This window comes from Lygodium microphyllum, chromosome 3 (genome assembly GCF_053477565.2).
Source record: "Lygodium microphyllum isolate KBCC chromosome 3, Lygodium_microphyllum_v1.1.10, whole genome shotgun sequence".
Taxonomy (NCBI): Eukaryota; Viridiplantae; Streptophyta; class Polypodiopsida; order Schizaeales; family Lygodiaceae; genus Lygodium; species Lygodium microphyllum.
Window position 1 is genome coordinate 168,404,602 of NC_141137.1, and position 72,089 is coordinate 168,476,690.

The 72,089-nt window shown below is 39.9% G+C and overlaps 1 protein-coding gene across 1 annotated transcript; it reads right to left on the minus strand.

Moving 5' to 3' along the window:
- Positions 1–29,212: 29,212 nt before the first annotated feature.
- On the minus strand, positions 29,213–31,835 carry LOC148039152 (uncharacterized). Its single transcript, XM_087675040.1, has 3 exons — positions 31,583–31,835; positions 31,088–31,310; positions 29,213–30,826 (listed from the first exon to the last, which is right to left on the minus strand). The coding sequence occupies exons 2-3, from the start codon at positions 31,269–31,271 to the stop codon at positions 29,826–29,828; spliced, it is 1,185 nt and encodes a 394-aa protein (XP_087531166.1). The 5' UTR covers positions 31,272–31,310; positions 31,583–31,835; the 3' UTR covers positions 29,213–29,825.
- Positions 31,836–72,089: the final 40,254 nt, after the last annotated feature.

Genomic DNA, 72,089 nt, shown 5'->3' on the forward strand with positions numbered 1-72,089 from the left:
CTATTTATTCCTGGTTGAAAAAGGTATAAAACCTTTGAAATTTAAAGAAGAAGGGGGTCGTAGCCTAGTGGGTTGGGTTGAGTAATCTGGCAGCACATATCTGTTCCTCGTCAATGAAGGTATAAGACCTTGAACTTTACGAAATTCTTTGTCACCTACATCGCAAAAATGCATGCAATTTGATCCAAATTTTCCTTCAAAGTTTCAAGTTCAAGATTTTTGAATCTATCACCAAAATTGTTTTTCGTGTGAACACCAATGCCAAAATTGTTTCTCGTGATCTTTGGTGCCATGTTGTTTCTCGTGATCTTTGGTCCCACTGGCAACATGGATAGGCATAAATCAACATCATTTCATGCAACCAGACTTGTGGCCCTTAGAACAATCTGCGAAAATAGAAATGCTAGAGTCTTCAAAGGGGAAAAGTGTAGAATTCGTGTGGAAGGAAATAGCCCTTAAAGCATCTTGGTTTTTCGAAATGGGATGTAAGCTTGGCAACCCAGTAAAAGCAGACAAAGCCAAATGTTTGGCCCACATATTGTAACCCTGAAAGCATTGTAATCCATAATATTTATTAATTCAATTATGTTTTTTTGAGTAAAATTGTTTTTCATGAACTCTGATGCCTTACCAACTTATCAAACTCCACCTCACATCTTTCTCTTAAGTTTTCTATATCTTAAAGTTAGTCTAACTAGATGGCAAAATTGTTTCAAACAACAACATGCTATGAAAAAGGAAAACCTACGCTCTCTAATGTTCCATTTGACTCACTTAATCTATGGAAACTTCAAAGAATATCACACTTCTAACACATTTGAATTAACTTTTGAAGTAAAAATTGGAGAGATGCTTACTGAATCACATGTCTACTAATGCACCAAATTATGCCACCTTTGTATTGTAGCATCCATTTGTCTATGAAAGAGAACGAACAACCATTTTATACAATAAAAAAGTGCTTTACGAAGCTTTCATAGAGCTTAAGTCAAAAGTCAAACTACCGGTCAAAGTCATGCAAGGTGGTCCTACATGCAACCACCCCACACACATATGTCACAAATGGTGGGGTGGGGTGTCCACTACACCACCAATGGATGTAGCACAACAAGTTTATTGATTTCAACAATTTTATCTAAAACATAAGCATGACATATGTCTTGAGTAACTAGGGTTACATAAAGCTGCTCATGGTATGCAATTACTTGGGAAATAGATTAAATTTTACTAGCCTCGCCAAAACATGAGATCACTTGAAGCTTAACACAAGACATGGATATACATGTCATGCATCTTATAAACCATTGGTCTCACCCATTAACTCCATTAAAATCAAGCCATATCTTCATAACATCATGTGGAAGTAGAGCAGGTCAAGAAAATAAACAACCTATAGATGTTTACGTTAATATGCTACCATAGGTTGTCCCAAGGTTAGGCGTCAAACTTGTATGGTGCCATTTGAATGTATTAAAATGAATCAATCTAAAAAATAAGGGTGTGCAACCAACCCGTTAGGGTTGGCTCATTTCATATTTCAAATGTTGATATAGAACCCCAAATAAAGAAAGAGAGAGGGCATAGCTTGTAAGAGAAGAACAAGATGGAGATTGATACACCTTTACAAACAAAACCCTTCAAAGTTGAATGTAACATTTCCACCTCAAAGAAGGTTAATTATGATAGGCTTAACTTGGGCAAGGAGCTCGAATGACTTGATCACAAGGATCAAAACCTAGTAGGTCACCTCTCTTGAGGTTTGATTAGTTGTATATATTTGTAAAGCTATTCCCATGCTTCCTTTGCTCCACACGTTTTATGGTTCTCAACAAGTCTCATGCTTTTGCCATTTCATTGAGTTTCCTTCTAGTCTCTTAGCATCAAAGATTACTTCTTCATAGTTATTCTCTTGCTTTGTATAATCACTCATTATGGTGTAAAACACTCATGTAAATTCACTTGAGATACAAATTTACCAAGTGTTGCGAGATCTTATTTCATGTATGTGTGCCTCTATGTGTAACTAGGGCACATGGCGCAATAGCTCTTGGTAGTAGGCTAAGTTCACATTTTTCCTATGTGAATATGCACAAATCTTTTTGAGTGAGTGCACTTGAAGATCCAATCGAGATTTTTATATTGTATGCCATTACAAAACAAGGATCTACATCTCTAACAACCATGAACATAAACAACCCACCAAATCTTGCCCACCCAAAGATGTCCACAAATGAGAATCCTTATGAAGCAACTCTTGTCCCTTCAAAAACTAAGTATATATGATATGCTAAGGCCTCTAATGGTAGGGTCAAAAAAAATCCTAGACTTTAGAAAGATGTAATGCTCCACCCACAAGGCATGCACTAAGAAAGATCTATACCCCACATATGACTTGTATGTGTAATAATGATTTTTCACTTGTTTTGCTTCTCTTTCCTATAGTCATATTATAAGTGTTGAGCCCATTGAACAAAGCACATGAGACCTCTCACTCTTCTTTAAATCATGTACACCACTCTAAATTCCTCTTCTCACACATAAGGTTATTGAACGTTCATACAATGTCATCCCTTACCTCATAGTAAGTGCTAATGAATCTCTTACTTTTGCTTTTGTAGAATTGCTTTATGGGTATCTTAGAATAACAAGTTGCTTCACATGGCCACATCTAGGGTAAAGGGGCCATTAAAATGACACCTCTAAAAGCAAAATGTAGCCCACACCAATTTATCAACAATTTTGCATAAAAGATGCATCATTTTAAGCCACTTGAAGGTATGATGCAAGTCTTTAGGTAATAAATATAGTGCAATGTGAGTCAATTTTTACATTTTGGAATTTTTAAAATCTACAAATATAAAAAATACCCTAATTTAGTTTGCTTCAAATATAATAAAAGGTTCAATTTGGGAAGCATTGAGGATCGCTCTATTGGCCCCTTTATCCTAAACAATGTTCACATTTTGATTGTGGCTAAGATAAAGCTAACCCATCAAAATTATTTTTGACCTAAATTTTGGGCTTAAATCTCTCCTTAAAAAGTAGGAATAACTAAATGAAATAAAAAGGCAAGCATTTTTAGAATTTCTTGTGCAATCCATCAATGGATTGCGATAATATTTAACATGTGAGCTCTCAACAAGTTTACCTTAAACTATGTAAGAAATACTTTTTTAACTTTATTTTTAACACATGCATAAATTTAAGATGGGATTTTGAAATAAATTCTATGATGAATTTCTAAGTCTATAAACAAGGGTACACAAGCGTGCACACTAGTATTACCCTTTCGTTAAATTTACAAGATGTTTGAAGTCATCCAGAACCAATTGCAATCATCCTTTTTCCATTTCTCTTGTAAATCTGGAGAGCAACGCCATCTCACAAATGCAATGTTATGAGATGGCAATTGATGCATAAAAGGGTCCCGTTATGTGCTAGACTAGCTAGGAGATTCCAAATCTCCTCTCTCTGTCCATTTTGTGGAAGATCTGATGAGACAGAGAAACATCTCTTTTGGGACTGTTTGCATGTCTCCCCTGTTTAGAAAAAAGTCAAAAGGTGGCTTAAGGAAGAAAATCTGATTGACAATTTCAGCATGCCAGTGGCTTTTTTCGCTGACCAAGCTTCGTTGGATGAGAGCACGTGGAAGCTAGTTGCACTCCTAACTACTGTAACTTTAAGGTTTATCTGGGTTCATAGAAACAATTACTTGTTTGGGTCTCACGCTAGGATCAAGCCTGATCGTGCCATTCATGTACTAAAGATTGAGTTTTTGGCTGTGTTGGATGTCCTTAGATCCAAGCATTGGATCTTTAAGCTTTTCCATAAGAAGTTGAGGGATATGGCCTAGTGCCAAGTGGCATCTGATTGATAATGTATGTAGTTACTTATTTTACTTGCTTAATATTATATGCATTACAAAAAATATAAAATTGCAATCATCACATAAGAATGGTAAGATATTAAAGTATTTAAGAGATGAAATGGAGTTTAAATTAGATGTCAAGTTATCATATTGAGCACGCTGTGAGTTCCAAATTTTCAAAAAGCTTTCATTTTTCATCCCTTAAGGATAGCTATTGCCTTAGTGGGGGAAAGTGGAAATGGCAAATCTATAATGATCAATTTGATTAAGAGAGTTTATGATCCCCAAGGTAGTGTTATTTTGTTGGATGGGATTTGATATCAAAGATTTATAACTAAAATGCCTTAGACAACAAATATGACTTGTAAAGTCAAGAGCTTGACTTTTCTGGAATCAAGAGGTAAATTACTTGTATATTTACACCACAACTGAGTAGAGCTGCAAAAAAGAAAAATCCTATCATTGCTGAAATGGTAAGAGCTCTTATGAAGCAAATGCACGTGCCTCTTACTTATTAGGTTGAACCATTACATACATCAAACCATATCATGCATATGACACCTAAAGTAGTTGAACATAGCATGCCACCATATGAGAAGGTGCATAGGAGAATTCAAACAGTTGTTTACTTTGAAGTTTGTAGATATATATGTCATCTTCATATCCCAAAACCCTTGAGAAAGATGATGGAACCTAACACAGTTAAAATTATTTTCCTTGGTTATCCATATGAGAAGAAAAATTACAAAATTTATGCTCCAATATGAAGAGATACATAAGCAAGGATATGAAGTTCAATGTGTGATCTTGGTATAAGGCAAAGAGTGGCGGTTACTTGGATGCATATAAAGGAGATGAGGATTATGGTGATGCTGGAAAGTACTCAATAAAAAGACTCTTGAGCAAAATGTTGAACATATTTAGTGACCTTATGAACAAGCAAAAAGCACTGGAAGTGTACATCTATAGACGAGAAGGTTAATAGATGAGAAAATGAGGCTTAAATTAGAAAGGGAAAGAAATATATAGTGAATAGTTCTAAGAATGAGTCATCAGATAATGGGTATGGGGCACCACAAGTCAAAATTCTTAGAGTTAAGAGTGTAGGGAAGTGTGTACCTTCACATACAATGGCAACTAAACAACCAAGTTGTTGGGGATTAAAGGCCACTTGTGCCTAGCTACCTACATTGACTTGTACTTACTGCATGCACACTTTTTACTTTATTATTTATTCTTGATATGAAAACAGAGTAAGAAAATGGTATCTATCATTGTCACTTTATTCTTTATTCTTACTAAGACAATAGAATAAGGAGATGCAGGTCATAAATTGTGACCGTTGGAGTTCCCACATCACATCTTACTCTCTCTTGCTTGAATCTCCATAGCTCATGCTTCTTTCTTCCTCCCACATTTGTGCTTCCACTCTTACTCTACCTTTTAATCAGATTGGACATTTGAGGAGCTTCATCGACATTGCATTTAGCCTAAGAAGATAGCTTGATTTACAGCTTTCATGGCAACCTCATTCTAGTTCATTGAGGTATGCATTGGCTTTCCTACCTTCAACACTTGTTTTGGTTGATTGAGGAGATTCCCATGGCTTAGCCAAGCCTTTTGAGTGCTTATTGAGTTGAGAAGCATCAATTCTATCCATTTTGAGTGGATACAGAGCATGCTATAGATGGACAGCTATGGTAGCCTAATAGCACTTTCATATTTTGGCCATAACTTTTGCATATGATATCAAATTGAGGTGTTATATAGAAGAAATGAAGAGTATAACAAGAATTATAGATTTAAGTAACCTCATAGTTGATTATGTCTAGTTATCAATTCACTATTTTACATAGAAGAAAACAATTTTGGTTTGGACAACAAGCTTACACATGAGACCTCAATAAGTCGCCAAACTCATTAGTGAGGTCATCTCCCCCTCCATTTGACCTCAAGTACTTAACTTTCAAGCCCGATTCTGTTTCAACAATAGCCTTGAAAGTTGTGAAGAGCTATTTCTCTTTGTGTATTGAGCCACATTGGCACTTGGATGTAGTACAGAGCATTTGGTTTATGCAATTGAGAGCTTGAGTTATTATAGTGAGATAGTGGGACTTATTGGGACATGTACATGCTTTCTTGATATTTATTGAATGCAATTACCCTATTGTGGGCCGATTTGATCTCTTATCTTGGACATGGTACTTATGTCTGCCGCCAGGGTATTGTCAAGGGGGTTATTTACCTTTGAGACCTATTCTGTGCATGATGTCTATGGCTATTGCTTGCATCATTTTTGATACATTGCAATTGTGATAGTCTTTGGTGCTAGTTGTTCCTAGCTTCTTCCTTCTTGGTTGCTCACATTTGGTTGTTGGCATATTGTTGCAATTTACTAAAACAACTTGTCATTTTAGTTTTATGCATTCCATTTGAGGGCAATCACGTGGACTTGATGGTCTTTTGCTTACAGGTTGTGGATATATCATTACTTTGGCATTATCTCCTATCTCTCGCTTCATTTAGCAGTGGTTTTGGGGATGATTTGAAGGGTGTTATAATAACCAGTTTTGCCCTTGTGTGTACTTGCTTGGTCTCATTATGGCTAGTGGTTCTCATGACAATGATATCTTCAATATTGAGAAACCAAATGAAACTAATTACAACTATTGGAAGGCCCAAATATGGCAAGTTTTAGTACAAAAATTACAGGTTATACCACTAAAAAATGGGGTTGCTAAACCTAAAAACTTTGTAGTCGAGAATTGGATGAATCGGATGAGCTATACAAGTCCACAATCATTTTATCGCAAGTTTACTTAAATGCTATAACTCGAATTTAGACTACATATGAGCTTTGAACATCGATTAAGAATCTTTATGACAAGGAGAATCCTACATCTTAAATATATTGGTTGAAATAGTTGATGGACCTTCACATGAAGAAAGAGACTCTATATCATCACATTTGAATGCGTTTCACTCCATCATCAACCAATTAGCCTCGCAAGAGATTGGGTTCAAGGATACTTTGCATTCTTTATTTTTGCTTGGTCCTCTACTTGAGTGGTGGGACACTTTCCATACAATCCTATGTGCTAAGGATGGGTTGAAATTGTAGGATGTTGAGAGTGATCTCTTAAAAGAAGAGGTGAGTGTAGTGATTACTTTGATGCCCGATTGAGTTGCTTCCTCTCTCAAGCACTCTGATAGCTCCACGATTTGTGATGCAAGATCAAGCATCCTCAAGCCTCTTCCTTCAAGCTCCATCCTCCATGGCCACGCACGAGATGAGAGAAGATAAGAGAAGAAGAAGAGAGGAGATGGTGGAGGGCTTCACCTCCAATATCCCTCACCCTCACTCCCTCACTCACTCACACTCCCTCCCTCAAGCACTCACAAGCAAGCAAGCAAGAGAAGAGAAGAAGAAGAGTCAACTTTTCCACACACCAAAGAGTGAGCTCTCATTCACTTTTTGAACTTTATATACATGCCCTAAAATCCCATGGGCATCCATCCCCTTTTTACATGGCCGTGGCCATTCGGCCCTTTTTTCCTTTGTCCTCCTATCTTCCTAGCTTCCTTCCTACTGCCCATCTACCTTTACAATTTGCATGGGTAAGAGCTTGGTGCTCTTAAAATAAATCATGATGCACCTTGCACTCTTTTACAAAAGTATTGACTTGCACTTTTTGTTGTGCACCTTTCTCCTTGAGTTAGGACTTTTCTGTGCTTCTTGTGTTTTCATATTTTTCTTGGCACACCTTTGTCTTTCGTTTCACTTTTTCCTTGGCCTTGTCTTTTGCTTTAGATTTTCTGGATTTTCCTCCTGGTTCATTTGAGGAGTTAACAGATGCAAACCTGAAAGTGTGCATAAGGGTGTGTGGCAACATGCAACAAAAAGTCATGAATGACATGGATACAAAGCAAAAAGATATGTATGAAAAATTGCAGGAGACATTTAGGAAAGAACTAACTGCTATAGAAACAAATGGAAAATCATGCTCTAATAGTTGGGATGATGCAAAATATAAAGAAAAAAAGCTCACTTGCAAACGGATATGATAGATAACTTGAACATGGAAAGGGACGCTTGGAAAGTAGATATGGATGCATTGAAAGTTGATACAAATGCATGCATAGTAGCCAAGGACATGGAGATTGCTAAACTCAAAAGGCAATTAGAGTCATGTAAGAATGAATTAGGGACATACAAGTCAATGTTGGATGCAGAAACAACAATGCCAAACGTACTAGAATTAAAGAAAGAGGTGGAAAGTTTTAAAAAAGACATGTGCACATGGGTGAATGGTAGAGGGAGCTCAAAAGAAAGTAGAAAATGTTCAGCAAACAGTGAACGACAATGCACAATGGATTGAGGTAGTCAAAAGACACGAAGGGATGCCTCAGAAAAAAGTAGAAATTATGAACGCAACATTAGAGGAGGAAGCAAAGAGAAAACTCCGTGCATTGTGTGTATGTGTGGTGGGATGGGCTAAAAAAGGAAACCCCCATGAGGATGCAAAAACACTTTGTGTTAAGATGGGTGCAGACGAGACACACATTATGGATGCTTGGAGGATAGGTGATCCAAATGACAAAAGAGGTCAAATCCTCATGCTGAAATTTGAGGACATGGATAGAAAAAGGGCCTTCTTATCACAGAGAAAGGCTTTGAAGGGAAAAAATATTTATCTCGATGAGGATCTCACACCCGCACAGTTGGAGCATAGGAGGGCTAGCATGCTTAAAGTGCTGGAGGCATGTAAAGAAGGCAAGTATGCTATGTATAGAGATGGCAGAGTAGTCATAGTAGAATGAAGGTCACAATGACAGTACGCAGCCTATGAGAAGCTAAAGATGTCCCTTAGGAATTGTAATGGTTCAATGATACTTGATGCATGTTATTTTGAGGATACTTTTTGTGGGATAGACATGGCTATGTATACAGAGACACATCAATGTATAAATGTTAGATTACCAGATGTTGTGGAATACAAATGGGAGAGTGTCTATAGACCTCAACCCCATAGACGAGGAGGAACTAGGGGGTTAGGTGGGGTGGCTATTCTTTATTGTGAGAACCTCCAAGACATGATTCATGTGGTGGCACAAGATGTGCATGCTAGATATATGTGGGTAAGCCTGAGGATAGGGCACCCAAGAGATCTATATGTTGCAGTATGTTACTTCCCACCAGTATCTTCAACATTTGCTTGAGGATATTATGAGATATGCAAGCACTAGGTGTTGAGAAATATGCAATTACACCCATGTGATAACCTCTTTGTATGGAGCAATAGGGCAAGGCACAAGTAGTTTGCTGGAAAGGATGTCTGAATCCCATAAGAACAATGGAGGAAAGGGGAACCATCATGAGCCTATAAAGTGATGTACCTTCTGAAATTTTTTTGAAAATGATTCAGTCTACAGCTCACACAAGCTAAAAACCAGTCACCTACTGTAAACCCTAAGATGGGAAGCCATAGCTTTTCAACTTCAAGCTTCTAGTTTACCTCATCTTTATTCTCTCTCTCCTACACAACTAAAGGCCACTCTAATCCATTGATTTTCTGAATTTTCAAGCAAGATTCACCACTCAAATCATCAAGGAGGGGAAGTGTTTTTGGAAGAATTGAAGATCAAGCATTCATAGCTCACTTCCATAGCCACAAGCACCAAAGCTTCAAGTTTACTTCATTCTCTCATTCTTGCCACTTAGACCAAGCTACTGCCACTCAAATCCACTGATTTCCCATCAAATTAGAGAGGAGGGGAGACCTTGGAAGACTTAAAGATTTAAAGACCTTCATCAAGCAAAAGATCAACATCAAGAATCATCATCTTCAACTCTAGTATCTCTTGATACTACAGTGTGCCTTCACACTATTGTATTGTGTCCTTTGACATATTCAAGAATCAAGTCATTACTAGTCTGATCTCACTTACTTGATGATGATGTCAATGACAAACAAGAAGATCTCTATGTGGATACACTTCATGAAGAGTAACATGACTTGTGTTACTTATCTACAATACATAGAAGATTTTTGTGATCCATTGCAGGAGGACATGAAGCTACCTACACTAAAGAGCAATCAATGTATTCATTTGAAGAAATTGAAGACATGCATGATACTTTGGAGATAGTGCAAGATTTAGAAGACATTTCGGTTGCCTCAAAGATGATGGTACCTTTGCTTGAGGGAGACGTGAACATGAAGATTAATGCAAGCAAAGTCAGAGGAGGGGAGACCTTGGAAGACTTAAAGATTTAAAGACCTTCATCAAGCAAAAGATCAACATCTTCAACTCTAGTATCTCTTGATACTACAGTGTGCCTTCACACTATTGTATTGTGTCCTTTGACATATTCAAGAATCAAGTCATTGCTAGTTTGATCTCACTTACTTGATGATGATATCAATGACAAACAAGAAGATCTCTATGTGGATACACTTCATGAAGAGTAACATGACTTGTGTTACTTATCTACAATACATAGAAGATTTTTGTGATCCACTTACAGGAGGACATGAAGCTACCTACACTAAAAAGCAATCAATGTATTCATTTGAAGAAATTGAAGACATGCATGCTACTTTGGAGATAGTGCAAGATTTAGAAGACATTTCGGTTGCCTCAAAGATGATGGTACCTTTGCTTGAGGGAGACATGAACATGAAGACTAATGCAAGCAAAGTCAATGAAGACCATAATGAAGAAAAAGACCAAACAGGCTATAAAGAAAAAGACCAAGAAAAAGAAGACCATGAAGACAAAAAGAGCATCAAAAAAAGCAAAATGGAATACGTCAAAGAAGTGGACAAAGAAAAGAAGATCTGTTATGGTTACCATGACATATCTAATGAAGAAAATCACAAGGGCTTGTCAATCATTGTCTCTACTTTTCACTAGAACTTTGTATTGGATGTACTTGCCATTAATGCTCTTGACATATGCCTTGTAAAACTCCTCATGTAAGCCTATGCATAACAGCCTCTACACACTTAGTGAGGCCTTGTAACAGTCCCTGGATGTTAGCCATGTTTTTTTGGTACCCACAATTAGCCTTTTTTGCGACAACCTCTGGTGTTTACCATGTTTGTGGCATACCCACACTTAGCAAGGTTCTACTCATGATAGCCTCTGTACACTTAGTGCCTTTTTCACGGTTGTGATTGAGGAGGGGTGTTGAGAAATAATAGGGCAAGACACAAGCAGTTTGCTAGAAAGGATCCCATAAGCATAGTGGAGGAAAAGGGAACCATCATGAGCCTATAAAGTGATGTACTTTCTTATCATTCAATGATGGAATACTATTGTACTTTTTCCTTTAAGTCATAGTCTATGTCATACTCAAGATTGTGTTTATGAGTCCAAGCTTCCATCTAAGTTGGAACCTAATTCACTTGAGTAACCGTTTCACTTGAGTAACAATTGGTATGTCCACTCTATGTCATCATGAACATTATTTTTGTGTTCCATCCACCATAGCCATGCTCTAGATCCACACATTTTCAACAGTGGGGACATACTACTAGTGGGAGACTTTAATGCTCAAATAGGAAGTGAGCAGTCCGCCTTCTATGATACTGAACATGAAATGTTTAAGGAATAGATGAACTAGGGCTTGTTGCAGGACATCTCAAGATATGGAGGTGATACCTTTAGGAAGTGCTCATGAATTGGCTATATTCAATGGCCTATAAAGATGGCTGGGGGTGGATGCTTTCACTTTTTGCAGTAGCAAAAAAGGGGCGAACTTTGTGGACTATGTAATGGGCTTGCTAGTGTTAATCCTAAAAATTAAGCATTTTGAGATATCTGATAAGTCGATTGGTATAGTAACCGACCATGCGAACCTAAAATTTACTCTAACATGTGGTTAGAGACAAGAAACATGCACACAGTTACACACATTCCCACATTATGAATTTCTAGAGCAAACGTCGCATATCTATAGTGATGCAGTACGAGATGGCTTAAGCTAGCTAGGCCAACATGAACCACTGGAAGATGTCACTAGATCTCTAGCGAAGGTTTTACATGCTGTAGCTTCAGAGTCATTCCCATGTAAGATGGGCTCTATAGCAATACATAGATGTACTACCCTTGAAAATGCTTGGTATGATGATGAGTCTAGATAGACTAGGACCCCCTACAAAGGGATATTACACTAGAGATATGCACACACAAACATGGAAGGAATATCTTTCATCGTGTTGTGCAGAAAAAGAAGAGAGATTTCATGGGAGACAACCCCCAATTTAGCTAACATCACCTATGGTATGGCATGAACATGCTAGGGCACTATATGATGTTTCATCACAAGAGCACATATGCTATACATCAAACTCTAGGCCAACACAATGTGGTTTCTTTACGGAAAAGATGGTGAAATATGCCATTTGGAGGTTGAAGAATGGGAGAGCACATGATCAAGATGGCCTTGTGGTAGAGAATTTTGCACATGCATGTTATGCACTAGCCCCTATCTTGGCGAATCTCTTCAATGGAGCCGTATGTGAGGGGTTTCCAATAAGTTGGTGTGACCATAGAATAGTGCCGATTTTTAAGAGTGGATATCCATGGTCGCTAACAACTCTCATACTATTATGATTGGCCATATGCTAGCAAAGACCTATTGTGGAACATGAATTGAGTTGATGGGCTGAAACAAAGAAAATATGGTTTGTAGGACAAGCTAGCTTCTACCACGGATACAACACACTAGACCATATATTCATGCTAAGGGTCTTAATTGAGGAGGGACCATCATGGAGGCAAAAAAACTATTGTTTCTTTGTGGATCTTTGCAAGGCTTTTGATACTGTACCACATGCAAGACTCATGCAAAGGTTGCGAGCCATTGGGGTCCCAGAGGATATGCATGGGTATATTTATACATTGTATGAAACTGTAACAGGGAGAGTATGAGTGCCTGGAGGTACAACAGACTCAGTGTTTAGCATGGTTGGTGTAAAGCAATGATGTCCCCTCTCTCCTCTATTGTTTGGACTGTACATTGAAGAGATTTCTAATTACATACAAAGATGGGGTGGTATGGGAGCTAGCTTGGCTAGGGTATTGATACCAATTTTTTTATATGCAGATGATATGGTGCCCTCTAAAATTTTCTTGAGGGACTACAATGACATCTAGATTTGAAGGGGAGCTACCAGCTCTACCCCGAGACCTACGGACCACTTATTGCTCAAGTGTTTCGAACCGAGCGGCCATGGCTACCTCTCACATAGCTGATGCGCAATGCCTACCTTACGGGTGTAGTGAGCTTACCTTGATGCTCGATCGAGTATCCTCCTCTTTCTTACACGCCAGTAGCTCCACAATCCTTGAGGCAAGCTCAAGCAACCTCAATCCCTCTCCCATGAGCTTCATCCTCCATAGCCACATGCGAGACAAGAGAAGAGAAGAGAAGAGGGGGAAATGAAGAGAGAAGATGGAGAGCTTATTCTCCAAGATCCCTCACTCTCACACAATCACTCCCTCACTCCCTCACACTCTCTCAATCCCTCTCTCAAGCACAAGCAAGAAGGCAAGAAACAAGAGAAGAAGAAGAAGAAGCTTTGGCCACACAAAAGAATGAGCTTCTCATTCACTTTTCAATGACATAAAAAGTAGAAATAGTTGTACTCTTGACCTTGTGCATAATTGCATACAAAGATGGAAGTGTTTCTATGACAAACTCCCATTCGTCTAATTTGTGACCTTATATCAATAATCTCATTAGTCAATAGCAACACCCCAAGATAGAGAATCAAAGGATCAATAACATGCTTGAGCACTTATGAGCTAAGTAGAATTAGTATCAAAGGATACTTGATATAGACATCATAGGAAAACCCCAAAATGAAGATCTAGAAGAGATCCAGACTATTTCAAGAGCTTCCTAGAACTTAGTTAAGGGATTGCTAGATTCGATGAGAAATAGCATGAGGATAGGTGGCAATAGGATAAGAAAGTGGTTGGAGTACGGAAGATTATATATCTCTTAGGAGACCGAGAATCTCATGAAGAGACCTTGATAAAAATATTATTTTGGAAGTTTCTACACAACTCCATGCCATAGGAACTATATTGCTAAAGGCTATAAGTGTAACACTAGTCATAAAAGAGTGTTGTTTTATTCATTGAAAGAACATAGGCAAAAGATGAAGTTTCACACATTAGGAAAATTCTACATTAGCTCAATCACTGGAACAAGCAAGTTGAGCTTGTAATTTGTGTATGTGTTGAGAGAGAGAGAGAGAGAGAGAGAGAGAGATCAGCTTGGAGGAACAAGTTATAGAGTTCGACATCTTGCGCATGGAGCATATGGAGAACAAGGAGCATGAAGTTAGGGGATGATGTAACTATCAAAGTCAACATGAATTTTAGAGTTCATCTACAACACCTCTAAACTAAAAATTGGTTGATGACTTTTAAAGCTCTAGTTCTTAATTAATTTATTGTAGTTGATTTTCGATCTTCAAGAGAAGTGGTAGTCTCAATTCTTGATTGCTTTGTTTTCTTTGTCCCTCTTAACTTTCATTTTAATGCTTTTATCATTTTCCTCTCTCATGCTTCTCTATTTAGTGTAATGCCATTTTTCACATGCTTTGACTTTTTTGTTTTAGTCTTAATCTCACAAACCTCTTTATCTGTTTGTTGGTTGTTTCTAGTGAATCTATGCATGTGTGTTTTGATTTTAAAGATATGTTTCCCAAAAGTGTGTTTTGGCAGACATTTTCAAAAATTTCCTGTCCTAATTAGTCACTTACAACAATGATTTCGGTTCAAATGTATTTAAGGCAATATTAACTCATAGTCTTTAAGTAGAAATTGTTTAAAACACTTTCCATTAGGTAAAGTAGATTGTTATGATTTCAACTCTTAAATCAAATCAAGAATCCATGGATAGCTCACTCGAGGTTGGGTTTCCAACTATTTTAGACTAATCTTGGTGGTTGAGACCTATCAATTGTTAGGATTTTAAAGTCAAAGTATGTCAAGATTAGAGCATTCCACAACTTGCAAATGAGGTTCGAGACTAGAGATGAAATTGAAAATGACTAGTCGAGGTGACTAAACTAATCCAATTGAGATGCTCTATTGGAGGCTTTCAGTGTAGCTCATGTGTATCCTACCTCTATGAGTTGGATCACAATATGTGTTTGCTCAATCAAGATGGTCCTTAGATCCACCCAACATGAACAAAAACTAACTCTTGTACTCTAGATGGGGGTCCAATATGGGGGTCTAATGATTTAAGACAATGCTAGGTAGAGCTAAGTCTACTCTAGGCGAAATGAAACTTGAATCAATCAATTCGTTTGAATTTTAGAGACATTTCCATGTGATGGATCCTATCCTCTCAAGGTAATCATGGATACACCAAACATGATTGAGAATCTATCTCTTGTCTCTTGTAGCTAGGACCATTTTTTCTTTCAAGGTGTAGTATTATGGATTCATATTGTCCATACTTTACTCAACCTAGGATGAGTTGGTGCTCAAATCAAATAAGAGGTGCGGATTCTAGAGAATTTCTTGTGAGTTAGGTCAAAAGTTGGCTTATACAATCAAATTCTCCATAGAACAACTCAACATGATCCAAAATCTAGTCCCATGCATGCTAGTGATGATCCATTGAGATTATATAACTATGTAAGGCAATACTAGGGATAGTGTAGACGAGACCATATCAACTTTGGATACTTTGTGTATTCAATCAATAAGGTTCGAAAAAAGTCATGGGTAACCTATCTCCTATAGTAAGTTGTGAGTCTGTTAGCAAGGTTTGATGTTATAAGCCTATAAAAGCTACAATTTTGTTTGCTTAGGTTTAGATGGCTTGTTTGATAAGACACTCATTGTGATTCTAGATCTTGCAAAATGGGTTCCCGAAAGTCTCAAAGGTACCAAAAGGCTATGAAATCACTCAACATGACCTAGAAATCATCTCCCATTATCTAGATAAGGTTTGTCTAGGTGGTCTAAATGTGTCAAGGCTAGGGATAATGTAGATTCTGTCTCTAAATTTGGATGCTTAGAAAGGATTCTAGAGAAAACTCCATGAAGTGGAACTTGAGCTATCTTGTAGCATTTAGCAAATTGGCCTTGAGTGATGGGTCTTCTTCCTATGCATGAGTATGTTAACCTCACAATCATGCTCTAATTAATCAAAGATCTATCTAGAACTAAGGTATGTATAAGTAAAATATACTAGAGACTATTTGTCAATCAATCAAGATGGTTCCTATCGGTTTCCTCAATCAACATGATCAAAGAATTAAAATTTTAACCATTTAGAGTCTGTGTTGTGTTGTATTCGATCAACTTGGTATCTCTACACCTTGTCTTGGTTGTAAGATGACTTAGATATGTTGAACAAGGCTTTATATATCCAAGACAGACTTTAAAAATTAGTCAAGGTGATGTCTCAGAGTTGAGGTGAGGATTTGGCTATGGAATCAATGTCTATGCTCCATGGATTGACATGGAGACTTGCTGGCAAGGTCTAAAGTGTTTACAAATAAAATTGTGAATGCAATAGGCAAGCAAGGAAAATCCAAGGTTACAAAGTCAGTCTTGCAACCAAGTTTTTGCAACATGCATCAATTTATGGATAGCATACATCCAATCAAGATGATGCTTTTTTACTATGGTTGTTCTAGATTGATATGGGTGATGACTCAAAGATGGAAGATGATATAGATATCAATCAAGAAGCAAGAAGCGGTGTTTTTTATGCAACAATGATGATTCAAAGATAAGCATGATACAAATGCAATTAGCCTTACTCACATGCAATGGATTCTAAATAAGTATATCAATCAATTCAACAAATTATTCTCTTCCAATTCAAGTTTCTCAATAGAGATTTAATATTTAGACCATATATATTGAGAGAAGATGTTATGGGGATGACTTGTATGTACATAAAGTATCCACAACTTTTCAACTTGCTCGAATCCTTCTACTTTACTTACCTAACTACAATTGTGGTGGTTCTAGAGTCATGGACCTCTTGTATCCCAATATGCCAATCTCCTACAATCTCTCACCCTATACTATAGTCGTGTTATACAGAGAACACGTATGTTACATATAGTATTATAATATTAGAGTGGAAGCATGGGAAAGTGTGCACAAGAGGGAGAGGAGAGCTCAAAGTACAAGAATAAAATCTTGCTTAGTAAGTTGCTCACAGGTACAACTAGGGTACTTTGTCACACATTGAGAGTAACCCTTAGGACTATTTAAATAGCCTTTGGATGGCTAGGGTTAGGGTTTTCACTATCCTCTAGTCCATTCACACTCATCTACCCTTATCCACCCTTGGATACAATGGGTTCATATGCATATCTCTCAACACCTCCCCTCAATGCTACAGTGGCATTACAAGACATGGTAATGTGCCCCCCTCAATCAAGTGGGATGCCTTTATAAATCAAGCTACAAGAGCACTTATAGGTAGAGGATTTATAGATTTATAAGAGTCAATCATTATGTACCATGGAGACATAGTTGGCCTCCAATTCTTTGGGTGCTTCAGGGGTGGTAGAACATTTACTAGTGATATGCCTTGTCTTCTTACATTTGTTACACTTTAGTTTTTAAGGATATTTTTTCCAACACTTACTCACAATATGTCCCTTCTTATTACAAAAGGAGCCTTTAGTGAAAATGGTATGAACTAAGAGTTGATCACGACCTATTGAAGTAGATTCTTGACTAGTGCCACCTTCTTTCTAATTTCTTTTCTCCTCATCCAAACAAGATTGGATGGTGCTTTCCAAGGTTGGATTAGGGATATTTATAGAGTAGTTACAAGGATTGGGAACACCTTCTTTATGTCTTTCAAGAGAATAAACTTGCCCCTTCATATGAGAAATAAACTTACCCAAGTCTTCTTGCTTATACTCCAGGCCTAAAATTTCGATCTTGAGGAAAATTTTAGAGTTCTTTTCTCTAGCCCCATAAAGCTTTTCAAGCTCATCCCATGTCTCCTTGGCAATGGAGAGCTAGTCAATGTGATGAATCAAAGTTTCATCCAAATGAAGCATGATTATGACTTGAGCTCTTTCATGATCTTCTACATCAGTAGGATTGGATGGGTCAATAACTTTGATCCCTTTTCTCTCCCTTTGATAAAGGGCCAGTAACCCCACTCCATCATTTTGTACTTTACTAATACTTTCCATGGATGAAAGTTTTTTCCATCAAACTTACGGATTTGACAACTAATATCAGCATAGGCCATGACCATGATAGGAAGGTCTTACTATTACACTAGGCAATGGCAGTGTCTAATCCTTTACACAATGGCTAAGAAGTCCAAAAAAGCAACTGAAATGATGTTGGGATTAATAAGTAACATGCTCAAATGTGACGTTGAACAAGATTAGATAAGAGATTACGAAAATGTTATATGTTTTTATAGCTAACACATAGCTTTACAATGATCAAAATGGGATGATGGTACTTAAGCACTTAATAGACATGCTTAAGGTTAAAAAAAATTCAACTTTTTGAAAGTAGCTAGTAAGCAGTGATTAGCAAACTTAGTATTAGTGCTAAGAAGCACTCATTTTCAAGCATAGGTAAAGCATTTTGAAAACCACTTGCTTATTAACTTGAGTAGTCACCTTCGATTGAAAATGCTATGACCTTGGAGCTTGTTGATCTGCAATGAGCTCCACAAAGGATTAATCAATGATTAAAATTACTGTTAGTAACCTTACGGAGAAGAAAACTCAACAGGGACCAAGCTTTGAAGCTTTGGCTATGGTTGCTTGCAAACACACATTTAGGTTTTTGCTCTGTGTGTGAGCACAACAAAGATGGAATTTCATGAAACCCTCTAAGATGGAGATAGCGCACTAGGGGGCTACAATGCCCTATGGATGCTACCCTGATTATGTTAAGAATCACGTGGTGGGAAGATTGACTTGAGTTGCTGTGCCAAATAGACACCATATACATAAGAGGAAGCTTACTCAAGAACACAAGAAGATAAATGAATGTCAAAACATTTTCTTGTTGGTTCTTTTTCCTTCTTCCTCATATAATACAATGTATATAAAGTATAGATAATATACAACATAAAGGAAAGTGGGCTACTAAGTCAAATAGTGCATAATTGACTATACTAATCAACTAGCACTATAATTATGCCAAATGTAAATAGGTGCAACAACAAAATATAATAAGTCATAAGTCAGTAGCCATGTGAGGATCATAATTACCACTGATGTGCTAAGTGTAGATGTGCAAATCTATCTAACCAAGTGGTCCATCATCAATGTCTACACGTATTGAGCTTGCCATCTCAGCACTCCCTCTCAAACTCAATTATATCTCTACAACTCCAAGTAAGCTTTGAAATTTTCAAAGCTTCTCTACATCCAATGCCTTTGTAAAAATGTTAGCTATCTGGTATTGTATGTTCACATATACCAAGTCAATCTCTCATACAAGTATATGTTCTCTCACAAAGTGGTAATGCACCTCAATGTGTTTTGTCCTAGCATGGAACACTAGGTTCCAAGCTAATTGTATGATGCTCATGTTGCCACAGTGAATGATAACTCGATCATCTCCCTATATATCCAAATCACCCAATAACTTTTGCAGAGCCATACCACCTCACATGTTGCCATAGCAGTACCTCTATACTCAACCTCTGTACTCAATAAAATAACCGTAGGTTGTTTTTTGTTGCTCCACGTAGCTGCTACACTACTAAGGAAAAACATAAATCTGCTAGTAGATCTTCTGTTGCATCTGTATATCCATACAAATGTATATCCTTACCTACCTCATAAAAAATTCCATAAAGCAAAGTGGACTTCACATACCTCAATATGCATCTAACTACATCCAAGTGAGGCTTTCGAGGCATCTATATAAATTGATTGACAAGGCCAACAACATAGCTCAAGTCTGGCCTTGTGATAATCATGTAAATCAAAATTTCTACTATCCTCTTGAATATAGTAGAGTCTTTTATCTTATCCCCAACATCATCACTCAATTTCAAAATTTACTCCAATGGCACTAAAAGAGGCTTACGTGCTGTCATACCATACTTGGACATCATATCTAAGTCGTACCGCCTTTGGGACAATCATATACCATCACCACATCTGATCACCTCAATACTTACTAAGAAAGTACCTAAGCCCACCCAAATTCTTCATCTCAAACTTCTTCTTCAAAAAGACCTTAACTTCAACAATCCCACTCTCACTATCACCTATAATAATAAAGTCATCCACATAGTTGACAATGATAACCAAGCCTATATCTCATTTTCTCACATAAAGTGAGTGGTCATCATAAAAAACATAAAAGCCAATGTTGATAAGATACTCTTTAATCTTGTCTAACCATGCTCTAGGTGCTTGCTTCAACCCATAGAGCACTTTCTTTAACTTGCACACCTATGTGGAATGCTCTAAATCCTCATAACCTGTTGGCTGCTCCATATACACCTCATCTTGCAATTGACTATGAAAGAAGGCATTCTTAACACTCATTTCTTACAAATTTCAACCTTTGGTTGCTAACAAAATAATTATATGCCATCCTAGAACTGGGTTGAATGTCTCTTAATAATCTATGCCATATGTTTGAGCATAGCCCTTTGCAACTAGCCTAGCCTTATACATACTAACAGAACCATCAGCATTATACTTGATTTTGTAAATCCACTTATATCCAATAGCTTTCTTGCCCTTAGGAAATTGTACTGGATCCTAAGTTTTATTGGCTTCTAATGCAGTCATCTTCTTATCCATTGCTACATCCCAATGAGCATGACCAAAAACATCATCAAAGCAAGTTAGCTCAATATCCTCAATCACCTTTATCAAATAAGCATAATGGTGAGCACTTCAAAACCAAATCTTTTAACAAGGTATCTGACCTTGCTAGACCTACGTACCACTGGAACACGATGGACCCTTTACATTACCATGTGCTTTCTGTACACTTGGTATCTTGATTGAATGAAACAACTCATAATCCAAACTTTGTGAACCACTAGAACCTCTATCAAATCCCCAATGACTAGCAAATGCATCATTACCATTCGACACTTTCTTCTTCCTTTTGTCTTTATCTGTAACACTTGTAAATGCACCTGAAGATATGGGGCTACTCCTTAGTCTCCCAAACCAAGGGCTAATTGTAGATGTAGTATCTAATTATGTTTCTAGTCCACAAAGACTTCATGATTCTTGTTTTTTAATACACATAACTATAATGATCACCATCACCGTCCAATGCATCACTACTAGATGCGTACCAACTACTCATCCCATCAAAAATAACATCCTTGCTTACTTTGAACTCACCTATGAGACAGGGTTATAACAACAATATCCTTTTTCCTCTAAAGAGTATCTAATAAAAATAGATTTTTTAGCCTTTGGATCAAGCTCCTTTTGCAGCTCATCTAATAAATAAACATATATAATACATCAAAACACTTTCAAGTGTGACACATTGGACTTCTTGCCCATAAAGTATTCTTCGAGGATCATCCCATGAATTGCAATTGTGGGAGTTCTATTCATAATATAGATAGCAATATGAGCAGCCTCAGACAAAGTTTTTTGGTATATTATTTTCAATCGTCAATGCCTGTGCAACTTTTGCAATATGTCTATTTTTCCTTTCTACAATTCCATTTTGCTATGGGATATACTTGCAAGTAAACTACTTTTTTACCCCATGAGACCTCAAAGAGTCACTAAACTCATTAGAGAGATACTCTCCCTCTCCATTTGATCTCAATCACTTAGCTTTCAAGCATGTTTATATTTCAACAATAGCCTTGAAAGTTTTGAAAATTTCAAATATCACTCTTTTCTTTCATGAAATATATCCATAGCTTTCTTGAATAATCATCAATAAACATAACAAAGCATTTGCTACCACTAAGAGATATGTTCTATGTAGACCCTCAAATACTTATGCGCACAACATCAAGTATGTTTTTGTTCACATCTCTATCATTTGAAAAAGGTGGTATTGTATACTTACGAACTAACATGCTTCACATACTTTATGAAATTTTGCAACTCTAAAAGCAGGCAACCCTATAACCAATCCTTTGGACTGCATTAATTTTAGCATTTGTATAGTTGCATGTCCAATACATTTATGTCATATTTCAATGTCTCCACTCATTTTCCTTCAGCATACATAATAGTATTCATAGTAAAAAATTCAAATATCTAAAATGAACATGCGATCAACTCTACTTTCTTTTGTGACCAACCTGCACTTATCATTAAAGTCTTCTATAAAACAACCTTTTGCATTAAATCAAACATGTAACCTTTACTCTACCATTTGACCAATAGTCACTAAATTCTTTGTGATTGATGATACATGTAATACATTTGACAAAATCTTTGTCTGATCATCATACAAGGACAAGGAAACATTTTCAATGTGTGTAATTAGGTGACATGAATCATTATCCATTTACACATAACTTAGATTTTGTAAATACATGACTGGTCATATGATTACATGCACATGAATTGACATACCATACATTATTAGGTGTCCCCTTTCCTGTAATAGCATTCATCATATGCTATATAATAAACATACACTTATTTTTGTATTCATTCTAGTATCATGAAGATGATACATAGTTTTCTTATTGCAATTTACCACTATGAATATAATCCTTCTTAGCATAACAATGGGTTGCAATATGACCTGTTTTACCACAATAATGACAAGCAATTTCAAGAATGCCAGAACCTCTATTCTACAATCTATCTCTTCCTCTAGAGCTCCCCCTACCTCTAAAATTTTCACGGCCTCTTGAAACTTACATTTTACTAAATTGCTGATTTAACATATTTGCTGGTTATCACCAACACGTCCCATACCACAACCTCTTGAAGAGGATCTGTCAGTTACCTTTCTAAACATAAACAAAATACTTAGACCTATTTATCACTTCTTTCAGATGATTCATGATGCACATTGATCTCTTTGATGATCATGAGAGGCCGACTTATTAAAATTTGAAAATGACTTCCGTACATATACAGAAGTGATAAATGATTTTCAAGCCTTCTCATTATTAAGGCCACCCAAAGTAGATGAAACCAAATCATTATCATCATACATTGCATCAATCGTCTCGCTGCTAAATAAGCTGCATGTGAAGTTTTTGTATTTCTAATATATCTTAGCATAGTATTATCGATAACTACAGATAGCCAGTACATTACATTTTTGTCCTTTACATTCCATTCTTTCCACGCCTTTAATTCATCTAGAGTTGCAAGGTTACTCAGCTTTGACTTTTTTTCTTCACTTGAAACAAACTTGTAAAGGCATTTTCCAATAATAAAGTTTATCACATAGAAATTCCATGATTGGTGGTTGTTCTTTTCTAGCTTCTCAATGATGAGGTTTTCGCTATTCTTTGCCACCATTCTAAAAATAATATAAAAAAACAAGCAAGTCTTCTACAATCTTTCATAAGTGCACAATAATACACCAATTAGTCTTTTTCACTAACTGCTCAACAATACATGTAATCTTTAACCTATCTATAGATAAAACTTATGTTTGCTTTTTAGTAAATACCTCAAAGCTTACAGATTTGAAATTTGTAACCTATGCATCCACTTTCAATCAACACAACACCAAAATTGTAGTATGTCAAAATGGCCTCATATGGCCAAAAAAGCATTGGGCAAGCCTTAAAGGCCTTATATGCAAAATATGTAGTGCTTTTCTCGCACACTAAATCTCATAGAAATCTAAGATTTTTGCTTTGCCCTGCTTCTGGTACCTCCACGGGTACTATCCATGAGAAAGAGTGGAAGAATGTGAGAGCTTCTATCCATTGCTTGCTTGCTCAAATCCTTGCTTCTTCTCCTTCACTTCGGCCTTAAAAACTAGCCTCTCTCAGTGGTGCCACTCTAATATCATGCCAAGAATCACATGGTGGGGAGAGTTGCTTGACTTGTTGTACACACACACACAAGAGAAAGTTCACTTAAGAACACAAGAAGAGAGATGGATACCAAAACATTTTCTTGCTGGTTTTTTCTTCTTCTTTCTCACACAATAAAATATACACAAAGTATAGATAATATATAACATAAAAGACATAACTGACTATACTAATTGAGTGGCGCTATAACAATGCTAGCTATAAGTAGGTGCAACAACTAAATATAATAAGTGATAAGTCAATGGCTATGTGAGGATCATAATGACCATCGATGTGTTAAGTGTAGATGTTTGGACCCATCTAACCAGGTGGTCACATGTTAAGCTTGCCATCTCAACAGATTACGCTGCAATTGTGCCATTGATTTAATCTCCACACTACGAAATTTGTGCCAGATTTTGGAATCTCGTCAATGCCAACCTCTTGCATGTATAATGTCAAGCTTTGTGATACCATACTACTACGTCCTGAGCAGAGAAAGAGGTCTCCAGGAGAAATCATGGTCTAATATACTCTCTTTTTTTCTCCCCAGGTCCTTCAACAGAGGTAGGTATGGTAAGCAACTATGGAGGTTAAGAGATATGATGAAGAAATGAAACTCTCATATGCACTCAAGCTAAGATGTGGATAGGGGAAGCTCAATGGATCAGAGATGGCTCTAATATCATGTTAGAATATCAGAGTGGCAATGTGGGAAAGTGTGCACAAGAGGAATAAGAGAGCTCAAAGTACAAGAACAAAATCTTGCTTAATAAGTTGCTCACAAGTACAATTGGGATAGTCTCTCACACATTGAGAATAACCCTTAGGGCTGTTTAAATTGCATGTAGATGGCAAGGATTAGGGTGTAATGTTCCCATTTCTTAGTTTATTTTAGTGTGTGTATACATTCCAAAGAAATTTGATTTATGTTGCACATTTTTTTAAAATAATTCATTATGAAACTGACTCTCATTATGAAGATAATTATTATTATTAATGAGGTATTATATGCCAATTCACAGAAGAAAGACTTGGGAGACCCTCCCAAGACTAGCTTATTAAAACTATCTTTGTAGTATAAAACAACAAAAAGAGCTAGCCTAGTGGATAGTCACTTGGCAATTAAGTGCACTTGGGTGATGACACTGTCGGGATGGGTGACCTCTCGGGAAGATTTTCCTACAAGCTAGTAGGAGCCAACAAAGCCTTTGTAGCCCATTGCCAAGTATACCAAGGCCAAGATGCTAGGTCTATGCGCCCTTGGTCGCAAGCCTTGGAGTGGGCTACCTAACCACGCTCCACGCGATAGTCACCCATATATTCGTAAATTTTTATCTTCGCGCTATAAAAATGGAGCTCCCTCTCTGATGTCATCAAAATTGCTAAAAGAAAGAATTCTCTTTGTCATCAATGATATCATCGAAAAATGCAAAAAGAAAGCATTCTCTCTTTGTCATCGATGATATCATCGAAAAACGCTAAAAAGCAAGCGTCCTCTCTTTTACCCCCTTCCCCCCTGTAAAACTATAAATTGAGGGCTTAGGGATGACCAGGAAGGGGGAACAAGAGCAATCTTGACGAGGAGAAGACGCTGATTGAGAAGTAGGAGGCTCTATTCCATGAGACGAAGAGACATCATTCCATTCAACCCAAGGAAGGGGATACGCAAAAGATCTCTCATCCTCTTCTACTCTAATCCGAGAAGAAAAGACACTGAAGAACTTTATCATATTCTATCAATTCATTTAGAAGTCATTCATCTACTCTCGTCCCTATTCAGTCTACTAGAGAGAGAGAAGTATTGCTCTCCACGAGGCAAGAAGAACCATTCGCGAGGCCCACATCATTGAATCCCGCAATAACCATCATCATCATTGAGAGTCTTACACCCTTGCTAACCAGTATTATTGCCGTGTTCTTCTTCTTCTACGAATCATATTTCCATCATGGCCCCAAAGAAAAATAATTTAAAAGAAGAAATTGCGAATGATCCTACTAATGTGGAAGTAACAATTGGAGTTGCGAGCACGGGAGTCATTAACGGAGTCACGGGCGCGGATAACAACCCTTTACCAATCGCAAAACCACATGTTTTTCAAAAAAAAAATCCGAATTTAATAGAAATAAGATAAGTCTGATAAGAAATACTACGATCTTAGAGTATTCACTTGGTAAATTATTAGAACATCTTATAGACTAGAAACTGTTAAGAAAACTATGAAATTCTAGAACTCGAGAAATCATGAGGAAATTTTCAAGACAGAATTATTAAGAACGAACCCCGAAGAAATTAGTTAAGGATATAGTTTAATCTAGAAGCTTTGATACAAGCATTTAAGACAAAAAATATCTATATCTCAAAGTTGAGGAAACGGACTTAAGGCCAAGAAACTTGGTTACAAGAATATCATTATAAACCTTAAATTAAGATATTAGAGACCCCAAAATCTAGATACCCTAGAGGAAGAGCTCACTGTATGAATTTCAAAGGTCGATTGCTATGAGATTAATCATCACTTGAAAGTTGCATGAGTGTTTGAAGTCATAATTGCTTGAAGACATTAATCTTTCTTGTGATTTTCTAGATTAAATCCTGATTGAATTAAGTATTGAAACATATATAAATTGAGGAGCTCTATACTTCCCCAAGGATAGGTGTTGAATTCCCATACCAAAAGGGGATGTTTTTATCGCCACGGAAGCGCAAACCAACTCTGATGGCGAGAGGTCTCCCAACAGGGATCGTATTAAGTAGGAGGTGGTTAAGGTGCCAGGGGGGACTCTGGCTAGTAAATCCTTTACGCACCTAGAAACTACTTGATCCCCTGTATAGCCCAAGTTCTACTTGGGACACCTAAAAATGCTAGCTATAGGTGGATTTGATATTGGTGACATGCAGATACGTTGGATAAGACATCACATGAAATTGTAATTTTTCTCCTATATAGGCGAGAGAACACACATTATGGAACATAATCAGTGAATTTGTTTTTGTTTAGATTGTACGTTCGTGAGTAAATTATGCAAACGAACAACTGTGCATAAAATGATTCTTTTTAATTAATGGAGCTATTTTTATATGTTTCACGTAATGTTGTAGGATAACTAAGAACTTCCATAGAGGGAAGTGGGTGGATGGATTCTCGACGAATCCAATCCTATGGAAGGGTGGTCTTGGTTAGTCGAGAGGTTTTCCAAAAAACAAACGCTAGGAAGAAACTTTAAGAAGGGCCAATTCGCTGACTTACCTAGGGTTTGGTCTCAAAACCCAAACTATAAATTATCTTAGGGGAAAGGTACGGCAGTTGTACTAAAGCACTGCGAGGGATTTTATAAATCCTTAGTCTGCTATACTGGAAAAACATGTTGTACTCCATGAACCAAGGGTAATGGTAGTCGCTCCTTCCGAATAAGAAGCCTCTCACGAAGGACACCTCCAGATGTGAGCTAGTTGTTGATAGGTGATTGTTAGGTCAATCAGGAACCTTCAGGTTGGTCCTCCATGGGTAACAACAGGACGCTTCCCCTGTAGGATAGACCTAGGGTTATAGAGCCAGATCATTTTGATTAGAGAACGGATGGCAAGGACTAGAAGGTAAACTCTGGGCGATTACTAAAATATTACTTGTCATGTAATAAAGGCGAGTACGTTACATAGGGTTTTTCATGCCCTCTTGTTCATTCACACTCATATGCCCTTATCCACCCTTGGATACAGTGGGTTCACATGCCTATCTCTCAACATAGAATTTATGAGTTTTGTTGAGTTTCAAACTTTTTTATCAATTGTTTTCTCAATCAAGGTGATAATGTGGCTCATGGGTGGATTTTGGCTCTTTTCCAGCTTCTCAACACAACTAATGTCCTACATGGTTGGAAGTGCAATGATCAAATCATATATGATATCATTAGATCTATTATTCTATGTGCACCAAAGGTGACAAATTTACTTATTGACAACAAATTTTGCATTTTCAATACAAAAGTAACCAATCAAGGTGATCAATTGACTTGGATGGTCACTTTCTAGCATGTCTTGCTTGGCATATATTACTCCAAAATGCAAGGGTTGACCTAGTCTTGGTCTCTTTATCTTGACTACAAGCTTACATGCACTAGAGGTGATCAATGTGTCTTAGGATTCACAATTTTAAGTGCTTAATATGCTAATCAAGGTTATATCACCTTGTAGACACCATTCATGTGCCTTAATACACCTTGCAAAAGGTGTTGAATGCTGCTTGGATGGGGATGGAATGCGGTATTTGCAAAAGGTGTTGAATACTTCTTGGATGGGGATGGCATGCGGAATGTACAAAGTTTGTACATTAATGGAGATTTGAGAACACACTAGAGGTGATGGAAATTCACTCTTTTATTACCTCAAACCAAAAATTCTAATCAATGTGGATTTTGGTCAATGTGATTTATATATCATCTCAAGTGATATTCCTACAATAATTTTAGTGCAACCCAATCAAGTAAAGGTTAACTTGAGTAGGGTTGAGTTATTATTGATGGTTGAAAACTAGTTTTCATCTTTCATATGGAAGATATCACCTTTTGTATGCTTACGAAAATGTGTACTTTCCACTCTAAAAAGTACTCAAAGTGTGAGTTTTTAAGCCCTAAAAGCTCTTAAGAGTTCTTTTTTGAAAACAAAAAGTTTTTAAGGAAAAGAAAGAGAGATTTACAAAAGTTGGGACCTTTAAATAGGCAGTTGATCCTTAATCTTACTATCATAGTCATAGTGACGAACATACGAATCTATAGTAGATGTGAAGTCCTTTATAGGAGTAGGAAATTATTTGACATTGGCATCTAGGGCGTGCCAGCACAACTTATTTGAAATCTCCAACGAGTTTGAGTGAACATAACCTCTCTCTTGTCCATTATAAGTGTCATTTTTTAAATGGAGTTTCTTCCTTTCTTGCTACAACAAACTGACAATCACCATCCACCAATCATCATTTTCCTCTCCTCTTCCCTCACCCCATAGGGCGACTAGAATGCTAGTTAGGGAAGGGAAATCTTGCTCCTAGCACTGGAGGCCCTGGCATGACCCAACTCATTAGGTTGTTTGCCATGCTTGTTTCCATCTTGACTTACGACTACTAACCATGATGCTTGTAGGTATAGTTCCAAAAAAGAGTTTGGAGGGGATGGGGGGAATTTTCATTTTATGTGACATAGAGCTAACTGCCGGTTGGCACCTAGTTCTGCCTGCCCATGGAGCCCTCTCTCTCTCTCTCTCTCTCTCTCTCTCTCTCTCTCTCACACACACACACACACACACACACACACAGAGCAAAGTTACAAAATATCAAGTCCTCTTAGTAACTTGCACGAAGGCAACAAACCAAAAGACCACGCCAAAGTTATTGTTTTGACAAAACACAAAACAGGCAAGCAGAGGATCACATGAAAACATTGATCCTCATGTAAAGCTTCTTCACGCCATGCCATGCTATGCTACACATCCCTCATTTCCCATATTGAAGTTGAAGCCGGTGCAATACGTGAGCTAATGGGCTCCAACCATGTGTGTTTTGATCAGTTGGAGATGTGCAAATATACTAGAGAAGAAAGAACACTCGATTTGAGGTCCAGCACTTGATCCTTGTCTTGTGATCACATCATGTAGTGCATATGGGATCATGACAACCAACACATCATCCAGACTCGATAGCTTCTCCAACAGCTATAATGAGATGTACTCACAGCAGTTGTGAGAAAGAAAGAGAGAGAAAGATCAGTATATGATTCGTGTGCAGCATGTCATGGATCATCAGCCCTCCATTTCAGCATTGCATAGCACGTGAAATCTCCATGTCTGCGCTTTCTTGCACACCACCACGGCGAGCTCAGGGGGACTGCCCTTTGCAGCACCATATAACTGTTTTGCAGTGCTGCCTGATCAGTTGATTTTCTGTACTGTGCTTTGGATATATTGCAGTGAGCTGGCAAGTGTTATAGCTTCACTGTTGTCAGATGATTCACTTTTGATTGAGCTGGAAAGCTTGACCAGAAGCAAGCTGGGAGAGAGTTCTGATCACCTTCAGAAGAAGACAAGCCCAAACTGGTGACTGATCCTTCAGAATTTATTGAGATTGAGGAAGGAGAGGAGACTCGACTTAAGAAAGGAGGGGCAGCCTTGTTGGGGCTTCTGGTTGAACTTAGAGAATGACATGTGTTGAGAGTAAGATCCAGCTCAAGTGCCTCTGGTGCATTGCCACCCATTGATTGGTGTCCTGTACACTTCCCCTCTTTAATATCTCCAACACCGGGTGGCCTTATCCTCCTTGGCACAGGAGCAACAAGCTGCCCTTCACGCGGCACTGCCGACATCGGTGCTCGATCTTGTTTGGGTATTAATGCATGTAGTGTCATCATCATAGAGTCAGGAGTATTTCTTTGAGACTGATAATTGATATCCATGATCAGGTTCTTACCTTTTAAACTCACAGGCTCCTTGTATGGAATCTGGTATCTGATCTGACTATCATTTGTAGCACAATATTGCTCTTTACAGGCCATATTCTCCAGCTTGTTCCTTTTAGTACTGCTTGCAGCCACCCCTACTACTGTTAGCACTTGATGATCATCCTCTACGCTTCTGCACCTTTTGGATTGCACATCTGATCTTTCAGGTAAGGAGCTTACTTCACTGCAGACAGAACAATCGGGTGGATAGCTGGTAGCAGGAACTGTTAGTGCAAAGACATTTTGAGGAGTCTGGGGGTTTTGTGAGCGTGATTGGGCCTTTGTTAGTTGTGTGTTGCCGCCAGACATGACACCAAGTTTTGCATTCCCAAGGGAGGTGGATGGCCTGGAAATAGCCTCACCTTTGAGGACAGCTTCTACTGCGGCTTGGCATGTGCTCCATTGGCCTGTCCAAAGAAGCCCCACAGCCCCATGCACAGGATTTACAGTTCTTCCACAGGCCTCGTACAGGAGGGATTGAAAGAGAGCTGCAGGTAATTGCACCCAAATCAAAAACACTCATCAGCAAAACAAGATACAGAGCTACTGACTAGGCCACACAATAAGATTGCCTTCAGATACAATCAGAGAACTATTAATTATACTACCTTCGGATTGCCGTACCGGTTTCTTAACAGCCATTAATTCAATCAAACGAGCTCAAAAGAAGCTAGATCATCACAAATACTGAGATTCAGCTCTGGTCAATTAATAAGTAGAAGCTTGTTAACCTAGATTAGGTATTTTACCTGGCCTTTGATTTTCTGGGACTGCAGTAATGAGGCCCATGAGGCCGGCCCTCCCAAAGAACTTGGCAAGGAACACAGTGGCATGTGCTTGTGCTTCAGGAGAATCGATCCCGTGCAAACAATGCCTAAGGATACAAGTATCACTGCACCCTTTCCTCAGCACTCGGCATCCATTACAGCTCATCTTTTTCACTTTATCAAGGAGCTCTTCTGCTTACAATGCCTGCATCAAATCATCATTGCACCTTGTTAGCAAGGTGATCCATATCCATCCATCCATATTTCCATATATGTATTTATCCAAATCTTCACGGATTTTCAACATATCTAGCCGAACTACCTTACAATCAAATCGATCCTCCCTTAAATATACTTCCAGGAGTCTTACAAATGTATGGCAGCTAGATTCTTAAGCTATGATGATTAGCAAAACAACGCCCAGATCAAAAAACATTATACTACGGATCGACTAACAAAGAGAGTATGATAATCTACCTCGATGAAGGATAAAGGCTAGCCGATCGATGTGCGACACCAACTGTTAATGCGTATTTGGACCAAACAGGTGCAATTTTCGAGACTGCTGGAGTCCAAGAATCTCCTCCTGGCTTCCTGGGCTCAGATGAATCATCAATACACAGATGAAAGAGGCTATGAATTAGGTATGATGAATCTAGCAGGAGGAGGAGGATGAGAAATGGAGGACAAAGGATATTCTAAGGCTGTTTTAAAAGACCCCAAAACTGCTAGGTTTCTTCTGATAAGTACATAAGTACTATTTGTTTATTTATTAAATTAATAAAAATGGTCAGTTTCCCAAGCTCATAATTTACCTGGAAATCCTTTTTTTAAAAAAAATTTCGTTAATAAGACCGGCAAGCTGGTTGGTGGGTTCATCAGGGCTGGCTTTTCCAAAGCGCTTCCGAGGCTCTTGGTCGCTGTATTTTTTAAAAAACTTTTTGTACGTTTTCTTGGTGGATTTATTAAAGAGAAAAAGGAAAATCGGGGCTTACGTCAGCAGGACGAATCTAATGCATTGGACTAAAGTCTCTGGATGGGGTGGTGGCCTTTCAGGGAACCGAAAGGTCAAGGAGCTGTTGTTTATTTATTTTGAATGAGGTCACAATTAATTGCATCATCAAAGAGGTCTTTTGACATGATAAGAGCTTTGAAGAACAATCGATTAATCAATCATTATCACTTTAATGGTTTATATATATAATATTATGTGTGGATGAGGAACCGTAATAGCCTTGGAGGAGAGATGGTTAGAAATGCAGTGGTAGGGATAAATCAAATAAACAAGGAAAAAGAAAATGGGGTGTGACTGTGTGCAATGCCAATGTGCATATATATATATATATAACTTGAAAAGCAACTCCCAAAGGTTCGTGGTAATCCAAAAGCCAGCTTTGAAGGCTCGTCGTGTCGTGATATTTAGGATAAATACGAGGGGCCTTTAAAAAAAAAAAGAAAAAGGGGCGACACTACTTTATCATAAACAATTAAGAAATAATTGCCATTTTTTACCCGCCCCGGCCCTCCGCCTTGCGGTGTGGCCGCTGGGACCCGGTCGAGCTCCGAATCCTGATCCATTTAAGCCTGCTCCCGAATCTCGGGAAGCTCCCCCTCCTCCCGCCCCCCGTCAATCTCGTCCGTCCGTTCGGGTTCGCCGATCCGACGGCTCCGCGTAGCACGGCCCAATGTGCACTCGTTCGGACGCGGCGTCTTGACCCTGCGAGTCGCGAAGTTGTATCTGCCTCCACGTAGCACACCACCCTCCAACAAACAGTCCTTGAATCCCCGCCCCACCTACTGGATGGAATAAGCAACCTGCAACGACCTTCTTGTGATCATCACGTATCTTGTGCTCCCTTCTTTTTCAAAAATACAGAAAATACAAGAATTATCTTTTTTCGTGCTCCGGGACTGTGATCTTTCCATTGTAAGCCATGCGTTTCTTTGGAGCGAATTATCACTTTCTAGTCTACAAATAAGGATCCTCTACCTCGAAGTTTGTGGAAGATTAGACGGGTTTTGACATGTGCCCACACCGATGTAAATATCTTTGATCTCTCGCTATAATTTATCGCACTTTCCCAAACAAATTTGGCTAAAATAGAGGCATATCTAAACCCATACAAATTATAGCAATCTCTAAAGGTTCAAAATTTTGGCTAGATATTTGGGTTTTCATGGCCTCAAGCCTTTTTTTTTAATGGATAGAAAATCATAGAGAATGAGGTAAAGCATGGTAAACATTACTTCTCAAGTACAAGATGTTGCCAAATCGTGATATAGCCTTGAATGGATTCAAGGTTCCTTGGAAAAAAAAAACATTGATTGTAAGCAGCGGGCCAAACCACAACTTGCTACACCTTTTAGAAGTCAAATAACCTCCAACTTAGGTGGTGTGGCACAATCTTTCGTATCCTTACCAAAAATGTGATTATATTTACTTCAAAAGTCTAGTTAAGTGCCCAAGTGTGGTATCAGCCCAAAACCATATGTTGGCCCTAAGAGCACTTCACACATAATCTTTCCTTTATGAAGGGGGTGATGTACCTATTTTTCCATTGGTGACATGCAAGGAAAGTAAGTGCTTCTCTCCCATCTTGAAAAGAATGAAGAAAGCAAGCCATAATAGGATCATGAGGTGATAAAAGTGAAGCAACATTACTCATTGTAATCTAAGATCATCAACAATTTGATCAACTAAGAAGCCTAGAGTCAAGATGACCTGTGTCCAATTTTTATTGATGGTCTTGAATCGTCCTACAACTCAAGTTATCTCTTACATAGTTGCCAAATTGTCTATGCCTCTCTTATGGAAGCAACAAGTGAAGAAAGCTGAGGAGATTGTAAATTGACTTACTGAACCCACCTTCTTATGGTTGTAGTCCAAATAGAAGATAAGTCATTAGTAGCCTCATGCTCCAATTGGTGCTCCTCAAGCCACTACTGATCCTTCCCATCACAAGTCAACACTGCTCTAAGACAAGAGAGAAAGATAGAAGAGAATAAGGAAAAGAAGATAAAAGAGAAGAGCTTCTCCCCAACAACCCGCCCCTCACTCTCTCACTTATATGAAAGTAAGAAACAAAGAAAGCTCAGGAGGTTATAACAGACTTATTGGACTCACCTTCTTATGAATGTAGTCCAAATAGAGGAGTCATTAGTAGCCTCTTAATCCAATTGGTGCTCCTCACACTAATTTGTTGCTGGTTATACTAGGGTATTGATTGGTTATTGTCTGTAGGAAGGATACCTATCATCTTCACTTGACATACATGCAATATATTCTGACTGGTTGGACATGTATCAACTCCTGCATAGAGTGGCAACTGAATGAGATGTTTCGGGGGTGTTTTGAGGTCTGAATACTCTTGTTTTAATAGAGAAAATACTGTCGGTTATAGTAGTGGACTGGCTGTATTTGGTACTGCAACTTGCATACAATACAAGCATTGATACTTGTATGGATATAGTTTGTTGCTGGGATGTTTTGCCACTACCATAGAATGTTTTGAATTGATTTGAGCTTGGTTTATGCTAAGTTAACTGCATTTTTTCATTGTTGGAATACACTTTTAAAGTAAGTAGGTTGTCAGGAAAACTGTACTGAATTGCAAGAAATTGTCCTGAATAGCAGGAAACTAGTCTTGAACTGTAGGAAAAGCAGTCAGATACTTACAAGTTGTATATATCACTGAATACCTAAGCTGCAACTATGGCAAACGCTCAAGGCACTGACAATAACACTCAAATTGTGGGAGAAAAGTTGCACAGCAAAAATTTTGCTTTATGGAAGTTCCGTATGAAGAATTTTTTAGTTGGTAGAGGTTATTGGGAGTTATGTACAGGTGATGAGGTTGAACCTGAAATGCATGAAAGGAATCCGACAAATGATTAGAAAAGGGCTCATAAGCTATGGACTGAGAAAGCATGCAAGGTGTTACATTGGTTTTTCTTATGTATATCAGATGCTATGGTTATACAGATTACTGGATCCAGTTCTCCAAAGGATGCATGGGTTATACTCATGAAGAATTATGGAAATGTAACACATGCAAAGAAGATTCAGCTCTAGCAACAGTTCAATAATATGTCTAGGAATGGCAGAAGCATTCAGGCCTACACTACAGAGATCAAGAACATTGCGAATCAACTTGTCACCATTGGATCTTCAGTATCTGAGGATTATGTGATTGCAGTGACATTGAATGGACTTGGCAAAGAGTATAAAGAATTTGATACGTCTATTTTTGTGAGAGTTGAATTCCTTGATTGGGATGAACTGATTGCTTTACTACTGCATGAGGAAGTTAAGCTTGGGCTAAATACAGGTTCTAGTACGTCTCAAAGCAGAGACATTGCTCTTTACTCTAGCTAGCGTGGTAGAGGCGGTAGAGGCCGTGGCTCTTTTCGAGGTCGAGGAGACACTCAAAATGCTTATTGAAAGCATCAGCAGAATGCCTGGCATGGCAAAAATACATAGGGCCAGCATTGGCGGCTTTAGAGGTAGAGGGAGATTACCCCATGGTAGAGGTGGTGGATCTGGTTCATCGTAGTCAAATGATTAGTCAAACAGAGATAAGGACTGCCATTACTGTGGCAGATATGGACACATTGCAAAGGATTGTTACAAGAACCAGGGAGATATGAAGGCAAAGGGAAAACAACATGGCCATTATGCATCTTCTCGCGGTGCTCATGATGAGCAGGTTGACAGATTGTTTGCCATGAGGCATGTGTCTAAGAATGCATCTAGGCAGAACAGAGATGATAGATGGTACATTGATTCAAGGGATTCAAATCCTATGACACCCCATGGAGAATGGTTTGATGATATGGTTGCAGGTTTACATGGTTATGTGTGCACTGGGGATGACACCCAACATGACATTCGACACAAAGGAATTGTTCCATTGTTGATGGCCTGATGGCAAGAAAAAGAGCCTGCATGATGTACTGCATGTACTTACAATAACCAAGAATCTTTTGTCAGTTGGACAGATGGCAAAACAGAATCTATAGGTGAGATTTAATAGAGATGGATGCTCTATTGAAGAATATAATAATGGCTGCAAATTGATTGCTAGAGGCCGAAGAGATGGCAAAATGTTTACTCTTGATGCGTCAATTCCAGAATTGAAAGTAGCCATGTTTGCACATGATGATGGTGCTATATGGGATGTTGAGATATGGCATAAGCGAATTGGCCATGTGAATGTACAAAAGCTGAAATCTATGCAATAGAAGGAGATTGTGCTTGGATTGCCTAAGTTCAAGTATCATGACTTTGGACATGTATGTGATGCATGTCAGTTTCGAAAGCAAGCACGGTTTCCATTCATGAGACATGTACGGAATAGCTCACAACCCTTGCAATTGGTACATTCAGATGTATGGGGTCCGTCTCATAATGCTTTGTTTGGTGGTGCTCATTACTATGTATTCTTCATTGATGATTTCACTAGGTATACTTGGCTTTACATGCTGAAACATAAGGATGATGTGTTCGATGCATTCAAGGACTTCAAAAAGCATGCTGAAAATGAGTTGAGTTATAAAATTTCATGTCTTAGATCAGATGGAGGTGGAGAATATGTCTTTAATTACTTTGATAGGTGCCTTTCTAAACATGGGATCAGAAGACAGTTAACTTGCAGCTATACACCGCAGCAAAATGGTATAGCAGAAAGGAAAAATAGGGTACTGATGGAATCAACAAGAGCTATGCTAAATGAGAAGAGTTTGCTAAATGGTTATTGGGTTGAAGTAGTAGTGATTGATGTCTATGTGTTGAATAGAACCCCTACAGCAGGGATTCATGATTTAACTCCAAATGAGAAGTTGTATGGTCATAACCCTGACATTTCACACTTGAACGCATTTGGCAGCATTGCATATGTGCATGGCATATGTGCATGTTCTTGATGAAAAGGGGAAGAAATTGGATCCTAAGGCTATCAAGAGTGTGTTCCTTGGTAATGCACAAGACTGGAAAGCTTACAAGTGTCTACACATGAGACATTGATTAACAGAGATGTTGTTTTTGATGAGTTGGCATTGTGGTATGATAATCCTATTGCAATGGCTACTGATGGATCAGCCAACACTAGTAATGTTGAAAATACACCTACAGTGAGTACATCTATGAGTGGTCCTACAGGTGATGGGTCACCTACAGTAATTCCTTGGTCAAGACGCTTGCGGAGTAGTACTCCTATGTCCACTAACACGGATATGTTAATGAGGGGGAGATGGGATAAGGGAAAAGAAAAGATGCTTGAGGAAGGCAAGCCACAGTTACGGAGATCTGAGAGAGTCACAAAACCAGTTGGCATGTTTACATACACTGGATATTCAGCCCGCCATTATGCATATATGGCTAGTGTGACAAGTTACAAAGAACCTATAAAGTTTGATGATGCAGTTACAGATGATAATTGGTGTGCTAGCATGGATGAGGAGTGTGCAGCCCTGGCTGAAAATGAGACATGGGAATTGGTTGAGTTGCTTGAAGGAAAAGTCCCCATTGGTTGCAAATGGGTGTACAAGGTTAAGTGTAAGTCAGATGGTTTGTTAGAATGCTATAAGGCCAGGCTGGTTGCAAAAGGATATGCGCAGCAATATGGCCTTGACTATGAGGAGACTTTCAGTGTGGTGGCTAAAATGGCAATAGTCATAACTGTCATTGCTTTGGCAGCATGCAAAGGCTGGAAATTATGGCAAATGGATGTCAATAATGCTTTCTTGAATGGTGATCTGGTTGAGGAAGTATATATGGAGCAGCCTGAAGGCTATGTTCACCTGGACTTTCCTACACATGTATGTAAGTTGAAAAAGGCTTTATATGGACTGAAACAAGCATCTAGAGCATGGAATGCTCGAATTAGCAATTATTTACAGCAACATGGATTTAGATTGGCTGATGCAAATCACAGTTTGTTCACGAAGAAGACAGATCATGGATATGTGTTTCTAATGGTTTATGTAGATGATCTTATCATCATTTGAGATGATGATGAAGGCATTGCTGAAATTAAATCATGTTTACAGGCTGAATTCAAAGTCAAAGACCTTGGTGAACGAAAGTATTTTCTTGGGATTGAGGTAGTCTCTATGGCTCAAGGTATATGGTTGCTACGAAAAAAGTATGCTCATGACATGTTACAGAAGTATGGTATGGTTGAATGCAAGCCTATGGAGACACCTCTTGATCAGAATGTCAAGCTGTAGATTGATGTTGGGAATGGCATAGAGAATGTGACCATGTATTGACACATGGTGGGTAGCTTGATATACTTGACCCCCGTCCTGAGTTATGTTATACAACACGGCTGATTAGTCAGTTCATACAGAAGCCTCGCAAACCACATTTAGATGCAGTCAGGAGGATCATGAGATATGAAAAGGGTACTACATATTATGGGATGTTTTATGCATATGGAAAATCTCTCGACTTGATCGGGTTTACTAATGCTGATTGGGCTGGTTGAGCTTATCTCAGGAGGTTAACCAATGGTTATGCATTTGGATTAGGCAGCAGTATGATTAGTTGGCAGAGTAAGAAACGGCCTACTATTGCATTGTCTAGTACAGAAGCTGAGTACAGGGGAGCTGCCTTAGCGGCTTGCGAAGCAGTTTGGTTAATGGAACTACTAAAAGACTTGGGAATACAGCTGGAAAGCAGAGCGAGATTGCACTGTGATAACCTTAGCAATGTTATGTTGGCTAACAATCCTGTCTACCATGCTAGGTCCAAAACATATTGAGGTTCACTACCATTTCATCAGAGAAATGGTTTTTACAGGGCAGATTGTCTTGATTCATGTAAAGACTAAAGACCAGATAGCAGACATATTTACCAAGTCTCTTGGTAAAGAAAAGTTCATATACTTCAGACAGCTACTTGGAGTTTATTATATGGTTTGAGCTTGAGGGGGAGTGTTAAAATATCAAGCTCCCATTACTGTTTAGTCAGTCTATCTTTATGTGTGTGACCGACATTAGCTGGATACAGCTGTACATGTGTGTGACATTCAATAAGTCAGTGTAGTCAGTGACTTAACCACAGTTAGTCTTGGTTAGTCATACCTATGTGTGTAAGTCTCTTTTAGTTAGTACGATTGAATAATAATGGAAGAAGAACAACAATGAGCTAAGGCTTATCTTCCGCTCCACTCTGTCTCTCTCCCTCTCTTCCAATAGAGGTATGTTAGATGCCGCATGAGAATAGGTCATGGAAAGGGATAGATTTCATCTCATACATTCAAAAGATGGAGTTTGCAAAGCGGGGGTATCAAGAGAAGTAGATTGTATCTAGATGTTATGCGACAAATTCGTACATAGCATAAATAGCATATAAGATTCCAAGTTATCATTGACTCTCCTTTCCTTGTAAATATTAGATACATTTTTCACCACACTAAAGGTATGTCATAGCTTGCATGCTTGACAGATGGCATGATAAATGACCTAGCCTAAAGAAAATTCATCTTAGAAAACTCTAGGCTTTGTCCAAGTTCTTGCTAATATCATGAACTATTAGTTCATTGGGATCTTGAAGTTGTGTGTGGCTAGTACAAACAACAATCATTAAGATTAAAACTACGATGCCTTGAGATTCATCCAATAGATGCTTTGTTTATTATCAATCCTATTCAGGGCTAGGCTAGATCGAAACAACATCTCCAAGCCTCAAAGGCAAGGGAAGAACTCAAGGGATTAGGAAACCCTGGGATCAAGTAAAGACCAATACTTCTAAACTTGTTGGGAAGAAGGGTGGGTTACCAATCAATGTAGGTGCTCTATAGACACGAGGGATTCACTAGTAGTAATAAGGAGACGTCACCTGTATGCAAGAAATATATGAAAATACACCTTATCTACCCCCTATTTATGGGACCTTATCTTATAAAATGTACATTCCTTCCCTTAAATAACCCCCTCCCTTACACTCACGTGGTACCATACGATAAACCCTAGTGGACCCCCCGGGTCTATAGAACCTACGTCATGTACAGTGTGTGAACCCTTGGTATATGCCTTAGCCGAAGGAAGGTGTCACTCTTGATCCCAAGGGGGAGAGTGGATATGCGATGGAAATGATATCGTGACCTTTATTGCATTGTTTAGAAAAATATAAAATCAGTTGATAGTTGATCAGACAGCATACTAAATGCTTTTGCATTAAACTGACTGTTGGGATGTGATTGGATGATTATTCCAAGTGCTTGTGAATGATGGTAAATGCATGGTAGGGGTCACTGATGACAAGTTGCCATGGGGACTAAAGGAATGTTTTCTTGGAAGATGATATTAGGCTAATTGCCTTGATTGTGCTTCATTCTTAATTAGATTAATTAAGGAAGGATATTTTGTGCGGGTGGATTATCTCCAAGGTCACGCTGCATTTCAACCCAAGAGGGCACTTCTCGATTCACAGGCTGAAGGTTGAGTGGTGAAAAGGCTGACATGGAAGTTGTGTCTCACTCCTAGGTTGCTTGGGGTCACATGGAGCTCTGGACACCCCTTGCCTAGTTTGGAACATAGTTGAAAACTGCCATGTGATTTGGACTAGTTACTTCTATAGGGAAGAAGGGATACATAATTTCTCATGTATGGATAGGAGACAAATATTAACTTAAAGATAAGTTAAGAAACTTGCTTGTCAAAAGGACTGTTTATCATGTTTTCGTGTCTGTGCAATAAATTATGCCAATGAACCATGTTCCCTAAAAGGCTTATTTAAGGAAGCTGACTTTAAATGTCACACATACATGTGATAGGACGTAATTAAATAACATAAGAATGCCTATTGAGGGAAGCGGGTGGGCAGAACCCCCGACAGGTCCACTTGTCATATACTGAAGGGTGGTCCTAGAGAAATGGGAGGCTTCTCACAAGGTTCTATAGTCATATGACCTTTAGGTATTGTTAGATTAGAACTTGATTCATGCCGCTTTAGGGGACGGGAATGGGACTATGCCCTATGGGCAGAGAGGTTGAATGGCGCATCCCTCTTGTTTCCCATTCTCTTTGAACCAAGTGTGGCATGGGTGAGCTTTGGCTTGGGTATCTTTACGTAAAGTAGGATGTCCAGAACCTGACACTAGAATGATATCAAGAGACCTTGATCCTTAGGAACCCAGATTTCAAGTCGATCCTAGTGGGTTTGGCCAAGAACGTTCCGTTGCAAGGTGGACTCGGGAAACCCTAGGCGACAAACCTCGGAATAGTCCATGGGAGTGTCGGGCAAGGACACTTAGATTCATTCCTTGATGGACCGCTAAAACATGCTTGGATAGCGGGCATGTTACAATTGGTATCAAAGCAAAACTTTGTAATGCTATGTGATTGATTAATGTATGGATCGTAGATATATCCCAAACAGAATAACCTAAGTGATATGGCTTAATTGTCAGGTACCTTCTGGACCCACGAATGCTAATATGCAAGAGAAGAAATTCATTCTCAAGTAAATTAAGGCACCTGAGTTTGATGGAGAAGGAATAGACGTCACAGCCGAGGCGGAGATATGGATTGAGTCAATGGATGACTATTTCTCTACTGCAAAAACTGCCTCTACCAATCAAGCAATGATAGCCAAACTTAAGTTAGTTGATCGGGCTCGAAAATGGTGGAAGCAATGGTGCAAAGATCAAGGTGTTTCTGAAGCCACTGTCACTTCGGCTCAACTAAAAGATGTTGTATGAGGATGATACCTTCCACCAACTTACCAAACTGAGGATGAATGAATTTTTCAAGCTCAAGTAGCTGGAATTAACCTTGGAAGCCTACTACTCAAAGTTTGTAACCATACTAAAATACGTGGCACCTATGGATATTGCACAGCAAGTATCCAAGTTTTGCCATGGCTTGAACACTCATTTGAACCACCAAGAACTTAAACTGGGAAATTGTGACAAAGATGATTCCCAATATTAGGGCAAGAGATGCCACATGTGCGGAGAGATAGGGCACATCCATAGGAGATGTCCCAACCACCGATGTTTCCAATGCAATGAGCTAGAGCATGTCCGAGTAGATTGCTCTGACTGGAAGATATTGAGCTTCCAAGAAAATGAGGCTACATAGGTGCAGTCTATGGATATATAGAGGATTCAGACGAAGATGAAGACCTAGAACCTACTACACCTCTTCAGGATAATTAGAAATCCTAGGAATTTTATCGACATGTAATACAACTTATATTGGGAATAAATCCTACTCTTGTACCTATGATTAATTGCAATAATATGAGTTGCACTACTTGAGTCATTAAGAGTAGCACAGTGGATGCATGGGGGGTCCTAACCCACAGGACTTAAGTCCCATTAATGCTTGTCTTTCCCAGCTCTTCCAAGATAAGGACATCTCGAGTTCTCTAAGGGGGAAAGGATGTAATATGCCCCGCCCACGGGGCAGCCCACGAGGCATAGGAACTCCCACCCCCATCTAAAGCTAGTTCAAAAAAAAAAAAAATCCCCCTGTCGTCGCCGACAAGTGGCAGGGGGAAAGAAATGGAAGTGGAGGAATCTGTTGACAATGACTACGAGGGAGGAGACCATGGCACTATCAATAACAAAGTGGGAGAGGAAGAGAATGACAACATCGATGAGGCAGAGGCCATTGGCCTACTATCCCTTTATAACACCATGCAGTGGGTGGGGGAGACCACAACCACTCCACCCCCTCGCCACATCCCCCCCCCCCGGCCCCAATAATACACCCCCCAAACACCTATACCCCCCCCTCCCCCCCAAATTGTAAAAGGAAGGAGGAGGAGGCTTTGAATGGAACACTGACAGAAAGGAAGGAGAAGAGGCCTTGAAGGGCTAGACACACACACACACACACACACACACACACACACACACACACACACACACACACACACACACACACACACACACACACACACACACACACACACACACACACACACACACACACACACACACACACACACACACACACACACACACACACACACACACACACACACACACACACACACACACACACACACACACACACACACACACACACACAGAGAGAGAGAGAGAGAGAGAGAGAGAGAGAGAGAGAGAGAGAGAGAGAGAGAGAGAGAGAGAGAGAGAGAGAGAGAGAGAGAGAGAGAGAAGTTTCTTCTCCCCTTCCCCTCCTTAGAGGGTGTCCACATGCATCCTTTCCTTTCCCGTTGCCTGCAAACTTATATCGTATTCCATAAGATTATCCTCCACTTGTAAGCTTATACCCTTTTCCCTAATTGGCCCTTGTTAATCAAGGAAAAGGCTCTAAATTCTTGTGCAAATTGCGTCTAAAAGAGGAGAAGACCAAGGACGGCCCCCAAGTGGAAAATATCATGCGTAAATGGCTATCCCTTAACAAGCAACGAAGCCTCAACGGCGAGGCCATCACTACCAATTCAGCTGCGATACCGGTCATAAGTAATGAAATTTCAAATGAATAAGAAGCTTATTTTTATTCCTGCATGAGGTACATTAGATGCCACATCAGAATAGCTCATGGAAAGCGATACGTTTCATCTCATACATTCGAAAGATGGAGTGTGCAAAGCGTGGGTATGAAGAGAAGTAGATTGCATTTAGATGCTATGCGACAAATTCGTACATAGCATAAATAGCATATAAGATACTAAGGTATCATTGACTCTCCTTTCCTTGTAAATATTAGATACATTTTTCACCACACTAAAGGAATCTCATAGCTTGCACGCTTGACATTGGCATGACAAGCAACCAAGCCTAAAGGAAATTAATCTTAGAAAACTTTAGGCTTTGTCCAACTTCTTGCTAATATCATGAACTGTTAATTCATTGGGATCTTGAAGTTGTGCATGGCTAGTACAAACAACAATCATTAAGATTAAAACTATGATGCCTTGAGATCCATCCAATAGTTGCTATGTTTATCAATCCTATTCGAGGTTAGGCTAGATGCAAACATCTCTAGGCCTCAAAGACAAGCTTGAAGAACTCGAAGGATTAGGAAACCCTAGGATCAAGTAAAGACCAATACTTCTAAACTTGTTGGGAAGAAGGGTGGGCTACCAATCAATGTAGGTGCTCTATAGAACCTGTGTCATGTACAATGTTTGAACCCTTGGCATATGCCTTAGTCGAAGGAAGGTGTTGGCCTTGACCCTAAGGGGGAGAGTGGATATGCGATGGAAATGATGTCGTGACCTTTATTGCATTGTTTGGAAAAAGATACAATCATGATGGTTGATCAAGCAACGTCCTAAATGCTTTTGCATTAAACTAATTGTTGGGATGTGATTGGATGATTATTCAAAGTGCTTGTGAATGGTGGTAAAACCATGGCAGGGGTCAGTGATGACAAGTTGCCATGGGGAATAAAGGAATGTTTTTCTTGGAAGATGATATTAGGTTGATTGCCTTGATTGTGCTCGATTCTTAATTGAATTGATTAAGGAAGGATATTTTGCATGGATGGATCATTTCCAAGGTCAAGCCACGTTTCAACCGAGAGGGCACTGCTCGATTCATGGGCCGAAGGTCAAGTGGTGAAAAGGCCAACCATGAAAGTTGTGTCTCACTCCTAGATTGCTCGGGGTCATGTGGAGCTCTCAAAACCCCTTGCCTAGTCCGAAACAGAGTTGAAGACTAACGTCTAGGGCGTTGGAAGATCCTATTCTAGATAATGGATGGAAATTATGGTGCCATGTGATTTGGATCAGTTACTTCTGCAAGGCAGAAGGGATACATAATTTCTCCTGTATGGGTAGAAGACAAAGATTGACTTGAAGATAAGTTAAGAAACTTGCTTGTCAAAAGGACTGTTTATCATGTTTTTGTGTCTGTGTAATAAATTATGCCAATGAACCATGTTCCCTAAAAGGTTTATTTAAGGAAGCTAACTTTAAATGTCACACATAAATGTGATATGACATAATTAAATAACTAAAGAATGCCTATTGAGGGAAGCGGGTGGGTGGAACCCTCGACGGGTCCACTTGTCATACGGAAGGGTGGTCCTAGAGAACTGGGAGGCTTCTCACAAGGTCCTACAGTCATACGAACTTTAGGTATTGTTAGGTTAGAATCTGATTCATACCGTTTCAGGGGACCGGAACGGGACTATGCCCTATCGGTAGAGAGGTTGAGCGGTGGATCCTTCTTGTTTCCTATTCTCTTTGAATCAAGTGTGGCATGGGTCAACTTTGGCTTGGGTATCTTTGCGTAAAGTAGGATGTCTAGAACCCGTGACACTAGAATGCTATCAGGAGACCTTGATCCCTAAGAACCTAGATTTCAAATCGATCCTAGTGGGTTGGCCATGAATGTTCTGTTGCGAGGCAGACTAGGCAAAAAACCTCAGAACATTCCATGGGAGTGTCGAGAAATGATGCTTAGATTCGTTCCTCGATGGACCGCTAATATGTGCTTGGATAGCCAATAGGCATGCTGTTAGAATATCAAGCTCATTTAGTGTGTGTTGACCGACATGAGTTGGACACAGCTAGTCTAGCCATAGTAGTTAGATACATTAAATAAGTCGGTGCCTTTGGTGTGAATGGTCTTATGACCGTAGGTTGTATCTTTCACTATTGAGTGTGGTATAAATAATAGAGTGTGTGAGAGGAAGCTAGTTGCTTCACTCTGTCTGTCATCTATCTGCCTCTTTGAATCTGAACATGGTATCAGAGCTTCATCCATGAGGCTGTGGGAGAATGGGCATGACAACTTGCAGTGCAAAGGAGATGGAAGTAAGGAATCAAGAAAAATCATGGACTACCTCCTGAGTCTGAAAATCGTGGACTGCCTCCTGAAACCTGTGTTTGAAAATCGTGGACTGCCTCCTGAAATCTGTGTCCTGAAATCGTGGACTACAACCTGTGTCTGAAAATCGTGGACTGCCTCCTGAATGGACAGCAACCTGTATCTAAAAATCTGCGCCTGCTGATCTGAATGGATAGCAACCTGTATCTGAAAATCTGCGCTTGCTGATCTGAGTGAATAGCAACCTGTCAATCTTCAGTGGGGCACCTGGACAAGGTTCATAGAGCATGTATGCTCACTATTGAAGGTATTTGAAGTGTGCAAGGAGTAAATGCTTGTGTGGGAGCTCTGTTATGAGCTGGAGTGACAGACACAGACCTGTAATCATTTTTGAACTGCTATAAACATGAATGGACAGCATGCATTCAGTCATTACTGACACACAGGAGCCTTGTACTACACTCAGAAAGCATCTTTGGAGCACAAGAATGTGTCAAAGCATGTATACATTGGATCAAATGTCTTGGAGCTGAGATCTCTTGCTCAGAATACTCAGATCTGAAAATCTGAAAACTGTCATACACAGTCAATGACAGAATACTCAGATCTGAAAATCTGAAAACTGTCATACACAGTCAATGACAGAATACTCAGATCTGAAAATCTGAAAACTGTCATACACAGTCAATGACAGAATACTCAGATCTGAAAATCTGAAAACTGTCATACACAGTCAATGACAGAATACTCAGATCTGAAAATCAATGACAAGCTGAAAACTGTCATACACAATCAATGACAAGTACTGTGCATTACTGAAGCAATACAGGTCATCTTGGGGGTTCCATCATCTATATGAACTGGCCTATACATGCTAATGCATGGAGAATTGAAGCAAGCAATGAGCATAATTGAAAACTGAATTTTGAAGCTGAAGTAAATGCAGTTACACTGTCCTGGCTAATTACAATTTTGGAGCTGCTTGGAGCTTGGTATGCTGAATTCTGGTTGACTGCAACCTGAAACTGAATTTGTTGACACACTCAGTTTTGGACTTGAAATTGCTGCTGGTTACTCACAGTTTACAGTTTTCAGACTGCATGTATGTACCCTGGCAGTGAGGTTACATAAGCTTAAGCTGAAGCAAACACATAGCTTATGTATTGACAGTTATATCTACAGTTGAGACCACTTGTTTGTGGGTTGTTTTGGGGTGTCAGTGGGCTGAAATACTCTGGTTTTTTTACCGCAATTAATTGCAGAAAACTGTCATAAACAGTTCCGGGCTGAAGTTGAACTGTTAAGAAAATCTTGGTTTGCAGGTAGTCAGGCAAGGTCTGTAACATGGCAAATGCTGATAGAACTGATAATGTAACCCAGATTGTGGGAGAAAAGCTTGATAGCAACAACTATGCAATATGGAAGTTCCGCATGGAGAACTTTCTGATAGGCAAAGGATACTGGGACTTAGTGACAGGTGTTGAGGCTGAACCTGAAGTTCCAGATAGGAATCCTACAGCTGATCAAAGACGAGCACATCGAGCTTGGACGGAAAGAGCTCGCAGAGTTTTACATTGGCTGTCATTATGTATATCGGATGCTATGGTGATGCAGATCATGAACTGTAAATCCCCAGCAGATGCATGGAACATATTGGTCAGGTACTATGGCACAACTACAAGTGCCAGGAAGATACAACTGAAGCAAAAATTCAACAACATAGAGAGGAATAACAGATCCATACAGGACTATGTCACGGAGATTAAAACCTTAGCAGATCAACTCACATCTGTTGGCTCACAGGTAGAAGATGAGGATATGGTTGCAGTGACCTTAAATGGCTTGGGTCCGGAGTATAAGTCTTTTGACACTTCAGTATTTGTGCGGGCTGAGATGCCTGATTTTAATGAGCTGGTTGCATTATTGATTCATGAAGAGGTGAAGCTTGGCTTAGCTACAGGGTCAAGCAGCTCTAAGAATAAGGATGCAGTTTTTTATTCGAATCAGCGTGGTCGTGGTAGCCGTGGTAGAGGCTATGGATCTGGCAAAGGAGGCCAGCAGAATGCATCCTATAGTAATAGCAATCAGCAGTCATCAAATGCAAGAGGTAGTGGCAGCTTTCGAGGTAGGGGGAGATCGAACTCCCGTGGCAGAGGCTCATGGCAGCAGCAGCGTCAGTCATACAATCCAAATAAGGACAAGGATTGTCACTACTGCGGAAAGTATGGGCATATTGCAAAGGATTGCTGGAAGAAGCAGGGAAATCAGAAGGGCAAGCAGCATGGACATTATGCTACGTCCAGTCAGGCAGATGACTCTGGTGATAGACTGTTTGCCATGCAATATGTCAAAGATAAGGCTGCTCAAAAATCATCTGATGATGTAGTGTGGTACATTGACTCGGGGGCGTCGAATCACATGACCCCTCATGGTGATTGGTTCACGGATATGGTGGCTGAAAAGCATGGCTATGTATGCACAGGTGATGACACGCAACATAGCATTGAGCATAAAGGCAAAGTGCCTCTGGTTGTACATGATGGCAGGAAGAAGAATCTTCATGATGTTTTGCATGTTCCTTCGATTACGAAGAACCTATTGTCTGTGGGTCAAATGACAGAGCAGAACTTGCAGGTTCGCTTCAATAAGCATGGCTGCTTTATTGAAGAGTTTGGCAATGGATGCAAGTTGATCGCGAAAGGCCACAGAAATGGAAGAATGTTCACTCTTGATGCTACACTGCCAGAGCTGAATTCCGCTATGTTTGCTCAGGGTTCTGGCACTATCAGGGACTTAGAGATTTGGCACAAGAGAGTGGGGCATGTCAATTTGCAGAGGCTGCAGACCATGCAGAAGAAGCAGCTGGTAACAGGGCTACCTAGATTCCAATATTCAGATATTGGTCATGTCTGCGAGGCTTGCCAGTTTGGTAAGCAGTCACGATTGCCGTTTGTCAGGCATGTAAGACAGAGTACACGACCACTGCAGTTAGTGCACTCTGATGTTTGGGGACCAGCTCATAATGCATCTATGGGGGGTTCCAGATACTATGTATCCTTCATTGATGACTACAGTCGATATACCTGGCTTTACATATTGAAAACAAAAGATGAGGTCTTTGCTATTTTTCAGAAATTTAAGGCACAGGTTGAGAAGGAATTTGAGTTTTACATCTCTTGCTTGAGATCTGATAGCGGTGGGGAGTATGTCTCCAATGAATTTGCTGATTTTTTGGCTGAAAATGGCATTCGTAGGCAGCTAACCTGCAGCTACACTCCGCAGCAAAACGGAGTAGCTGAAAGGAAGAACAGGGTTCTAATGGAAGCTGCCAGGGCCATGATGAATGAGAAGCATATGCCGCTTTACTATTGGGCAGAGGCTGTTGTGACAGCCGCATATATTCTGAACAGGACTCCCACTGCAGGCATTCATGACATGACACCGTTTGAGAGGCTCTATGGCTATAAGCCGGATGTAAGACACATGAAGGTCTTTGGCTGTCTTGCTTATGTGCACATTCCAGATGAGAAGAGGAAAAAGCTGGATCCCAAAGCGCATAAGAGTGTGTTCATTGGATACTCGCAGGAGAAGAAGGCATACAAATGTTATGATCCCTCTACCAGGGAGACTTTGGTAAGCAGGGATGTCATCTTTGATGAGCTGGGCTCTTGGTATGTCTCACCAGTTGCAGTGCTATTCGATCTGTCTAGCAACCATAGGTTGCTTCTTGCTGCTCCAACTGATCATGCCGCTACCAAAGCCAAAGGCATAGCCACTCGTAGATTGTCTGTCAGTTGAGCATCCTGCCCAATCTGCATCTGTGTATCCAATCAGTATCAAGGGCTTATCTCTGACATAGAACAGCCCATAGTCTACAGTGGACTTAACATACCTCATGATGCGTCTAACTGCATCCAAGTGCGGCTTTCTCGGCTTTTGCATAAACTGGCTTATCAGCCCTACTGCATAGCTCAAGTCAGGCCTAGTGATGGTCAAGTAAATCAGACTGCCGACCATCTGCCTGTACATAGTCACATCTTCTACTTCAGCCCCAGTGTTCATGTCTAGCTTTACATTCTGGTCCAGAGGTGTATCCAGTGGTTTGCATTCAGCCATGCCATACTTCTTAAGCATTTCCATGGCATAGTGCTTCTGCATCAGCCATAAGCCATTTTCAGCTGGTACGACCTCAATACCCAAGAAATACTTCAGATCTCCCAGATCTTTCATGTCAAATTCAGATTTTAGCATCTTCATAGCATGCTGAATTCCCATGTCATCATTTCCAGTGATTATCAAGTCATCAACATATATGACCAGCACTACCAAGCCACTGTCAGTCTTCTTTATAAACAGGTTGTGATCAGCCCTGCCAACAACAAATCCAAGACTCTGCAAGTAACTGCTGATCCTAGCATGCCAGGCTCTCGGAGCCTGCTTCAGCCCATACAGTGCCTTTTTCAGCCTGCACACATAATGCTGAAAATCAGGGTGCTCATACCCTTCCGGCTGAACCATGTATACATCCTCTGTTAAATCACCATTGAGGAATGCATTCTTAACATCCATCTGCTGCAATTTCCAGCCTTTTGCAGCAACCAAGGCAATAACAGTTCGTATGGTTGCCATTTTTGCAACCGGGCTGAATGTTTCATCATAATCCAAGCCATACTGCTGAGCATATCCTTTAGCGACCAGCCTTGCTTTGTACCTTTCTACACTGCCATCAGACTTACATTTGATTTTATACACCCATTTGCAGCCAACAGGCTTTTTCCCTTCAGGCAGTGGTACCAAATCCCAAGTCTGATTTTCAGCCAAGGCTTTCATCTCTTCGTCCATAGCCATGCACCAGTTTTCATCCTTTGCAGCTTCAGCATAAGTACCTGGTTCTTTGATCTCCATCACTTTTGTCATGTATGCATAATGCTTTGCAGAATAACCAGAGTACGTCAACCTGTCAACAGGGTATCTGACCCTCTGCGATTGTCTAGGCTGTGGTGCACTACTCGATTCACCTCTCTCATGAGGCGGAATGTACCTGTTCTGCCTCGTGCCAGGCGTATAGATAGTCGGAATACCAAGTTCGCTGTCTAAAGTATCACTAGACTCATAGCCCGAAGTCATTCTGCCAGGTGTCATCATACCATCCTCACTAACTTTCTCTTTTCCTTTGCTGTCCAAGACATCATGTCTCCCCCTCACTGACATACCCGTGTCAGTGGACGGTGAGCTCCTCAATCTCCCTGTCCATGGGGATACTGTCTGACTGATAGGGCCTGTCATAGCAGTGCTCTGCTGCATATCAACTGTAGAGACATGAGTGGAAGACAGCTAGTCTAGCCATAGTAGTTAGATACATTAAATAAGTCGGTGCCTTTGGTGTGAATGGTCTTATGACCGTAGGTTGTATCTTTCACTATTGAGTGTGGTATAAATAATAGAGTGTGTGAGAGGAAGCTAGTTGCTTCACTCTGTCTGTCATCTATCTGCCTCTTTGAATCTGAACACATGCACATTACAGCAAATGACCATACTCCTTAACATAACCAGGAGACTCCTATACATCTTGGTGTACTTACAAGGGTAGTATCTCTTAGAGTAGAGCCCATAAAGATACCATCTTTGAATGGATGAGAGCGAAACCCAGAGTCATGGGAATAGATGTCCCTACATGTGTGACAAATCCTAAAGGTGATAAGTGTCCACCAGACCGACAAGATGGAGATACTACATCAGTGTCTCCACAACACCCACCTGAGCCACCCTCTCTAGAACCAGTATGAGAGCAAGGAATAGCAACCCTCTCTGGAATCAGCCGTGGGTTCATAGCATCTACATCTCCACAACACCTCCTAGAACCACTCCTTCCATCCGAGACTAGTTTAGAGCATTGACCCCACTACTAGAGATCAAAGCATCAAAGCGTGCTGAAATAGGCCTCACAAAATGGCCTGACAATGTATGCGATAACTCCTGGTCCACCATATCTCTAAAGCAAGCCATCTAATCCAAAGACATACATGTGAAGATCTCTTGCAGTTCCTCATTAGTCATCCCTCAACTTGTCCTACTCTCTAGGTATCATCAAAGGTAACATGGACAGATAGAAAACCATGTTAACATAATAAATATAAGGATTTAGGTAAAGCATGACAACATAACTCTACAAAAAAGGATATGAATTAAAATACATATACTAAAGTACCCTTAAAACTTAATTATCAAAAAATTGAGTAAGCAAACACAAATACAACCCGGCCTATGGCTCCATGTCAAGATCTTGGCATAGCTCAACGTACATTGGAAGGTCTATACATAGGTCACCACAAAAAGAGGACTCCACTTCATTCTCAAAAAATTCCTACCTCATGTCTCTTTGTCTACGTTATCCATGTTTATATCTTATGCACGCTCCAAGCCCTCTTCATCTTCCACCCTCTACAATATCGATCTCTCTATTGCATACTCTCCTCATCCACACTCGGGACATTGATTTCATCATACACTCATGCACTCCAAGGTGTTAAACAACACATCGTACCACTATTAAGGTTGTGAGGGATTTTGATAGAAGATTGTGTAACGTGTCCGCTAGAATCATCCAGGACACGTCTTAGCAGTCCATCAGAAAGGATGTCTAGAAAGCTCCGCCTGGCATTCCCATGGAATGTTACAGGACTTGCGATCTAGGTCTTCCCGCGTCTGCCACGTAGCGGAAGTATCCTGGCTGTTCCCACTTAGGATCGACCTGAATTAGGGTTTTCCTGATTTGGTCATTAGCTAACAGCAACTAGCGTCAGACCTGAGTGAACTACTTTACGCAGAATTGCCAGGTCCGAAGCAGATTCATGCTACACTTGGTTCAAGGAGAATGGGAAACGAGAGGGATGCAAAGCTCAACCTCTCTGCCGTAAGGCATAGTCCCATTCCGTTCCCCTAAACAACGTAAAATAGGGTAAGACGTAACTCTAGGTTATCGCTCTCGTTATTCGTTTTGAAGATGATGATCATCCCGCTGTTCTTCGAGATTTTTGAGAAAAGTTCCCGGCTAACCGGGACCACCCAACGGTAGGACGGACCCATGGCCCATCCTCCGCACTTTCCTCAGTTTGTTTTAGTTATGTAATTATCTAACACATTAATTTGACATATAACAATCAACTTCTTTAATTACTCCTGTTAAGCACTGGTTCCTTCACATAATCTTATCACGTGACATAGAAAAACAATATCAGACAAATTCTTTATTATCATTTCATCATTTTATCTTTGAAATACAAGGAGTTCCGCCCGTAGGCTTGTCCATAATCCGCCCGAAGGCTATCCGGTAATCCACTAGGGATCACTATTCCAAGCTTCCGCCCGTAGACTAGTATGCGGGCCTCGAGATCCAATCTCGAGTCACGTTAGTCTCTTGTGCAGGACCTGGAAGGTGAGGGATTTACGGCCAGAGCCCCCCCGGCACCCAAGCGTCCTCCTGCTCCAAGTAGAGCTCAACGAAAAGACCTCTCGCGGCGGGTTCGGTCCACGTTCCCGGCGCGGTCAACAACCCCCTTGGTTAGGGTCAGGCAGGCAGTTGGGGGTAACTGAAGCTGCCTCTCCCTTCAGGCCTTCAACCTGAAGCATTAGATATCTTTTCATCCTTTAGTTCTTTGAGCAAACAATGCAAACAGTGCTTTCTAAACTGTTACAAGCACAATCAATTCCAGTGGTCGTTTATTTGGCCAACTGTTAAGGAGTGAATCCTTCTCTCCGAATGCATCCAACATTCGATCCAGGATCAATTGCGACTTGGCAAGATCCCCAAGGGTTTGTTTGTTAACCCTATATCCTTGGGTTAGGGCCGTACCCTACTAACCCAACTTAACCAATACCTTAAGTTCTATTAGCAGTAAATATGTTATTCCAATTTACTAATTGGTCTTTTACTTCCAAGCAAATATCTAATCCTCGTATCTTGGTTACTTTACCCAAGAAAGGTACTATATCACGACGATTATTTCTCCTCTTGCAAGATAACTTGCGTAAGAATTTGCCAATCTCATTCCGAGGAATTGGCCGTTCCCTTGTGATCAAACCACAAGGTCATGCGACGTTGTAACTTGTTGCACAAGTTTTGCATCTAATTCATGGGACTATTTCACCCATCGCAGGACGTCTTCTAATCACGGAATCTTGATTAGATAGGAAATAGGGTTTAGGGTGTCTTTATATCCAATTCATTCCCGATTGCACTAAGCCGATATTGTCAGTCCTAGGGTTCCAACTCAATCCGAGTTTCATCTTTTTAACGAGCGATCCTTAGGATAGAAACCCTAGATCGTTTCTTGCAGGTATGTCTTATTGTCCCTACATTCCGTGAATGTGGGTAGGACTTTTAGGCTATGAGAGTTTCGACTTGGCAATAAGTGCGATTAGGTCAAGTCCTTAACGTGCTAAACCCTAGTTAGCACTTGGAGTATATTGTATCGATTTAACCATTTCTAAGCGAATCCTTTGTGGTTTAGGTGTCTTGGGTAATCCAATTTACTTGTCTTATGATAATGACGAACTGTTTCTAAAGATATTGTCTTGATCGAAGAGGAGAAAAACTAGTAGTATTACATCATAATTCATGTAAGCATGCGATTCATATCCTCTAGACTCGTAATCCCTAACTTTTCTTATTGAGACCAAGCACATGTTAAAATTCGCATTACTTCCATTGATCCTACTAGGATATGCATTCACAACTCATGCTTCTAAGCTTTTAAGGTCTTATGTTAAACAAACCATGCAACCTTTTCCTAACTTCATTTCTGAATGAAATATTTGTACGTTGATTGAGAATTACGCAATCTTTCCTAACCACTACGTAGTTGAATGAGATTTATGCCAATTGACTAGAGTTAATCCTATTTTATGCAACCTAGAATCATTTCCATGCCTTGCAATTTCCTACAATTGTTAGCAACTTTCTTAATGAATCATTACGAAGAAAGATTTGTCTATTAATGTGACATGCAATGTTTTAATCTTTCCATGCCCAATCGAAGGTGTACAACAATAATCTCGACTTTGTAATGATAGTCATTAGTTATTCTAAATTTGTTACTTTGTAATATACAAAAGCAACTTGCTAAAAATGCATGGACATATTTCGTTCATTTCGTTGGAAAATTACAAATGACCAATCTTCAATTGTGAGTTATTTCTTTTTGAAATAGCCAATGTAATTCTTTCTCATCAAACTAGGTGGATTTGACAAGCATAAGTGCATCCTAATTCCATGAATTAACCATGCGTGATTGTAATACTTCAACGTAAATCAAGAAATAGGAAGAAAACCTGGACTTGTGGGTTCAATGAAATGTCCACAAGAATGTTAGGAGATGATCCTCCTGTGGTTGCGCCTTGTTCCTTTTGAGGGGCCATCATGAATTCGACCTTCTTGCCTTAGCCGCAGTCTTATGATCTTGGCCCGTCTCCCTCGTATGCGAAAATCCCCTTTGAAGTACAGATCCTTGAAGAAGTACCGGCTTGCAAGATTTGGCTTACGGGAGGCTTGAGGGTTTGGAGCTTGGACCTTTTTGTGGGAGAGGAGGGAGTTCGCAAAAAGGGCTCTTGTGAATGGCCTTGGGGCAATGGAGACTTTGAGAGTTATTCCTCTTCTTCTCTTAAAATCCCGAGGCTAGGGATGGGCTTGTGGGTGATCAGTGGGAAGGGCCTTGTAGGCTTCCCCTTCTTCTCTTCAAAGCCCGTGCTAGGGGGGACTTGTAGCTCCCTCTCCTTCAAAGCCCTGGAAAGGTGTATTAGGGAACTATTGGGAAGACCTTATAGGCTTCCACTTCGAAGCTTAAGAGGGAAAAAAGATTTGGGCTCTCGGAGGGTTCCAAAAGGAAAGGGCCTTTAAAAGAAAATCGAGGGTAAAAAGGCTTGTGGGAGTTGCAATGGAAAAGGGGGTTTACAAGGAACCCGTGGGGGTAATATGGACTTGTGTGGGGAATCCACGAGAAGGGGTTAAAACCTGGCTAGTGTGAATCCAGGGGAAGGGGTTTTAAAAAAAACCCAGGCTAAGGTGGGCTTTATAGGGGATGCAAGGGGAAAAAAAAAGGGGCTTAAAAACCCGAGGTAATAAAAAGTCATTGTTTAAGAGTGAAATGGAAAGAGGGGTTTTAAAGAACCCGAGGGTAATTAAAAACCCGTTTGATGAGGCAATAGGAAAGGGGGCTTTCTAAGGGGGCCCTTGGAAGCTTCCCAAGAAGCTTCCAGGAAGCTTCAAGGAGTCGTGGAGAACCCACATGGCGGCGGATTTGGCAGCTGGGCGGCGACTTCGCTGCCCAAGTGGCGGCCTCGATCTGGAGCGAATAGCGCTGGTGGCATACTGCTGCAGGCGGCAGCTTGCGCGACACTCCAATGCCTTCAGCCTCTCTCCTCCACGGCCTGGTGGCGTCACGTCCCTTCCTTCCCTTTCATGGCAGTTCATAGCTCTCCTCTCTCTCTCACGGTGCATCACGACACATTGGCAGCGAACTCGCTCAGCCTCCCCCTTCTCCTTGAAATGGCCATGGTTTTTATAGGTAGAGGGAGAGGTACCTCCCTCCCTCCACGCGTCCTGATGCATGAGCATCAAGCCCTCCATGCTCCAGCACGGTGCACAGTCATCGTGCCTCCCCTCCCTCTCCTCCAGCATGACTGTCGGCTGGGGAAGGGAGGGGATAATTTAAAAAAAATTTGCTATTATCTAATCTTAAGAGGAGATTCATATGCGGGAATATTACAGATTACTTGCTCAATATCACATATAACACTGAATCAACATTTGTGACTATTTCATATCATGGAAAATTTAATAAAAAAGATCCTACACCTATCCAAAACGACCTAACAAGACAAAAGTTTCATGTAGATCTGTCCATCCTTTCTCAAAATCTATCTCCAAAAATCCAAATGGACCTCACTCAATGGTTGCACTAGATCCTTCCAATACTACTTTAAACCACTGTACATTGAATATGATCATGGAGAAGCTACATCAATCCATTGAGACTCTATCTCATCTACTATGGTATTTAGATCCATGGCCCACCGGCAGCTCTCTTGCTCGAACTTTGCCATGAAACCACAATCCATTATGGAGCGCATTTTGTCGATGTGCTAAACTCAAAAATGTCATCTGCTCGACTACACCATGTTGTAGATTTTGTATTGTACACCAAAAGAGTTAGATTAGTTGTTGTACATAAAATCTAGATATGATAGCAAAGAAAGCATGGTGTCACCTTTGAACTATATCCCCTTGAGAATTCCTACTCCTCACGGTAGAGACCTCTACCCCTTCGCCCAATGCTACGATCAAAGCTTCATGCAACCACCGCATAGACATAAATCGCAGCATCTTCTCCATGTCCTTAGGATATCAAACTAGTCGATGGCATGTACTGCATTGAAATTCTGATCACGCTCTCCATCCTGCTCTCTTCTAGCGTGCTCGTACCTGGCGAGCAACTTCTCCATGGATGCATGATGAAACATATCAAAATAATTCACTTTCTCTATAGCACCATCCATCTTTTTTCTACCCCATTTCCAACCACCATATCTCCGATCAATCTATCATCGTCCTTTAGCATGACCATAGCAGGACTGAATGGATTCACACCATCCATTAGCAAGACCAAGCCAAAGATTCCTTGGCTCTCGTGCAAATCCTAGAAAGGTGTAGCCAATGTGGCTCCATCATTAGGAGAAATATAGACTCTCTTTTTTGCCCCTTAAGGAGTGAATAAAGAAATATAGGCATAATCAATGAGAGAGCTGGGATTCCAGATTCATGTAGCATGAATCTTCTAGCCATATCTTGGCCCAAATCTTCCTTGATCAATAAAATGAGGGAAAATGTGGGGAATACAATGCTGACACTTCTTGGAAGTTTGTGACTCGAATTTTCATTTTCTTATTTTTTTATGTTTAACTTTTCATTTCTCCCCTTTTTAGTTTCCCCCTCTTTCTTAAGCGGATCTCAAATTTATGATATCTCTTTCCCTGCTTCTTCTTTCTTGACGAAATCTTATAGCCTCATTGTTGCTTGCCCTATTTGTAACCTTGTGAAATTTCATTTCCTCTACACAAACATAGAGTGAGTTTCACACGTTTTATGAGAGCAAAGCTTGTTCTACCAAAGCCCTAAGATTTTCTTCACAAAACATTACAAGTATATTGTTCTCTTCCATGGATGTTCTATGGTAAAGTTTTATCTCGTTTGGACAAAACCTATGCAAGTTATGCGCATTCTCTAACATGTAATTTCTTTTGTTTTGGTACTCTAGGAGTCTCTTACAGTCAAGAACAATGATCTTTTGAACACTCAACTTCTTCTTCAACATCTTACGGTTTCTTTGTAAACAAAGTTACATGTATGTTGTCTTGTTTTTTTGTTGCTCCATGGTTAAATTTTATCTCATTTGGACAAAATGTATGCAAGCTATATGCATACTGAGTTTTCCTTTGTTTTTTTACTCCCAGAGTCTTTGAGGGTGGAGAACAATGATTTTTTAAAAATTTAGCTTCTTCAACATCTTTGGGCTTCTTTGCAAAGAGAGCCACAGGTATATTGCCACTTTTTTCTGTTGCTTCATAGTTAAGTTTCAACTCATTTGGACAAAGCCTATGTAAGCTATATGTATGCTTTGACTCGATATTTCTTTTGTTTTTGTACTCTAGGAATTTGTCAGTGAAGGAACAATGGTCTTGTTATAAGTCAACTTCTTGTTCAACATCTCTGGGCTTCTTTATGAAAAGAATTGCAGGTACAATGTTTTTTTTAAAAATTCTCCATTTAAATTTCATTTCATTTGGAGAGAACATTTGCAAAGTATACACACGTTGATAGGTAACTTTTGTATTTGGTTACTATAGATGTCTTCATGGAGGAAAAATATTAGTAACATACTTGCAATGGAGGTCTTCAATATGAAAGATAATGTCGATAATTGGATTTGTGATAAGTACTATAAGTTGGATTGGATTATAATGCACCCAAGTACTCGAGGGAGTTTTAAGGTCAGGCGTAAGGATGTTGCAAACCCTAGCAAACATTGAAAAGGTGGAATTTTAGAGTTCAGAAAAGTGTTCAATGGAACAAGTACAGTAACATAAGTGTTGATCCAACATGTTTATACGCACAAACAAATCTCTGTGCACAACAAGAACTACATGGAAAATTATAAACAAAAAAGTAAGTTTTTAAATTTTATCATTGCTTATTCTTTTGCATCAAAGATGTTTTTAAAAATCTTTGCAATGTTCTAATTCAATCTTGTTTTACTGACAGCTCTATATCCATCAACTTTGCATGAATGGCAGAATGTGGAATGTTTGAGCGGCAAGATACATGTTTGGCATGAAGACATAGGTTCTTTGATCTATGATAATAACTTTGCAAGTCAACTCGCAACTCAAAATATCTTTTTTTATAATTCATTGTATGTAGTAGAAAGCCAGAGATTGCAGCATGTCCCATTGCTACCACTATCTAGTGGTGAATGGTTGATTGGTAGCTTGGATTATCAGGAGCATGTAAGTCCAATATAAAATCTGACATCAATAGTGCTATGAAACCCACAACCAAAGTTTTACAAAATCTCTTTGAAAGCTACATTCCTTATATGTTTTGATAGTACACCCCTGTACTACAAGATATAGGCCTTATATCGACGTTTAAAGCGACGAAAATACAAACAACAAAATTTGTCCCTGTCATCGCAAAAAGCATCGTTATTAATGACGCCATAGAAACGTCGGTATTGGCATCGCTATTAACGTCGCTATCAGTGATGCCAATGCGACGCTGATAGCGACGCCAATAGCGACGTTTTGCGATGCGCATAGCGACGCCAATAGCAACGCGAGCAGTAAAATTTGCGACGCTAATAGCGACGGTAATAGGGATAAATTTTTTTTTGTGGCAGGGTAGCTCTGCACTACTGTGTACAAAGCGCTTGCAAACAAAAAGAATGTATACTGAAATCATAAAACTGATACATGAAATAAATACATGATCGCATAAAAAGCGATTGTTACAGTCATGACATGATATCACTAATACATAGTACATGTCTACATAGATTAGGCGACTCAAAAATAAAGGTGTGTGAGCTCCAGGGATCCAAGGGCGAGGTACGCATCCTCGTCCCCTGAAAGCTCATCCCGTCACAAAGGAGCATCAAATGGACTCTACAGAAAAAGAAACAACACATCAGTCCACCATACAATAATGCATTCAAATATCTCATGGTAACTACGAATAAGAAAGATGAGTGACTTACAAGGCCGTCACGTCTATACAATCGGTCGATCAATGCATTGAGACCGTGCCTCTCTGCATATCGAGTCTCAAGGCCGGTCAGATCGCGATTTGTAATGGAGTGCTGTAAAGAAAACAAAATGCTAACTGTTAGAAACATGATTGTCAGTACAAAGAATATTAAAAAAAAACAAACAAGCAAAACAAAAGAAAAACTTACAAAGTCCTCTAAATATGTCTTGTGGCCGCCACTTCCAAGATGATGGACCACTCCGGCCTGGAGTCGTGCCCTCACTGCCTCGCGCTGCTGACTCCAACATCTTGGAGAATCTGCAGCCTCCTCCCTCAGTCAGCGCCAGTCGTCTGCATCTAACCACTCGAGCTTTGCAGTCCCACTCTTGATTTCCTTGCGTGCGTTGGATCATCTATGTGACATGTATGCATGCATGTAATCCATCATCCAGCCCGTAGAGAATCTATCTACTGTGGCTGGCATCGGAAACTCCTCGTGGAAGGATGCTACTATATAGACCTTGCTCCCCTCCGGTATGTTCTTCCAATGATCCAAGACATTGTGCCGAAAAACTTGTTGGCACAACTCTCTCATGCGAGCCATCACCCTCCTCCCCTCATCATTCGTGATGATGGCTCCTAACCTACTATCGACCAGATATCCATAACCCCTAGGAGTCTACCTAAGATGGGTCCTTTCCCATCTGTTTCCATGCTCCTGGGCATATCCAGGAGACCCCTCTGCATCCGGTATACCGACGGGGGTAATCTCTCTCGGAGTGGCATCCAAAGGGGTGCCACCTTTGCTGACGGCTGCGCAAAAGTTAGAGTAACTGGAGTAGACGTCCCCACAGGTGTGACAAATCCTGGAGGTGACACATCTCCAGCTGAACGATGAGACGGAGACACCACATCCGTGTCTCCACAACAACATCCCCCTGATCCCGATACACTCCCTCCCTCTGGCCCAAGTCGTGAGCATCGAGATCGTCTCCTCGAAGCCGAAGCATCCGATAGTGCTGAAGCAGATCTAGCAGAGCGCCCTGACAAAGAACAAGATAGCTCCTGGTCTGCCATCTCTCTGAATTTGGCAAGCTAGTCTGGAGACATGCATGTGAAGATGTCTTGTAACTCCTCATCGCTCATCCCTTGACTCATCCTGAAAATGTCACCTGCACAAACAAAAAATGATGTTAGAATAATCAATTTAAATCATACAAAGCACAATAATATAAATTATTTTTAAAAAATCTCACTTAAAATGCATATCTTATGTACCTTTATAAGAGATTGGTCAATGAATTGAGTAAGTGGATGCTCCAAGTATGAAGTATCCTATGATCCCATGTTAATCTCCTGACACAACTCCGCATACACTGGAAGGTCGATAGACATATCACCACAAAAGAATGAGTCCGCCTCGTTCTCAAAAAATTCTTGGACTCATGTATTTCCATCATTGTTAGCCGATGCTGGCTCCAAGCTTTCGACGGCCTCCACCCCTTGCAATATCGACCCCTCTATTTGCATATTATCTTCATCTATGCTAGGAACATCACTTTGATCATATACTCTCGCACTTCGGGGAGTTGAAGGTATAACATACCACCATCGAGGTTGTCGGGGGTTTGGATAGAAGATTACCTATTCACAAACACGTACAAGAGAGTTCAAACCATTGTGACATAAACCATGTCGTAATACAATTAGCAAGCAAATGACTCCATGTACCTGTTCACAATGGGCCAGTAACACAAAGGTGTCGCGCAAATCCGTCCATTTTTTTTCAGAATCTATTTCGAGAGATCCAGATGGACCTCGTCGAATTGTTGCTCCAGCTCCTCCAAGTACCACTTTGAACCACTGCACATCGAATAGTATCATGGAGAAGCTACGGTAATCCACTGTAATAATACTTTGCAAGTTTCCAAAATACTCCATCTCATCCACAACTGTGTTTGGATCCATTGCTTGTCGCCGGCTCTCTTGCTCGAACCTTGCCATGACACCATAGTCCATTCTGGAGCGCATTTTGTCAATATGCTCCACGCGAAAATGCCATCCGCGCGACCACGCTGCACTATATATTTTGTACTGTACATTGAAACACTCAAATTAGATGTCGCATATAAAATTTAGATACGATAGATTCTAAACTCCTCATCACCTTTGGACTACATCCCCTCGAGAATTCCCACTCCTCCATTGAGACCTTTGTCCCTTCACGAGATGCTACGGTCAAGGCTCCATGTAACCATCGTGTTGACATAAACTGCGGCATCTCCTCCATGCCTTCGGGATATCGAATCGGTCGATGATGCGTACTACGTCGGAATTCAGATCACGCTTCCTCTCGATCTTGCCTTGCAATCTTGTACTTGGCAAGCCACGTCTCCATGGAGGCATGGTGCAACATACAAAAGCGATTCACCTTCTCTTCCATTGAGGCATCCATTCTTTTTTTACCCCATTTCCAACCACCACATCTCTAGTCAGTCTATCATTTTCCTTCAGCGAGCCATAGCATTTCATTGTCTGGTTCCACCATTGGTAGCCATTGTGAAATATGCATTAGCGCCTCAGACACCAACCAACCTTCGGCCATGCTACCTTTTGGCTGAGCTCGTTGTCGCACAAAGCCTTTCAGGGTTTTCATGAAGTGCTCCAGGAAGAACATCCATCACGTATGGAGAGGTCCAGCAATCTCCACTTCGTCCACAAGATGCACAAGAAGGTGGATTTGTATCGTGAGCATGCTAGTGGGTAGGTATTTTCGAAAGAGACAGACCATCTCCACTGCTCCCTGCCTCGCGGATTCAATAGAGGACGTCTTAATCTCTTTCTGTGAGATCCATTGCACCAAAGTCGACAACTTGTAAATGGCCCTGTGAATTTTTGGAGTAAGGCATCCTGCAATCACGATTGGTAGTACAAACTGCCACAAATGAGAAAGCATTATGAATAATGGCCACATTCCAAATAGCAAAATGCCCACGCTAATTACAATCCATTCGTAGCACAAACGTGACATATCTTATGCCAATCATGGGATTTTAGCCCCGATAATTGGCCGTCTTTAGAAAATGCGGACCTGAGAGAATGCATCAGACCCATCGGAGTGCGGATAGACTTGATTACTTGCTTCACAATGCACTCTTCTTTAGTGGACAAAACCCAAGGAGCGCGAGAAAGATGCATGCGACCATCAACTCTCAACTGCGGCCAAAGCGTCTCCATCTTACCTACCTCCTTCAAATCCATTCGTGCCCCTATATTGTCTCTCTTTCCTGTGATGTGGTCCCATAGCAAGCTGCCCACATTCTTGAAAATATGCATGGGATCCCACAAGTGGTTGACCTGTAAGTGGGTCCAATACGGCAACTCGTAGAAAACTAAGAACTGCCGCATTCCATTTGGATGTGATTCCGTGTGGACCATTTTTAGCTCGTACCAGCTTGCGGCGTTCATACGTGTTGGAGGTCGTCCAAGGAAACCTTCCCTGAGTTCATGATCCTCCGGCAAGAAAGCAACGTGTCCTTGATATACCATCTTCTTCATGGTTCGTAACCTTCGAGAGTCTAACTGTGGCCCGCACAATGGACATACATGATAACTTGAGGTAACCAGACCTGTTCCAACACCACGACCTAGTGAATACTTGATTGAATGAAATAAAATATAGATATTACCAGCGAGAACAGAGGCCTGCTCACCTAAGCACTCTCCCAGTTCCGAAAAGTCATGCATCGTCCACATGAGAATGGCTCGAATATTGGCTGACCGCCAACCATCGCGCCTGCTCATATCTTGCACAGTGACCCCCTCCTCCCACAAAATCTTAAGCTCATTGACTAATGGATGAAGATACATGTCGATATTTCTTACTTTGTAGCGGTCCGGGACGAGCAAGCTAAGGATGAGATGTCATTTCTTCGTAGAAAGCCATGGAGGGATGTTGTAGTTGACAAGGACTATAGGCCACACACTGTAAGAAGTTGAGCGCAGACCGAATGGGTTCACACCATCCATTGCGAGACTGAGCCAAAGATTCCTTGGCTCTCACGCAAAGCCTGGGAAGGTAGAGTCAATGTGGCTCCATGCGCGCGAATCTGCTGATATTCGTTGAACTCCATCTGTGGACCTATTCTCTTGCTTGAGAGGTTTTAGCCTCTGCAAGAGGTTGAGAAGCAAATTTTGAAAAACATTAAGGTTGATATTGATGCACCCATGGTGTTGAAATCTAAACTTCAAGATATAAGAAATGCTTTACCGATTGATGTAAAAAATGCATGGGACATAGTAGTTGAGAGATTTATTAATGTTATATCTCGGCCATATACCATGCTCAAGGATTTGTTTGTCCCGGTAGATAATTATTCATTATTGTAGAAAAAAAAGGCATTGGTTCATAAGGTTCATGAGTTGAAGACTAAATGTTTGGACTTGACTAAAAGATTGGATAATGCCTTAGATTCTAAAAGGAAAAGTGATGAATATGTTACTTCATCATTGCAACAAAAAGATTGGTGACAAGGATGCTATGATTAATGAAGTTCTTCACGAGGTGAATATAGAGTTGAAGGGGATGGAACATGATTCTTCCTTGGGATTTAGTGGTGATCAGTCAATTATTGAGGTGTCTTCTTGTATGGCCATTATACCTTATATACCTAGCTACGGTCCCTAGGTTATGTACTTTGAGTATCTTAGAAGGGCTCTACTAGAGGGCTTTGAGTATAAGTAATCCTAGTCAACAAAATTTATGAGTATCATTGAGGATCTCTTAGTCTAATAATAAATCAGTCTCAATAAAAAGCATCTTAGTAATGTGGTTTTTTTGTCCAAGGTCCATGTATAAAAATTAATGCCATCTACGAAATTTATCAACTTTTATTGTAATGATTGGAAGACATCAAATGCAACAATGTAATACAAGGTTACCATATCAAAGACAATATTAAATAGTAAAAATGTTTGTGCCTATGTGGGGTTGTGTGTGTGTGTACCATAGTTATAAAATTTGTTCCAATCAATTATACTCATAGTCATAACCTTTGAAGAAAATACCCTATGCTCAATTTAAGCGATTCTTCTTCTATGGCAATACTTTTGGGTTCATTTTGATGAAGTACCATAATGGCCATTAGCTAGGGGATCATTTTCTTTTAGTCCTTCTGTTGACTAGTTGGCATGATTACTAATTTTTTATGCCTATAAAGTTAACACAAAAACAAGGAATTATGCATATCACAATTAGATCCCCTACTTGGACATTATGAAGGATATGACCAATTTTAAGCCATCTTAAAGAGTTGCCAATGTACGTGGCCCATGATAAAGCACATTGCATACCATTATCGATAAGTCTATTATCGTGCATCTTAAATCTCCTAATTAGACTTTATAAAGTGTATGACCAATTTTTAGCCCTCTTAAGGAGTCAATGTAATGGTACCCATTAAAAAAGAAAAGTGCATACCATTATCATAATCATGAATATGTTATCCTTCCAATATATACACACACAGGTGGACTATATCTTGAGTAGACAAAAGCTATCCATTTGAGTAGACATACATCTCCATAAAGCTATCCATTTGAGTATACATCTCTTTCTCTTTCTCTCCCTCTCTCATTTCCTCCCCCTCTCTCTCCCTCTCCCTCTCTTTCTCTCTTATTTCCTCTCCCTCTCACAATATATCCTAACACTCTCCAAAAGAAAAAGGGAGAGGGAGAGAGAGAATGCACTCTCCCTCCCTCTCCCTCTCCCTCTCCCTCTCCCTCTCCCTCTCCCTCTCCCTCTCTTTCTCTTTCTCTCCCTCTCTCATTTCCTCCCCCTCCCTCTCCCTCTCCCTCTCTTTCTCTTTCTCTTTCTCTTTCTCTCCCTCTCTCTCTCTTTTCTCTCCCTCTCTTTCCCTCTCATTTCCTCTCCTAAACAAGCAAAAGAGAAAGTGATTTATAAACCTTAGACAAGGAAAAGAAGGAGAGAGGGAGACTCACCGATGAGATATGGCGACTGTGGGGCGGCTCCTCTTTGCGATGAAGGCTCCTCCTCTCCTTCGCGAAGAATGGCGGTGGCGGCGGTGGCAAGTCTTCTTCCTCTCCTTCTCTCACGACGGTCGCTCTCTCCCTTGCTCTTGCTCTCAAAACACAAAACGCAAAAACGCGAAATAAAGTAGCGCTTGGTTTCGGCCTATTTTTTTCCCTGTGGAGCGTCGCTATTTGAGTTGCAAAAGCGACACAAATAGCGATGCTGCTACCCGTGTCACTACCCGCCATCACTATAAGCTTAAATCCTTGTAGTGCTATCGCTGTTGATCTCTGCGAGGACTATCCTTCCATGGCCAGAAGAACCTCACTATCTGCAAATCCCTATCAGTGACAGTGGCTCTTCTTGCATGTACTGCTGCATAGACCAAGTCTCCGAACAAGTCGATGGTGTAAGCTTCGACAGCTTCCTATAGTGCAAGGAGGGCTTGGGCAATCCAGCGATAGGGTTGTTGCAAGCATGTTCCATTTGGGAAGTGCCTCTTGCCGTTCTTAATGAGTATGCCATCCATAATCTCATGCACTAGCTTCTGGAATGGAGCCTTTGGTATCAAGAGGTGCGTGGTCTTTTGGTAATGGCGGATCTCACGAAGAGCCACTGTGCCTAGCTTCCATCGATGCTTGTGATGCTGGCGTGATGGTGGTGGTGGAACTGGGGAAGGTGGCCTCTGCATAGGATTTCTAGGGGGGTGTTTCTGGGCCGCTTGCTTGGTGTGTGCCATGTCTTCTAGGAGAGAAAACCCAAAACTCAAAAGTGAAATGTGTAAAATGAGGTGAAACTTTAAACTTATAGCAGAACTTTAAAAATACCCTTAAATCTGAATTAATGTATCCAAGCTTTTGGAAAAATATGACCAGTGATCCGATTGATGTGAAATTTTACTTGTGGACTCCTTTAGGATACATCAACTACCAAAAAAAATTTGGCCTCATTAGAAGTCTCTAGGACACCTGTCCGGAAGCTCGTGTCTGAGGCCTTGAATTTGGGGATTCAGGGCCCAAACGCCAACCTTTGGACATGTGTCCTAGAGACTTTTGATGGGGCCAATTTTTAAATATCCATGAGTTTTTATGATGCTCGATATGTGGGTGAAGTTTCACCGAATTTCGATTTATAAAATTGACAGTTCAATCATTTTTTGAAAATGCATTAACTAGATTATACTTCATTGATAACAGAACAACTCACCATCGCACCGAGTACACAACTGCATACTAAATGTGTTGTCAACCAAACTACGTGAAATATTAGAAACTTAAAAATTCATAAAAAATAAGTCATGGGTCAAATGGAATATCACATATCGGATATAGTGTTGCCAAATCGCTAAATATAGTAAAGATATAGTGCATCGGCCCATGTACAACCGATCACTGATGTGTGCGTGATTGCGCATTGAATTCATCCTTAACAAAACTACTTTCAAAATTAGAAACTTGGAAATACACACAATGTAAATTATGGAAAAATAGAATAATAAATATTAGGTTTGGCATTACGAAACCATGAAATACACGATAGATAGTGCATTGCATGAAGTACAACTAGAGCTAGGCAAAATTTAGCTCCATACCACTACTATCAAATACTTGAAAGTCTACTGGAAAGATAAACCAAAACTAAGCTCCTTACAATCTACAACCAAACCTGAGCTAAAAACATAGATTCAATTATAAGGTAGCTTCTCAAAGCATATTATTGACATTAAGATTAAATGCATCCTTGTTGTTGCGGATCCTACGAATAAGAACCATATCTATGGGCTTAATAGTGATGCATCGGGCATAAATGGCTAAAACTTGAGAATCACCCATTAGATCAATCAAGTAAATTTCAGCTGCTTCTTGGAGAGCAAGCAAGGCTTTGCTTGACCATCGCCCCACATTCCTTGCCTGGTTCCTTGAAAAGAACTTGTGGTGATGCCCTAACTACAGATCTTGTAGTATTTCTCGCACCAACCTAGAGAATAGTGCCTTAGGAATAATCAAGTGGGCACTCTTCTAGAATTTCCTTATCTCATGTAGTGCAACTGTGCCTGGTCTCCATCTTCGCTTCTTGTGTGTTGGAGGACATGTATTACTAGTTGGAGCAGTAGTGGAAGGTGGAGCAACTGGAGCACGTGGACCACCATTTTTGGATAATGGCGAACCATCATTATTGACCACACTAGGGCCACCATTGTTGGACATAGTAGTACCACCATTATTAGTTGTAGTAGGGCCACCATTGTCGGTCACTAAGGGACCTTTGTCACTCACAGTACACTCACTAGATTCGGAAGAGTGTTGAGCTCTTGCTCTTGTAGGCACCTTCTTGATAAGAAACTTGGAACGTAGACTTGACTTAAGTACAAAACTTTTAAACTTATTGTAGTGTAAATGAACTTTAAAATTAAAAAACATAGTTTGAAATCGACTTTGTGTGTATTATCTTTATCTAGGTCTCCATTTCTTGTCATCTCTCTCTTGGGTTGCCAACCATTCTGCGTGGCGTTGTCTAGCTATGCTGGTTTCATATCTTACTTTTCTCACTTCATATATTGCCCTACTTATAAATTCTGCTTGAGAGGTTTTGGACTTCTTTTCTTTTTCCTCATATCGTATCTCTAGTCTCCTATATCACCATTGTAATAATTGCCTCATAGAATTGGAATCATTCATGCCACCTCCATGATCAATTGCCTTTTGAAAAGCACATCGAGCTTGCCAATGAGATCATTTCATGCCTTGAGTTGACCATACTACCAAACTTCCTTGATTTGCAAAGTATGGACCATGTGTTTCAAGTATATACTACAAAGGAGAGATATTAGAAACACAAAATAATTCTAAATGATAATTTTTTTTTGTAATGGTGACAATATTGACCATGTAGTGTGTTATACTATTTGTAGTCCATGCCTCCACTATGGACTTATGAAATTTAGCAATTGTCTCTTTAAATTTATTGGGATCACCATCCCTAAACCTCAACTTTTGTAAGAGAGCTGCTAATCTATCTAGGTGTATCCACACTTTTGCCTTAACAATCCTCGTTCGTCCCCCATTGCTCCAATCTGGAATGGAAAGGTGCAACTTTTTCCATGCTTCATACTTCTCTGGTTGTTTTACAAGTATATTGCCTTCCTCATCTCGAGGTGGAGATATAAACTTCCTAGCATTGGGTCCACCAAAGCATGGTTTACAAGGGATATTTCCACTCTTTCCCAAATTTTTCTTGTCCTTTTTTATTTCTACTTGGCCCCTGAGCAATCCAACTTCAGAGAGGACTTTTTCTACCTTCTTGCAAGTAGCATCAGCTTCTGACACATGCTGCATCTTGTATCCAAAGCATATATATTCATATACTAGCTTCTCAATTATTCTAACCAAACAATGCAATGTGCAAAAGTGAACCCTTGTTAGTGGTATTTCCAAAATAGGGTACTAGTTTGGATCCACTGGAACTAGCATTCTATTTCTCATGACTTTTGATCACGTGTTGGAGCACCTTGTTTTCCTGCCTTAGCAAGCCATTCTTTCTTTCCATCTTTCCCTTTCTTCCTAGTTTGCATGCAGTATATGCATGAAAATTTTGCATTTGCTGCATTTGATAAAACAAACATCCACTTCAATGTTTTAAAATCACCTGCAAGATGCCATTCAACTTGATAGTCCCCAAACCCCTCGATGTGTAAAATTGATCCATTATTTTGCTGTTGAATAACATTGGGTATATTAGCGAGGTTTAAAAACACTTTAAGTACTTCATGGTCCTCCTTTGGTACTTCAAATGCTGCAAGCCACCATATTTCATTCTCTGACTGTACACTAAAGTATAAAGGATGGTTTAAGTACTTTATGGTCCTCCTTTGGTACTTCAAATGCTGCAAGCCACCATATTTCATTCTCTGATTGTACATTGAAGTATAAAGGATGGTTTTCATCGATGTTGGGATCCAATGCTCGATTCATAAGTGTTATACTCATATGTTCAACTTTTTGCCCCTTAATAATCTCACTCTCATCAAGTTTGAGGACAAACTTAAGCTTGCCTCTACATTTTTCCATAGACATATTGTAGAACTTGACCATAGGAATCTGGACCCTACATATATCCAATACAAAGTTGTTGGATGCATTCAATACAACTGCAACTTCTTTGGAACCATACTTCAATATGTGTGTATTTTCCGGATACGTTGGCTCACCAATTAGTTTTCAAACCTTCTTCACGTGAAATGGTTTTGGCAAAGGCATTACTCGCTTAGTTTTAAAGACTTGCTTAAATCCTGTATCCAATTGTTGATAGAGCATACTATATGACTTAGAGCTCGTTCCCACCTTGTCACATAACCCCTGAGCATCTGTAGTAGTAAACAAGTCGCTCACATCCTTCCCTAAGATGTTCACTTGCAACACCATCTACAATGTCCTTGAATTTACGATTTTCCAATGCATTTTTGACTATATCCTTGCTTAGGACTTTGGCAATAGTATCATTCTCTGCATGAGGAAACATATTTCTCATTGTAGCAGATTGAACATATATCCGTCTATGATATTGTCCACTTCCTTTGGTTAATTGGTGAATTGGTTTAACTAATCGGATGCATCGACGTGCTTCTTTGGTTTTTAAAGTGGGCACAATCTAAAAAGGTTTTGTGAGTTTCCTCTTTATGTTTCGATTCTTTTTCTCCAAGTCCATAACTTTAGACTGTGACTCCATATTTTGCACGTGTAGCCTGCATAGTATCTTCAATGATAGACATTTCTTGTTGTAGGCTCTAGTTCTCCCTATCCTTCTCAGCCAATAATCTATCCTTTTCCATCAAAGACTGCATATTCCCTTGTAATCTTGTCTGCATATTTGTCAAGGCTTGATGAACACTTGCTAATCCTTGTGTGACAAGTCTGCATGTGTATCCATACAATCCTTCATTGCCTTCACAAATGAACTTTATAAATGATGTAAGCCCTTGAAATTGTGGTGGCCTTTGAGTGACTTGATCAGGTGGATAAATGCACCCATCAATCCAAAGGTCCACGTTTTTTCCCCCTACATTTCTTTCTTGTTGCATCTTGTATCTTATTGCATCATCCCTTTCTACAGTTCTTTTGAACATTGGTGCATATTCATCCTCCAATTGAAAGTGAATATCTCTCTTTCTCTTGGTACATCCTGCACTTGCATCCTATAAATAAAAATATATGCCAATTTTAACATTACACAATTACACCCCTTTGATTAATAGTAAGTTAAGGAGTCAATGCCAATTTTTTGATCAATAGCAAGAACGTCTAAATATCTAGGAGCAGCAGGTCAGCATCAATCCAGCAGCATGCAACTAATTCTAAATTGGCTCAAATCACACAATTACATCTCTTTGATTCACTATATCTGTGTTCTTTTTTACCCAGTTGGATCTTGTCTCTTTCTCTTGATTTCAGTCATGATAGACCCTAATCAACCCCTAATCTACATGTAATCTTAGCTTTTAATCTACCTCTAATTAGCATCCAATCTTATCTTCTATTCTATCCAAAATATTCTCTCTCTCTCTCTCTCTCTCTCTCTCTCTCCCCCCCCATCTCTCTCTCTATGAATTGACACTTAAGGATTAAACAACAACTATGAAGAATAATAACCTCACAGTGATTAAAAAAATAAAGATACCTCCATTATCACTTGATTGCTTGCAGTATAGAGTGTTGAAGAGGAAGATATCTTATAGCACAGTACGGAGGAGGGAGATTGCTTGTAGCAGGGTAGAGAGTGTTGTAGATAGAGATTATTTGATTTTAGCAAATGCTATCAAAATCACTCCTGAGATTGCTTGTAGTAGGGTAGAGAGTGTTGTAGATAGTACTGAGTATTGCTTCAGAAGAATTCGTATGT

What these genes read in the sequence shown, in the direction of transcription:
- LOC148039152 (XM_087675040.1), bottom strand. Translation starts at nt 31,271, where the DNA reads ATGAGCTGTAATGGATGCCGAGTGCTGAGGAAAGGGTGCAGTGATACT. An exon ending in CCCAGAAAATCAAAGGCCAG is followed by an intron (nt 30,827 to 31,087) that starts GTAAAATACCTA and finishes AATTACCTGCAG; the next exon opens with CTCTCTTTCAATCCCTCCTG.